The following is a 72,089-nucleotide window of genomic DNA, read 5'->3' as shown; positions in this document are numbered from 1 at the left end:
TTCCATGCCATATTTCTTCAAGATCTGCTTGAGATACTTGGTTTGAGACAAAAAGGTACCACCTTCATTTTGTTGGATTTGCAATCCAAGAAAATATGTCAGTTCTCCAAGCAAAGACATTTTGAATTCTTTTTGCATCACCAAGGCAAAGCTTTGACTCATAGCTTCTTCATTGCTGCCAAAGATAATATCATCTACATACACAACAAGTATTAACAACTTGTCATTTTCAATTTTTATATAAAGATTGCTATCTGTTGATCCTTTTGAAAAACTTTGTTGATGAAGGTATTTCTTCAAACGATAGTACCAAGCCCTTGGAGCTTGTTTAAGACCATAGAGGGCCTTCTTAAGTCTGCATACAAGATTTGGATCATTCCAAAGAATGAAACCATCTAGTTGCTCAATGTACACTTCTTCTTCTAAGTCTCCATTCAGAAAGGTTGATTTCACGTCCATTTGAAATACTTTGAATTTTTGAAAGCTTGAGAGAGCAAGGAACATTCGGATGGCCTCAAGTCTAGCAACAGGAGCAAAAGTTTCTTCAAAGTCTATTCCTTCTTGTTGAGCATACCCTTTATAGACAAGTCTGGCCTTGTTTCTAATGACTTCCCCATTTTCATTCAACTTGTTCTTAAAGATCCATTTTGTTCCTATGACATTCTTATCCTTTGGTCTAGGGACCAACTCCCAAGTGTTGTTCTTTTCGATCTGCTCAAGTTCTTCATCCATTGCCTTGACTCAGTATTCATCTTTGCATACCTCTTTTACATTTTGTGGCTCAGTGTAAGAGAGTAAATCCAAATAGCTCGAGGCTTCTGCAATTTTTCTTCTTGTTTGTATACCTGCCTCTTTCTGCCCCAAAATTTGAGATTCTGGATTCTTCTAAACATACCTAGATGGAGTCTTCTCTTCTATCCTTATCTATTCCTCTGGTGCCTCTTGAGGTTCTTATTCATCATCAGTCTGATTTGGAGAGTAGTCTTCATCCTCTTCGATATTTTCATAATTTACTTGCCTGGGAATGTATCCTTTTTCATCAACCACTACATCAATGCTATCAACAATTCTTCCAAGTCTTTTATTGTAACACTTATATGCTTTGTTGTGGGGAGAATAACCAAGGAGAATGCCTTCATCTGCTCTAGGTTCAAGTTTGCCAAGCTGTTCATCATTATTCTTAATATAGCATTTGCTTCCAAAAATTTTGAAATGCTTTACCGAAGGAGTCTCACCATACCAAAGCTCATGAGGAGTTTGAGTGTTGTTCACTCGGATATTTTTTTTGTTGAGAATAACAACCGCAGCAAATGCAGCTTCACTCCAGAAGGTTGCGGGAGTTCCAGACTCATCAAGCATAGCACGAGCCATTTGTTGGACCGTTCTGTTCATCCTTTCCACCACTCCATTTTGTTGAGGAGTCCTAGCTGTAGAGAATTCCCTTCTTATTCCATGTTCTTCACAGAAATCGAAAATTTAATTTGAGGTAAACTCCCCACCTCTATCGGACCTGAGGCACTTAATTTTTTCATCTGATTCGTTTTCAGCCAAGGCTTTGAAGGATTTGAATTTTTCGAATGCTTCATCTTTGTGCTTCATAAGTCCTAACCAAACCATCCTGGAGAAGTCATCAATGAATAATATAAAGTATTCTTCTCCTTGAGGTGACCTTGTCCTAAATGGACCACATACATCTGTATGGACGAGCTCAAGAGGCTTGCTAGCTGATCCTTCCTTCTCAAGGAAGTTATTTCTGGTTTGCTTACCAAACTGACATGATTTGCATATTGTCTTGTCTGGAATTTTGATATCTAGAAGACCACGAACTGAATGGTATTTGCATGCTTTCCTTATTTGTGAAAATCTTAGATGCCCCAACCTCCAGTGCGATAACCAGTGTTCATCATCCTTGCTCAAATAGCATTGTTTTTGTCCTTCTTCAAATATGTATAAATTATTTGGAGTTCTTCTACCTTTGATCACTGTTTTTCCTGTATCAAGATCACGAACACTACATCCATTTGATCGAAATATTACCTCGGTTCCTTGATCGCACATCTGACTGACACTCAGTAGATTATGCTTCAAGCCATCAACATACAAAACATTTCCAGCTTTGACCTTTTCTTTCAACTGAGCAGTGCCTCTTCCTTTTATGACTGCAGGGGTATCATTTCCAAAAGAAACTTTCTTTCCCTTTTCTGAAACACTATATGATTCAAGTTTTTCTTTATCACCTGTCATATGCTTCGAACATCCATTGTCGATGTACCATAGATTTTCCTGTCCTTCTGCATAAAAAGCTATCCCACATCTTTCTAGTTGTGGTTCCTTTATTCTCCATGTTCTGGTGCTTGAGGCTTGTTCCTTTGTCTGCCGAAACCTGCTCCTGCATTCAGAATCTTCATGACCGAAGTTATTACAAATAGAACATTCAATTTCATTTTCAAGGGCTGAAAAGTTGTTATAGGTCCTTTTCATAATCCCAGTCATACTTCTTTGTTTTTGAGCTTCTCTAGTCATGATTGTCTTGTAGGCAACACATTAAGCTACTTTGTGACCAAAGTTATGGCAAGAGAAACATTGGCCATTGAAGAAACTTCTGCGATTATCAAATCTACCACCAAAATGATTGTAGTTTCTATTGTCATCCATTCTTGAAGCAAATCGAGAAGTTTTTACCTATGGCTGGTTCTAGCTTTTGTTCACCCTTAAGATGGATTGCCCCTAATTTGCCTAGTAGTCTTTGTTTATTCTTGATGTAATTCATCCCTGTTTTACCTGGTGATCTCCATTGGGCTTTTGCTCATTCCTCCTTGTTGCATCAAGATAACTCTTTGAGGTGGATGCTTGAGATGCTTCTCCATTATACCCCAGACCTGTCTTGATTAGTGGAGAACATTGTACATTGATAATCTCATCCAGAGTTTCAGATCCTTTAACAAATTTAAGATTAAGAGCCTTTTTTTCTCAATTTCTTTTCTAAGGCCAACAATTTCACATTCTAACTTCTCAAGAAATTTTTCTTTTTCATCAAGTTGGAATTACAGAGTATCAATGATCATATCTTTTTCTTCTAAACATGTTTTGAGTCTAGAAATCTATTCATAAAAACCATCTACATCTATAGCATCCATGTAATCATCATCTTCAAAAGCCATTAAAAGTTTATAATCATTACCTCGTTCATCTTCGTCACTATTTGATAGGCCATCACTGTCTTCATGAGTGTAGTAACTTTTCTTAGTTGCATTCTGTTTCTTGTTCCATCTAACAGGTTCCTTCCCTTTGTCAATCTTATCCTTATGAGGACACTTGGCAGCATAATGACCGACTCTTCCACAAGCAAAGCATTTGAAAGGTAACTTACCTCGGAATCTTCCAGCACCTTGTTGAAGATTCTTGACAAAATTTGATTCTTCTTCTTCTTCTGACATGTGTCCTAACTCATAGTAGTCTCCTTTGCCTGAAGCCTTGAAAGCAGCTTCTCTTCTGTCCGATGGTCCTCCTTTCCTCATTTCATAAGCAATTAGAATCCCGTGCAGCTGTGACATGGTAAGGTTTCGTAGATTCTCTTTTTCTTCTATTGCAGAAACTTTAGATTCAAACCTAGGGGACAAAGATCTTAGAAATTTTTCAACCACAACAGCCTCTTTTATTTCTTCACCCAAGTTTTTCATACAATTAACAATCTCATCTACACGAAGGAAATAGTTAGCCACACTTTCATCATTGTGCATTCTGAGATTTTCATATTGAATTCTGAGGGTTTGAAGTTTTGCTCGTTTTACCTGTTCATCTCCTTCATAGCTCAGAACAATCTTGTCCCATATTTCCTTTGCGGATTTATACTGCATAACCTTGACGAATTCTGATTGAGATAGACATCCTAATAGGGTATTGACTGCCTTTGCATTTGTTTCATATTTCTTCTTCTCAGCCGGATTTGTAGGAGTTGCCGATGGAAAAGTGTACTCTGTATCGATGATATCCCAGACTTCTGTACCAAGAGATTGAAGATAGGCAGTAACTCTTACCTTCCAATATACGAAGTTTTTCCCATCAAAAATCGATGGCCTGATAGATGCTTCTCTCTCGTAGTTTCTCATGATGATGGATCTTCCTCCAAGTGATCAAGCTTCTTCAGAAGGACCTGCTCTGATACCAATCATTGGAAATAATACTGAGAGGGGGGGGGGCAAATCAGTATTATCAAGCCAAATATTCCCTTTTAAAAAATCAGAGGATATACGCTACTTCAGTTAGTAAAACCCGCGTATATACGCAACTATCTAGAAGGAAACCCGCGTATACAATGCAAACTTATGATTTACTTTATCTTTCAGATGTTGATTATTAATCTGTGTATCTAAGTGAAATAAACAGTAACCAGACCAGTAAAATAGAACAGAATACATTCACACATAAGAACACAAGATATAAGGTGGAAACCCAATGTGGGTGAAAACCACCTGCTGTAATTCATCTCTATCTTTCTTTAATTAGAAACTTCCTTTTACAATGTACTGGTGCAGTCCTTTACTAGTACGCAGGCTACAACCTGCAGAGAGCTACAACCCTCTCTCGTTTTCTAGCTTCTCCTGGAAGGGAGCTACAACCCCCTTAGCTCTTGTACTAGCCAAGATACTAGTACGTAGGTGCTGGCCTACTGAAGGCTACAACCTTCTCTTTCTTCCAGGGACCACGTTTCATAAATTTTCAGACTGGATCCATGAACATCAATCAATCATCAAGATTTCTGCTTCAACCAATCTCCTTTCCACCGAACAAAACTGATTCACAATAAACACTTCTCTGACAGCTGTACCCAGAACACAACAACAGTAACCATATACCAAATTCTGAACCTAGAACACTGCAGCAACAAATAGAGGTAGCTAGATCACAATAAAATATGTATACGCTACTTAAACAACCTAAAACATGCATGCATACGCTCCTGTGTGTGGAGAAATCTGCGTATACACATTTTTCCTTTACTGAACCTATGTGTATATGCACCTTCGCTTCACTAAACCTGCATACAGATCTATAAAGGGGAATTTCCTCTTTCAAACAGTCAAATGCTAAATAACCCAGATTATCATATTTATAGATCAAGTGTGCACCTCACAGAACAGATCAAAATCATACAAAGATACTATCATTCAAGCTTTAAAGATTATGACCCATCAATAGATCTTATCCTTCTTTATGCGCTTAGGTTCCTCCTTCATTCAGATCCAGATCTACACCATAACCCCAATCACAAAAGTTTCAGATCTAGCACATGTTAGATATTCAATTGATTCCAAAGATACTTTGCCAAATGATCTCCTTCCCCTTTTATAGTCTTAGGCCTTTCTCAATACCACGGTCCAAAACCATAATAACACAATACCACGGGCCCAATACTTGGGATCAACACTTCTGACGAGATACCATGGTCCAAAACCATAGGTTCAAGTACCAAGGACTAACTACCACGGACCAAAGGTAAGTTTTCCAACATATACGTGCTTTTCCTTGCATGAAAGTGCGTGTATACGCATACACGCCTTTGTAACGTCTAACCCGCGTGTATACGCATCTTCGTCTAGATGAACCTGTGTATATGTCTTTTCCTTCATTCTGAAAGCCTGAACTGATATCTGTTATCAAAGAGAGTTTCCATCAAGGACAACACCTATGCCATAGCTCCAAACCTGTGCCATAATGCCAACAAACATTGACAACATAACAAAGATGGTCTCATCAACAAATTCACTGGTTTTGAAACCCAGAATACAAGATATCATGTCAAGAATAAGCTTGCCAGTTTCAGTGAACCAGGCATGTACATAGGGAGGTGGGCCTTGAGGCTGGCAATCTGGCTTCATAAACAATTTAGCAATCTAGGTTATTTCTGAACTGGGCAATTGAGAGGCTTGCTCAATCAAAAATCCCATGGAAAGAGGAGCAAGGGGCTGAGCTGGATTGAAGTGTAACATCTCATTGATAGATTCAGCAATTATGTAGAAAAGAACAATTTGTGATGGAGTCACAACTGCTTTACTGACATGGTCATATTTTGCACAACATCGGTGAATAATATCTAGGAACACATTGACTGAGGGAAGGTAATACCTGGGGATATTAGATTCCCATATTCCAAGGATATCAGAGTTACTCAAATGATTATTTCTAATTCTACAAAATGCCTGGAGATGGTTCATATCACCAGATAACTCTTTAATTTAAAAATCTCTGTCAGCCAAGGGTAACCAATCCTGTTCTTTCTGAGGTGCATCGAGGGGTGCAACCTTGAGGGCCACAGGGGCTTCCATGTTTGTTTGCTGTGTTTTCAAACTGGAGGTCAAGTTTCTATGGAAAAAGGGCAAAGGACTAGCTCTGGGTGTATTTTTATGAGAGCTATAGATGGAATTTAGCTTGAATTTGGCTCTTTAGGTAAAATTCACAGAGGAAACACGAAATTACAGGTTTGGGAAGTGAAAAATGGGCTAAATACCTATTTTTAGAGGCGAACAGTGCAATTGGAGGTTGACCGGCGAGCTGTGGAGCAGGATGTTGGACTTTGCTTGGCCAGGTGGCGGACTGTATGCTCGAGCAGTTGTTTGGATGTAGTTTTCATGAAACAGTTTCGCAGAGAAAACGAATGAAAATGGGCGAAAATGACATTTTCACGACTTTTTAACAAAAACTGGCTTTCATAGGGCTTTTTGGCGCTTTTCGATCGGATGACATCATCGGGATGTGACGTTTTATCATGAAGCAGGGGTACGGATGCTGATGTGGTGGTGACGTGGTGATGGTGTCAGTGGGCGGGGTCAACGGGAGGGCGGTAAGCGGTATTGGCCTGCACCGCTTATGAGCTAAGGCAGTTTTGGGTGGAGGGCATGCGAGCATTGCGGGAGGACGACGCGTGTCCCTAGTACGACAGCAATACTGCTAACTCCCCGGGCGGTAAAATTTGGCGGTGGAGGGCTTCACAATATGATCATGGGTTGTTGGATGAGCGGGCCCAGATCTAACGGTTGGCAGAGGTCGGAGGTGACAGAGGGTTTAGGAGCGGGCCCCATATATCAAATCAAATGTTTCAATGGTTTCGGGGCTTGTTTTATTGGTCTGCGGGGTGGGTTTAGTTAGGTTATTAATTAACCCGGGTGGTTAATTAATCCCGAGGTCATGCCGATAGGGTTATTCACAAGGTTTCGGATAAACCTTGAATCCCCTGTAAAATATTGACATATGGCTATAATTTAGCTGGGGGTGGGGATAATAAAATTTGGGGTTTTTATTGTGTAGATATATTAATACGGGGGAAGGGGAATTTATAAGGGATTTAATACTTGTCATATTAATAGTTAATATGAGTAATAATGTGAAAATAAATGCTAAGCTGTAAAGTTTTGACAACTTAGGCTTAAGGGGACAAGTTTAAATGTGATTTTGCACAATCTCCTAAGTAAACAGGTTTTACTTAGGGTTTTTATGAAATGAGGTCGCCTGATTTAGGAGTATTGAGGGGGAGGTTAGTAAATGATCTGGGAGCAGTGTGAAGGGAAATTAGTCATGCCTCACTTGATTTGTAACCAGACAGTTGCCATGGTACTTATGATAACAATAATGAACATCTTTGAGAGACAAAATTAATCATAAGCACGCTTCTGCAACACCAGGCTACCTACCCAGCCTATTATACGTAACATTTTTTGTTCTTCTTCCATGGGTGAACTTGGACTGGAAAACCCTCATTCTCTTCTTTTCTTTTGCCTACAAAGCTATCTAGATCTACCCTTATCACATCCAAGGGCTCAGGTTTAACAGTTGAGCTCCTCTGCTTCTCTACCTAACTACTTATCTGCCAAGTTTAAACAGTTTGGATAGATTTTTATTCTCTATCTCTAAAACAAGAAATTCAAACATGAACTACCCAAGATTAAGCTGTTTGGCTATTCATCAATTGCATCATAAAGTTCAACAAACTGCACATGAAACTTTAATTTACAGGACAAGAAATATTAGTGGCTTTTGGGCTTGCACACTTTCCTGGTCTTTTTCCTTTGGGGTTCATTTCTTTCATTTTTTCTTTTGACCATTTCATTCTTTTTACCCTTTGATCTTTCTTTTAGGGCATACCCTCTTTACATTTTTTAATGTTTTTATCTTTTCAAATATGGAAACCTTTGCAGCAAGGAAAGGATGAACATATTAGGGATTTTACCAATCAATCATGAAATATGACACCTATTGGTATAGGAGAGTAACACTGGCTCCACTTGGGGATGGATTTTCCTGGTGAAAAGTCAAGAACAGCAGGTCAGATGGCCTTCTGTACAATTCTTGCTGCATTCTGAAATCTTCCTTTGCTGTAAGTAAACAAAATTTTACAGAGGACCATGTAAAATATACACATCTCTCATGAGATGATTCAAACCATTGTACCTCTGTTTTGGATAGTTTGTTTGAATATTTGTTTTTGTATTTTCAGCTCTCAAGTCTTCTACAATTTTTGACAAACTAAAAAATGAGGCAAAACATAAAGGTGGTAAAGTTGCTTGAATGCTCCTCAAAATTTTCTACACATTCCTTCCTATTCTTATTGCTGTAATAAACTGTAGAAACTAAACATCCTTATGTACAAGTTAGAGTCCTGATATATCAACAAACTGGATCAAAATAGTGTTTCAGCATCCGACCATTGACTGGTCCTTCTTCTGCTTCTGTACCATCCAGGCTTCTCAAAAAGTAGGTATTATTTCCCTGTGAGACCTGAATAATAAAAGGTCCCTTCCATAGGAAGTCAAACTTCCCATGTTTTCCTTTATCTTCTCTTCTGGAGTCCCATTTCAAAACTTTGTCTCCTATGAAAAAATCCTCTGCCTTAGTCCTCTTATCAAATATCTTCTTGAGTTTTTCTTGTAGCACTTGAGATCTTTGATATACCTCTTCTCTAGTCTACTGCAAATGTATAGTCTGATTTATCCTTCTTTGAATGTCATTGGGCTGTACTTGAACTTCTTGCAATAATTTCATTACAGTTATTCCTAAGGATGAAGGAAATACAACCTCCATACCATAGACAAGCTCATAGGGACTAGTCCCAATGGATCTCTTGGTAGTTAATCTGTCTGCCCATAATGCATTTATAAGCTTTTTATGCCAAATTTTCTTGTTTTCTTCCAATACTTTCTTGATGATATTGATCAGGCTTTTATTGGAAGATTCAGCTAAACCATTACCTTGAGGGTAATAGGCTATGGAGTGACCTAGAGTGATATGGTATTTGTGACAGAAACTAATCATTCTCTTGGATTTGAAAGCAGCAGCATTATCAGTTATAATTTTTTCAGGACAGCCAAATCTAGACAGGATGTTGGTTTCTAAGAATTGCATGATTACTGAATCATTGGCTTGTCTACAAGGGATGGCTTCTATCCACTTGGTAAAATAGTCTGTAGCAGTCAAAATCCATTTATGCTGGCTAGAAGAGGGAGGGTGAATTTCCCCAACAAAATCTAAACCCCATTGTTGGAATGGTATTTCAGTGGAAATTGGTCTAAGGGGTAGAGGTAGAAGTTTTCTTTTGCCTTCAAAATTTGACATTTATGGCAAGTAGTAACAAACTTTTTGACATCAACAAACAAGGTCGGCCAGTAAAATCCAGCCCTTAGAATTTTGTCAGCAGTTGATTTCCAGTACAAATGTCCACCAGAGTCCCCTACATGAAATTCTTTGAGTACCTTGTCAGCTTCATCTTTTATTAGGCAATTTAATGGAACACCTTCATGACTTTTCCAAAAGAGAGCACTATCTAAACTACAAAGCTTTGAAGCTTTCATTTTCAAAAACCTTTTCTTTGTTTTGGATAACCCTGAAGGAGCCTGCAGGTTTAATAATACATAACATATATCAGCATACCAAGGTGATTCTAGGAAGGCCTGGCTGATTTGTGAAGTCGCCATCTCCTGTTCATTATCCAGTTCATTAATATCCAAGGCTTGGCAATTGGTTTCAGTCATGAGTTTAGCCAATCCCTATCCTTTTATAAGCTTTGTAGGTTTTATTTCAATATCATACTCTAATATAGTAGCAATCCATTTACCTCTTTTGCCTTCAATCCCCTCTTGGGTCAGGATATCTTTGACAACAGTGCTTGGCACATAGGCTATTATATGGGAGTATAATATGTATACTCTGAAATCTTTGATGGCTTTCATAAGTGCATAAGCCTGCTTTTCCATGATTGGGTATTTTAGTGGTGCATCCCTCAGCGCTTTGCTGAAAAAGGCTATAGGTTTTTCACATCCTTGATCATCTTTCTGTAGTAAAACAATAGCAATAGTATGTTCTGATGCAAAAGAAAAGATTATGAAGTCTCTGTCAAATTTTGGGCTTGTAAGGACTGGTGTTTTGGTCAAAGCTATTTTGATTTCTTCAAATGCTTGTTTGGCTTCTAATGTCCATTTGACCTTGGAATCTTTTTTCAGCATATTATTCAATAATCTAATTAATTCAGCCAAGTTAGGTATGAATCTTCTTAAAATTTTGATTTTCCCTACGAAAGCCTGAAGTTTTTTGACACTTCTAGGGTGAGGTATTTTCAAAATGGCTTCTATTCTGTCAACGTCAATTTTAATGCCATCTTTTGAGATTATGTGACCTAACAGTTTGCCCTCCTCTAGGCCGAATAATGACTTCTTTGGATTTAGTGATATACCATATTTTCTGCATGTTAAAAATACATGTCTCAGATGATCTAAGTGTTGTTGATCTAATTTGGAAAATACAGTAAGATCATCAAGGTATATGACTAGAAAATCATGAATTTCTTTAGCAAAAGTTATGTCCATTGCATGCTGGAAAGTTGCCCCTACATTCTTGAGTCCAAATGATATTTTCACATATTTGAAAGTTCCCCATGGGGTTGTAAAAGTAGTCTTTTCCTGATCGTCAGGGTGAACTAAAATCTGGTTGAAGCCTCAGAAACTATCCAGCAGTGAAATTCTTGAAGCACCTACTACCCTTTGTAAAATGTGGTCCATCTTAGGTAAGGGATAGTGGTCTTTTAAAGGGGCTTTATTCACATTCCTTAAATCAACACATAGTCTGATTTCTCCTGTTTTCTTCCTAGTGGGCACTAAGTTAGAGACCCATTCTGAAAATCTGATAGGTGCAATTATTCCAGCTTCATACATTCTTATGACTTCTTTTTCATTTAGAGGGAGTAATATCGGGTTGACCCTTCTAAGTTTTTTCTTAAAAGGTTTCTGATTTTCTTTAAGGGGTATTGTATGTTAAATCACAGAAGTATCATAAGTTTGGAGATATTCATAGCTCCATGCAAAAACGTCCTGGAATTCCTTGAATAGTTGAACATATTTAAGCTTTTGGTCAGGAGGCAAAGTTTTGGACAATTTTATCATTTTAGGATTTTGTTCAGTTCCTATGTTACAGTCTTCAATGTCTGCGTTTAGAGGCTGGATTTTGGGCTTCCTTGGGATATCATTAGAGTCAAAAATGTCTTCAAGAGGAGTTAATCCTGTGGGTAAATAATTGTCTTTTAAATCAATAAGTTCAGATTCTAGTTCAGTGACCTCATCAAGCTTTATTTCTTTAAGATCTTGCAACTTTTTCTTGGTAAATTTTGTTGGGTGCAGCAATTTCGTTGCACTTTCTATTGTAATGGTTGTTTCAATTTTGTCCATCTGATCAACTTCACAAACAGTGTCCGTGTCTATATTGGTGCTAGAAAATTCTTCTTTTAGTGTCAAGAAATTGCTAATCTGAGTATCACTGTCAAACACTTGCCAGTTTTTTACATTGTCTGGTACAGTTGGCCTGTGTTTGATCTCAGTTATAAACTGATGGTTGGGTTCAAATGGCAGTTTACAAGTGCTGGCAAATGTCGTCAAACTGTGAACATGTAAATTGTGTTTCCTTGGAATTTTGGCAAGCTGAGTTTCAAGAAATGTATTGAGTATTTCAATTGTTGCTCCTCTGTAAGATCTCAATCTGAGATCATTTGTGAGGAAGTTTCCTTTCATCTTTTGAATAAATAAATTGGAGTCTCCTAATATTGATATCCTAACTGCCCCTAAGCTTTTGATCAATTTGAGTCCTAGTAAAAGGGCTTCATATTCAGCCATGTTATTAGTGCATTGAAAATTCAACATGTATGCATGTCCTTCAGCATGATCGTTTTCCATATTATGTACCCAAATCCCTACTCCTGCTCCTAGTTTATTGACTGAACCATCAAATTCTAAATACCAAAGGATCTCATGTTCATAGTTAGTATCAGGAGTCTTGGAAATTTGTTTACTAGGGAAATCTGGATTTTCAGTTTCATCTGGTTTCCCTTGTGTGTCTGATATATCATTGTTCACAAAAATTTCTTGAGTTTGAACACTAGATTTTCCATTTATGATTTTTTCTTATTATAAGGGTAAAGGCTTGACATCAGTTGAAGGGTAAATTTCAGCATTGTATAGGATAAAGGAGTCCATGTCAGAATGCATTGAGTAGATGGGAAAATTTTGGGGTTTCTCTTGGCTGCTCACCATATATTTCATTAAAGTTTCCCGATACAATCTCTTTGGCCGGCCAAATACTAAAATGGTGGCAAAGGACATGTCCAGTTGTAAAGATCCCTGGAGCTTTGCACCCCAAGATCTAGACAACAACATGCCATATCTTGGTGGTATGTCAGCTAACACCACATCCATTAAAATTGTCTTGGAAGGGTATTGAACTAATGATACACATAAATATTTGATCAATCCTAGACATCTGACCTGGCTAGAATCAAAAGAGAACAAGACTTTGTATGGCCTGGTGATATCTAGGTCCAACTTCTCCATTACAGACTTAGGCATTAAATTATGAGAATATCCAGAATCAAACATTGCATTGTGGAGTATCTTATCATGAATATTCAGACTCACATAGAAAGGAGGGACCCCTCTATCTATTGATTTTTCGTTTACCTCAGGGCCAAAGTTTAATTCTGGTTGATCATCAAGGACATCTACTGCATCTCTATTTTCTAAAATTTGAAGTGATCTATTGATTTGTTCTCTATAGACATCGTGTTTAGCCAATTCTGACAATGGAATCGCTATCTTTGATTTTCCTATTTCGGTCTCAAGGTTGAATTGTTTTTTAGTTTGTACTTTTGCATTTCGGGCAGTGATATTTTCTTTTTCTGTTGTTTTTTTAGCGCTTTTTCCTTTATCAGGAGTAGTGTTATGGGCTAACGTTGCTTCTATGTCAATTATTGGAGGTTCTCCCACAATTTCTTTGGAAGGAATGGAAGTTGAAGATTGTTTATTAGGTTTTTGATTATCTAAAACATCTTCAACTGTTGGATGATCTGGATTATGAATTGTTTTAGGAAAAGCTTGTACAGGAGGGTTCTTAACCTTAGCTTTGGTAGGTTACTTAGTTTCTTTCTGTTTATTGTCTTCAGGGACATCTATCCTTCAACTCCTGAGATTATATTGTTTTTGGACTTCGTAGATGGATGTGTCATATCCCTCCCTAAAATCAAATGACTCACCTGATTGAATTTGGAATTGATTAAGAGTGTGAGCTTCTTGGTCTTCTTGGGTTAGGAAAATTTGTTGTTCACTATTGAGACCCATTAAGTTGATTTGAATGTCTTCTGTTGGTTCACTAGAAGTTGAAGCTTCAGCATAGTTTTCTTGGAATGGAGGTCTAATTTTTGGTCAGGGCTGGCCTTTCCAGTATTGGGATTCTGATTTTTTCTAAAATTTGGGTTTCTTCCAGTGTTGCTTCGTTGACCATCCCAAGGGGATTTTCTCTCAATTGTTTCTACTCTATCACCAAATCTATCTATTCCTTTAATGATAGCATCTAATTTTTGTTCAAAGGTAGAAGGTTCTTCTTTGATGGGTATCCTCCTTTCAGCTCTAGCTCGAGCTCGTTTAGAAATTAGGTTGGCCTCAACACTGACAGCTATACTCTGCATATCTTCTAAGCTTCGAGGAGCTCTTTCCCTAAGCTAGTATGCCATGTCAGATTCAAATGCATTAGGGAATTTGATCAAGGCGAAGTCTGGTGGAGGTATGAGATTCTGAGGAATAGCATTGTATACATTGTTAAATCTGGTGCAGTAATCTTGAACAGTTTCTTGTGAACCTCTCTTCAAGTTTTCATATTCTGATAAAATGTGGAGAGGATCTTTCTTCTTTTCCCATCTGTTTAAGAAGGTCTGATAAAGGGCCTCTAGGCCAGCAATGGTATTTGCAGGGAGTGTTCTAAACCAGGTTCTAATGTCTCCAGTTAAGCTTTGGACAAATACTTTCATTCTTACATCATCAGCATCAATTTCATAGTTTTCAAAATAATCAGTCATCTTCTTAGTGTGTTTTTGAGCGGTGTAAGTGCCAGTACCATCAAAATAGGTGATTTTGATTTGATAATCTTGGGGCATGGCCCCTGGGTTTGCAGGTAGTTGCAGGGGAGCATATCGGTTTGCCATATTTGCAGAGATAAGTGTAACAGCTGGAAGAGCAGGGATAACAGTGGAAATATATGCTGTAGATGGAGGAGTGGAAAAGATGGCTTGAAGTGTTGATGGTGAGCTTGAAGAAGCTACAGTAATAGCAGAAAGGATTGGTGCTTTTTCAGGAGTAAGCTCAGATTGGATAGGGTTCTGCTGATATGTGTCAAGGGGTGAACTAGAAGAATGTTCTTGGCTCTGCCGACTTCTAAATATCTTAGGAATTAAATTAGGGTTTTCAAAGACCAGTGGGGAATTTGGATCAGGATTCGATCTAGTGTAACAGATCTTCTTCTTTGGAGCCAGCTTCTGAATATATTTTTTGGTTTTCCGTGAAATATTTAAAGGATACAACTTGTGACAGTATCTTTCTAGGAAGTTTTAAATATGGGCGTTTTGTATTTTCCTAAAGATCTATTGAAACAAAGGAACTGATCAAGTATTTGAGACAACTATTCAAAGTATAAACTAGGCTGGAGATATACTGAAGCAGCTTTTATTTAATCCTGCAATTGCATAGCAAAAGCTATTTCAAAGGCTACCTGGCTAACTTTAGGCTCCATCTGTAGCTTTAAAAAATAAACATTAGTAACAAACAATTATTCAGCTCCCCAGTGGAGTCGCCAATGATGTTATCACTCAGGTTGTTCCCTAAAGTTGTAAGAAAGGGAATACGGCTGAGGTAACCACAGACCAACCTTTTAGATATAGATTCTAGCCAATCTGCATCCAGAGAGGGCTCTCTCTTTATGTTTTAGCTTTGTTTGAGGTATATTAGGCTAGATATGAAGTGCAAGGGTTTTGTTTAGAGTTTGGTTGGAAGGATGGGGACTCAATAGAACAGTGAGGTAAAACTGAAACGTTTCAGTCCATTGGGCATGATGGAGTCAAAGAAGAATGGCTTCCTGGGTTAGGTTTCTTATTAGAGTATTTATCATAGAGCAAGGTACTCAAATATGGAACAATTTATAGGCTGGAAACAGATGGAATGGAGTCAATGGGTGAAGAGAAATTAAGAATCCTTCATCATGTTGACAGAGGGGAAATGGATGATTACTGCTAAGGAGAAATTAAGAGTTCATTAGCAGATATTCAAGATGAAAGAATTAGGGGAAACAGGAGCAATTAAGAATTCACTATTTATGCTAATTCTGAAGAAAACGTTAATAATAACAAAGACTGAACACAGAGTGAAAACAAGCAAATTCTGAGTTATTCTTTTTCTCTATTATTTAGATCATGAAACATAGATGATATAGTAAACACAAAAAATGTAAGACACAAGTTAGGAGGGACTTATTGATCCATAAAACAATTCAAGAATTCTGTAACATGGTCCTTAGCATCAATTCTTCATTCAGTAAGCCAGACAAAAATGGTTCCAATTTCCTTTTATTCCAGACTTCTTCAGTATTACAATCAAAACTATGAACATCCACCACTCACCAACCCCAAATACTTCGTCTGGGTGGTATTTATACACAAATGTCAAGATATCATACAAAATATCTAATAGAAATAATATCTGTTGAAAATTAATGCTTCTTTTACACAGATAGAGATAGACAGTCTCGAAAACAGGGAAACAATAAATAGATACAATAAATTCATGTTGCGCTGGTTGTTCCATCTTTATGAGATGTACTGGAGGTAGGTGTTGCAAGTCGGTTCACGGTCATCTTCTACTGATCATCTGTGCTGGTTATTCTGCTTTGTCCGGACTTTCTTTAAGTCTGATGTGATGCGCTTTGATCTGCATGAGTGTGATTCATTCCCATTCTCTGCATTATAGTAGATGGTCCCACAATTTTCAATTGACCAAAGAGAAGTTTATAGGATTTCTAACATGCTTTGCCACCACTCCGGTCCTAGTGATTTATGTCTCTGCAACTTCCTCAGAGTTTCGTCAATCTCTGTGTACCTGAAGAAATTATGTGGGATGGTGAATAGATGCTTCACCTCGTGTTCTATGTAGAATAAGTTTTCCAGGCTGTCATAGAGGGACTATCCAGATGGGAGTGATTTTTCTCCTAAAGTACTTGATGATGTAACAACTTGACTAACAACATATGTATTCAATTTATGTACATAGTCCTTGTGTTTCATTAGATGATTATTACTTCCCAAAGGACTTGGCAGACCTTTTTGATGCAGGACTGTAAAGTTTCTGTGAAAGAATCAATCTCTACCTGCATGTCTTGGCATCTTCTGTCCAAACTTTGCATTAGAGTTCTCATGGTTAGAACTCTCTTGATGTCTAAAATGGTGCCTGTTCTGTCTCTAATGTCCAGTGCTTCCAGTTCTTGACTGGTCTTGGTATTCAAAAAATGTATTAGCCTGTTAGCTTCCTCAGGCATCTATCCCAATAAGGCTCTTGTTTTTTGAATTTCCACTTGGGCCACTCTTATTAAGTCAATCTGCTCATAAATGGTTTGGATAGACCTCCACACATCACTAAGGGATTGAGTGATGTTGGTCCACAAAATTCCCCTAATTTCTTCTAGAGGTTTATGTAGAGAAAGGTCCTTTTCTAATACTCTCACCTTGTTCTCCAATGCTTTGATCTCCCTTGTTTTCTCTGCCACATTCATCTTGGATTTATCATAAATTTGCTCAACCTTTGCCAATTTTTCTTTTACCTACTTCAGCTCTGATACTTGGAGTTTCAACTCCTCCATGGCTTTTATTAATTGCTCTGTAGTCATAGTAGTACTGCTGCCTAGTGCTGTTGCTGTGATGACGTCTGTTGTTGATGCTGGGACAGTGGGAGGCACTGCTGTTATAAGTGTGGTAGGGGCAGTAGTGACTGTTGGGACTAATTCAGGTGGCTGGGAGGTCGACTCTCCCTGCTTTTCTTGTAGATATTTCTCCAATGCCTGCTCTGTCTCACTCAATCTCTCATTCAATCTCATGAGCAGGTCCATCATGTCCTCTTCAGACTTCTGCTGCACAACATCTGCAGTCTATGGGTGCATAGAAGGAGGCATTTTAAGCTATTTTCTGAGGGTAGCAATGTCCTCTTCTTTTTTCTTCATTAGTGCTTTTATGCCTTTGGCATCTTTGGGATCATGTCCCAGTTCAATGATGATGTCCTCCAAAGATTTTATCCTGTTGTCCTTTGCTAGAGAAGAAGCTTTCTCTAAATCTAATTAAGCAGAGGTATTATTCAAGGAGTTTTGTAATTTATGAGCCAACATTGATTTATCAGCCAATGTGGAGTATACTATTTCTCCAGTCTGTTTGTGCAGCTCAATCTGGTCTATTGGATGAATGTCTTTGGCCAAGACCTCCAGATTTGTCCTGATATAATCAGCTGCTGCTTGTGGTTGTTGCACCTTGGGCTTGAAATTACTCTTGATCATATTCCCTTCTTTAATGTCATAGGCAAACATCAACCTTTGCTATTTTGTGGGGGCTATCTTGAGATATTGATTGTAAATCTGCAGCCTTAGTGGATCATTTCTAGCCTTTATCTCTGTGAATGTTCTCTTGATGTCAGAGGTCTGCTTACTTGGTGGCCTAATGGATGAAACTTCCACACTATGTTGCCTTTCTAGCTCCTGCCTATGTGGCCTAGTTGATGTCTCTATCACGAGGGAGGTCTATTGGCTGGTTGCCCTCTCACCTCTTAGACTTTCTATTGTTTCTTCTATGATTTCCTCTTCAGGCAGAGGATTCAGTCTTTTCCTTTCTTCACCTGGCTGTTCTGCAGTTCCACTAATGGGTGTGGCCTCTTCTCTGTCTCTTTTCTTGCCTTTTTCTTCATTTAGAGGAGTCTGTAATGCAGGAATCTCTGCTGCTTTGGTCTGGACCGAAGGAATTTGCCCCTGCTGATCAGTCATTTCTTACTGCTCCATGCCTGCCACTTCCTTGCCCTTAGAAGACCCTGTACCTGGTGCATTGGTTTCTTGTACAGGTTGCTGTGAAGTTTCAGCAAAAAATGTACCCACTCTAGTTTGTTGAGGCAGCTTGAAAGATACCTGTCCAAAAGAGTCTAGGTCAAGGGTCTTTTCAAGATCTTTCATAGCTTGTTCCAACACTTCTTATTGTGTAAGTTCTTCTATTAATATACCCTCTACCCACTCATCCTGATTAGAAAATTGTTCTATTTTAGGGATCCTAAAATGTTCATAGGCTGATAACCTGTCTTTTACTTTTCCGTCACTTATAAATCTATTTGGATCATATGTTACCCACCAGAAACTTTTCTTCAATTTAAGGTCTTCCCCTAATATCTTATTAGCATCTTCCCATGCCTCCCTCTTGTTAATGATAAAAGGGACTAACTAGTTTCTTATTCTTAGCTGAGCCTTTCCCTTCACCTTGCAAAAGTGAGTTAAATCTGCATTGATAAGTTGCCTGAAATACTCCAGTGCAAACAGTCTCATGGGCACATATTTGGGCAGCTTATAAGGGCAAATTTCACAACCATAAATTTTGATTTCACTATGATTTTGGTAGAGGTACTAGTCACCTACTCTGTAGTTTTTGGAGAGCTGTAAAATCTTCTTTATATCCCCAGGGAGCCTAGGAGGAGGAGCTCCTATCAATAAAGTGGAAGCTGGATGTATAAACCAGTCGATGAATTCACAGTAGGTATAAGGGGATTCAGAAACATTGTGGAAGACTGAGGTCCAAAAGATCACAGACCTCCTCTCTCCTTTGGAATCCAATTTCCTGATGGGAAATGAAAAGTTGTCTGTCTAATAATATAGCAAAAGGTGATATATGAAATAGGTGTACTTGAAGACTCCTCTTTCTAGATTTATGAATTGCTCATTGATTTTATTGGCAATGAAAGAGGCATAATCATATTTGACAGCAAGGGGCTGTCCTGGAGTAAACATTGACAACACAACAAAGATGGTCTCATCAACAAATTCATTGGTTTTGAAACCCAGAATAAAGGATATCATGTTAAGAATAAGCTTGGCAGTTTCAGTGAACCAGGCATGTACATAGGGAGGTGGGCCTTGACGCTGGCAATCTGGCTTCATAAATAATTTAGCAATCTAGGTTATATCTGAACTGGGAAATTGAGAGGCTTTCTCAAGCAAAAATCCCATGGAAAGAGGAGCAAGGGGCTAAGCTAGATTTAAGTGTAACATCTCATTGATAGATTCAGTAGTTATGTAGAAAAGAACAGTTTGTGATGGAGTCACAACTGCTTTACTGACAGGGTCATAGTTTGCATAGCATTGGTGAATAATATCTGGGAACGCATTGACTGAGGGAAGGTAATACCTGGGGATATTAAATTCCCATATTCCAAGGATATCAGAGTTACTCAAATGACTATTCCTAATTCTGCAAAATGCCTAGAGATGGTTCATATCACGAGATAACTCTTTAATTTGGAAATCTCTGTTAGCCAAGTGTAACCAATCATGGTCTTTTTGAGGTGCATTGAGGGGTGCGACATTGAGGACCACAGGGGCTTCCATGTTTGTTTATTGTGTTTTCAAACTGGAGGTCGAGCTTCTGCGGAAAAAAAGGGCAAAATAGTAGCTTTGGTTGTATTTTTATGAGAGCTATAGACAGAATTTAGCTTCAATTTGGCTCTTTAGGTAAAATTCACAGAGGAAACATGAAATTACAGGTTCGAGAAGTGAAAAATGGGGTAAATACTTGTTTTTAGAGGCAAATAGTGCAATTGGAGGTTGACCGGTGAGCTGCGGAGCAGGATGCTGGACTTTGTTTGGCCAAGTGGTGGACTGTATGCTCAAGCAGTTGTTTGGACGTAGTTTGCATGAAACAGTTTCACGGAGAAAATGAATGAAAATGGGCGAAAATGACATTTTCACGACTTTTTAACAAAAATTGGCTTTCGCAGGGCTTTTTGGCACTTTTTGGTCGGATGACATCATCGGGATGTGACGTTTTGTCGTGATGTGGGGGTACGGATGCTGATGTGGTGGTGATGTGGCGATGGCATCAGCGGGTGAGGTCAGCGAGAGGGCGGTAAGTGGTATTGGCCCGCACCGCTTATGAGCTAAGGCGTTTTCGGGTGGAGGGGACGCGAGCATGGTGGGAGGAGGACGCGTGTCCCCGATACGGCGACAATACCACCGACTCCCCGGGCAGTAAACTTTGGTGGCGGAGGGCCTCGCGATATGATCGTGGGCCGTTGGATGAGCGGGCCCAGATCTAACGGTTGGCGGAGGTCGGAGGTGACAGAGGGTTTAGGAGCAGGCCCCATATATCAAATCAAATGTTTCAATGGTTTCGGGGCTTGTTTTATTAGTCTGCAGGGTGGATTTAGTTAGGTTATTAATTAACCTGGGAGGTTAATTAATCTCGAGGTCACGCCGATAGGGTTATTCACAAGGTTTTGGATAAACCTTGAATCCCCTATAAAATATTGACATATGGCTATAATTTAGTCGGGGTGGGGATAATAAAATTTGGGGTTTTTATTATATAGATATATTAATACAGGGGAAGGGGAATTTATAAGGGATTTAATACTTGTCATATTAATAGTTAATATGAGTAATAATGTGAAAATAAACGCTAAGCTATAAAGTTTTGACAATTTAGGCTTAAGGGGACAAGTTTAAAAGTGATTTTGCACAATCTCCTAAGTAAACGGGTTTTACTTAGGGTTTTTATGAAATGAGGTGGCATGATTTAGGAGTATTGAGCATATCTCAATATCCTTGGGGGGAGGTTAGTAAATGATATGGGAGAAGTGTGAAGGGAAGTTATTCATGCCTCACTTGATTTGTAACCAAACAGTTTCCATGGTACTTATGATAACAATAAGATGAACATATTTGAGAGACAAAATTAATCATAAGCATGCTTCTGCAACACCAAACTACCTACCCAACCTATTATACCTAACATTTTTTGTTCTTCTTCCATGGGTGAACTTGGACTGGCAAACCCTCATTCTCTTCTTTTCTTTTGCCTGCAAAGCTATCTAGATCTACCCTTAACACATCCAAGGGCTCAGGTTTAACAGTTGAGCTCCTTTGCTTCTCTACCTAACTACTTACCTGCCAAGTTTAAACAGTTTGGACAGATTTTTATTCTCTATCTCTAAAGCAGGAAATTCAAACATGAACTAGCCAAGATTAAGCTGTTTGGCTATTCATCAATTGCATCATAAAGTTAAACAAACTGCACATGAAACTTTAATTTGCAGGACATGAAATAGTAGTGGCTTTTGGACTTGCACACTTTCCTAGTCTTTTTCCTTTGGGGTTCATTTCTTTCATTTTTTCTTTTGACCATTTCATTATTTTTACTCTTTGATCTTTCTTTTATGGCATACCCTCTTTAAATTTTTTAATGTTTTGATCTTTTCAAAATATGGAAACCTTTGCAGCAAGGAAAGGATGAACATATTAGGGATTTTACCAGTCAATCATGAAATATGACACCTATTGGTATAGGAGCATAACACCTCCCTTCAATGAGGCATTTATTTTTGTAATATCTTTTTTGGCCACAGAGCCATTCATGACTGATACAGCTAGTCAACCTAACAGCGGAATCTAGGAGATAGATATTTTTGCTATAATGTAGCTTCTTTCTCCCCTCTCCAGATAAATAAGGGAAAGCAAGACTTAGAAAAGGTTCATAAATTTTAGAGAAAACACTACATGCTGTTTTGAGACTGTATCTCTTTGTAAAACAGATATTTTCAGAATATCAAGGAAACAATGTTGATTCCCTCTTCGAGTATTACAGTATGTGTTCCCCTTGTAAAAATCATTTTTATGTTCATGCTTCTTCCCTAAATGCATGCTAAGTATTGTTTCTAGAAATATTTCAAGCTCTCTCATGGATTCATTAGTATCTACATGTTAATGCGAATGCTTGTAACTGTTTTATAGATTCATTTGTCTCAACATTGTTTATGTATATGCCTATGAGGACTATTGAAATTATATCTTTAAATCTGCAACACTTGAATCATAGCTTTCAGTTTCTCCTTCATTCATTATTTCTGCTTGTAACTCAAATAAGAATAGAAATCCTTAGTGCCTCAATCTCTCTGTGCTAAGTGTAGTATTCTTGAATACTTATGCTCTATGTGATGAGTTTTTCCTCCTCTTGGTCCTCTCTCATACTCTCTGTAAAATCTTATTAACTTGTAAGATCTTGAAGCACTCAACCTCCTCTATTTTTATACTTATTTATGAGATCTGAGCCTGTGAATACGTACCAGAAATCCATGTTTAATTTCTTTGGATTAATGAACCAATCCATTTCCTATGTATATATGTATCTATAGAACATAAGTGTTGTCTCCAATTTCCCGTAAATCATTTCAAACACACCAATTTAGATGTGCCCAGGCACTGGTCTTGTAAGCAATCCAAGGTTGTCTCTGGGAGATACAACATTCACAACACAACAATTGTTTTGACAATAACAAATAAAAAAATAAAAGTTTTGATTTACAACATAATTAAACGCGTAAGAAACTTTATTTCTACCAATTTACATAACTAAAGCAACAATAATAAGAATAGTTGATATGGTGGCTTGATTCTTGTGTTCATATTTGGACCACCCAATTGAATATGCTACCTTGCTAATTAGGAAATATACCTGACTTCCTAGCCCAGGGAACCTCCACAAGTTCCCTATCCCTTTGAGCCCAACTCCAACCACAATCTTAGTGTTCCTAAAATAGATCCAATGCCCTGCAAGCATAAACTGATCTATCTGAGTTCTCACTCCTCCCTTCTCTCCCCACTTCAAACTCCAAAAAAAATGACCCCTCCTTCATTCTCATCCTCTTGTCTTATGCCTCCCTTCCTCACCGATACCAACCACCTATCATAAATGTCATGAATTCCCCCCATTCCTTTGAATCCAATGCCTTCAATGGCCCTTTATTCCTTCAAATCCAATGCGTATTTTCCCTTAATTAACACCCATCCTCGTCACTCCACCTACTATTTTGTCCCTTAATTAACACTCGAGTAGTGCATTCACCAACCAACCCTCATTAATTAAATTAAAAAATTCAATTCAATAAAATAATACTATCCTTGAAATGTTAGTCAAACCTAAAGAATCATAGGAATTTAATTATTAAATGAATCATGCTTAAAATATAACCATTAATTATAACTAAGGTTTTAAGGTTAATTAATCACGTCTAATCAATATTATCCATTAATCAAGCTTAAGGCACATGATGCAGATAGGATGACAAAATAATGTAAGAGAATAAGATCAAGTATAGGAATTATAGCGAAGGTTATGCACATGATGCAACAACTACAAGTCAACCCATAAACCAAACTAAGTTACAGATAGTAGGAGCTATACTATAAAGGTCATGTTGTTTTGGTTTGAGATTCCTCATTTAAACCCAAATTGCTATCTAAATTACACTCCTGTCTAATGACAAGCCATTCTCAATTTCAAAAAACACATAATAGGATTAAATATTCATTCTTTTGAGAAGGAATGTGGAAGGATATATGCACATTTATGGAAAAACATGATACTTTCCCATTGAACAAAGGGGAAATCCTTCGAGACACTTATAATCCTTCCCCATACTCATAGCTATGTGGGATAACATTTCCATGGATTTCGATATAGGGTTACCAAAACTAAGGTACAAATTAGTGATAATGGTTATTGTTAATCACATTTCAAAATGTGCTCACTTTTTGTTTTACAAAACCTATTCAATACCTCCACAATAGCAGGATTCATTATGGAAATTATTTTTGAACTACATGACATTAAATTCATTGTGATTTATCATGATCACACCTTCACCGAAAATTTCTAGGGAGAGTTTAATTTTCAAGGTACCTAATTGAATCTCACCCAAAACCATTGGTCAATCAAAAGTAGTCAACAAATGTTTAGAAGCTTATTTTGATTGTTTTTCTTCAAAACAATAAGCCTTGTGGGTCCAATGGTTACCCCTAGCTAACTATTGGCATAATACTACATTTCATCATGCTACTAACATGACCCCTTTGACGTACTCTATGGATAACTACCCACATAAGTGATATCATGCTTTCTAGGCCTCTCTAAGGCTAATGAGGTGGGAAACACCCTTATAGACCATGATGAAATTGTTCATACCCTTAAATATAATTTGGTGTTGGCTCAAAATCACATGAAAAAAACAATCAACATTGCTGTAAATGTCATTTTGACAAAGGGGATCAAGTGTTATTTCATATTTAGCCTTATAAGTAGATATCACTCAAGGAAAAGTGCCGCTACCTAATTTTTGATAGACCCTACACTATATGGAAAACATATCATATAATTCCTTGCAAATTGACTCTAGCCATCCATTTTAAGCTCTGGACACTTTTTCATGTATTCTTTTAGAAGAAATTACTTAGGTATAATTGTATAATTCCAACCATCCTTATGGAATGAGATGAGGATGGTTCCATTCATTTTTATCTTGAGGTCATTTTGGAAAAACATGAGCATCGTCCTCACTAACACATTATCTAAGAAGTTTTGATCCAGTGGATCGATACATAGCCTAAAGATGTTACGTGGGAAACAATAGAGATTATCCACCAATTTCCTCAAATCTAGGCTAGAGAACAATGTTACCTTTTAATAGGGAGGACATGTCACCATATCATATCACCATGAAAACTAGTAAAACCATTACACCTTGATAAATCTAAATTTTTTCTATTTATAATGGTCAGTGATTAATTCTAACGGATGAAGTCTATGGAAGTGTATACACTCTACCCCACTCCCAATCATATCAATATGAAAACTACCAAAAACCCTTATACCTTCATAAATATAAATTAAATTATATGAATAATAGTTAGTAATTACTTCTAACTACGAATATTAAGGAGTTGTAAATACTCTAACTCACTCTTCATTTGAATTTAGTAGGAGCAAACATGTTCTTAACTAAAGGACCACTCAATATATAACTAACATCATTAAAACAAATTATCACATAGAGAGGTAAAATTTATATTCCAATATGACAAAGATATGTAATCCTCCCATGCTTAACATGGATTTGACATGTGGCATTTAGAAAAATTATTAATATTGGTGTAGTCTAACTTATAAACCAAATAGCCTTTTTCACCAGAATTCACCAAAATCCGGCAATACAATTTCAAGAATTTTTGTTATTTGAAATACTTTTTTGAATGTATAAATGGATTCAACACCCTAAGAAACCCCAGGGCACTCGAATTATGCATATTTAACAATTTAAACTCAAGTTTTTAAAAATCTTTGTCAAATTTAGTTAAAATTAGCTAGAAAAATCATTGCGAAAAAGGTTATTTCGTCTATAAGTTAGACTACACCATTAATATCCAACTAGAGAGAGAGAGAGAGAGAGAGAGAGAGAGAGAGGAATTTCTTATGGTTAGATCACTTCAACATTTGCTATTAAATATGAGAGAGAAATGTGATTGTGTGATCAATATGTGGTTGACACATAGAATTTAAATAAATATAAATAATAAACTAACATTTCAATGCAAATTTTAAATATAATATATATTTCAATTCCCTCTTTAAGTAATCTATCTCTATCTCTCTCTCTCTATATATATATAAATAAAAAAAATAAAAATTGAAAAAATTGAAATTAAAAAAATTGTCACGTTTAAAATATTTCAATGGTGTGGCTATGGTGTGTAATTCATTACTCAACATGGAGTTAACAGTGACAAAATTTTGAACCACTAGAATCATCTTAGTTCCTGATTTATCATCAATGAATAGTGATTAAATTTTGTTAGTTGCAAACTTTTTTGGATCAACATAAGGATCCATATATTAATTCTAAATTTATTTTACCATAAGTTGAGAGTGATCAAATACTTTTATATGTAAACTTCTTTTTTTTAAATACAAAATTTAAGAAAATGATTATATTTAAGAGATTTGGTCCCTCTCCATTTATAATAAATCTAGAGTTATATTATTTTAATTTTTATTTATTTATATTTTTTTTCACATAATTAGGGTGGAAACCCTAATGCCTTTAACCACCACCCTATTTTTGAAAGATTTTCCGCTTCAATATTGTGCCACCAGTCTAAAAGACACCTTATCTTGTTTCTTTTGCTGCATATATGGTAAATAAGGGAAAATGTCTTTTGTGGCGGGGTTCTTGCTCAAGCTAAGGCCATAGCTCTAGATCTCTTGTACTTTTTACCCTTTGTGAGGCAAATCTCAAGGGGTACTTTCTATATTTAGGTGAAAGTCGTTGATATTGTTTCTACACTCGCAACCAAAGTTCAAGATCACACAAGAATTCCCTTTGTCTTTATGTGGATCCTACACGAAGGTAGGAAGATTTAGTAAATCACTTGCTCAAAGATTGCGACACAACCAAGGATGCTTCAATCATTCTAGTTTCAAGATTAAATGATGGAACCAAAGGCTGGGGTGTACCTTCTGCCTCTAATTCTAAACACTTTAAGGATACCTTAAAGCTAGGGCTCTCACATCTGACTCCCAAATATCTCTCAAGGCAAACCTTCATTGTGGATCATGCAGAAGATATTCCAATTATCAAAGTGGATCATCCTCAATCTAACAATTCTTACATATATTATTTGCAACATTCCATTATTTGTCGTTTTAATAGGTTATGGCCATTGACACCTATGCTTCGAAATAGGGTGCATTAGATCTGGTCCTAAAAAATCTATATTCTTTTTGTTTGAACAGTTTTTTTGTAGTCTATTTCAAAAATATTCACGATCATCATAGGGTTTATATCAAGGACCCTAATTTTGGAGCCATTTTGTGCTCTTCTTCATGCTACGGATTATTAGTTTTAACCCTGTTTCCACGATATTTCTCACCACTCTAGTTTGGGTAGGACTCCCTAATATGGCCATTCATTTGTTACATCAGGATTTCTTAGCTGGTGTGGAAAAATCAACCATTTTATTAAGGTAGAAAAAGACAATATTGAGAAGGGTATTATAACCTTTGCTCACATATGTGTTGAAATAGATCTTAGCAAAGGATTGCATAAAAAAATCATCCTCAATTGGAATGGCCTAGTTTATTCTCGGTCAGTGGACTACAAAAAAACAACTTTCCATTGCAAGATTTTTCCACAACTCGATCATCTCCAAAATTCCTACCTTTCTTCTCAAGGGCTATCTGTCCCCCACAAATGCTAAGATTAAGATCCAAAGATGGAAAGACCCAAGACATCCAAAAGGATCTAAGAATTCTTCATATCACAATTAAGAGATCTTGTAACAACAAAAATAGTCTATAGATAAATCAAGTCCTTTTGCCTCAACTCATTCAAATATCGCACCATCTCATCCCTCAGACAGGGGGGTACACCCCTTGAATGGAGATCCAAGAGACACAACCATGATCTTGGCTTCGTTAATGAGAAGGCACAAATGTTTCCATGAATCAGAACACTCAGATAGTGATAAGGAAACAAGCAACATCAAAGACCCCATGGTAATGGAATAGTCTCAAGGACTTGCAACGATTATCTCTTGTACATCTATTCTTGAGAACTCCTCAAAATGGAATGATGTCTAAAAGAAAAAAATGAAAAATGGACCTTCGGAAAATCCCATGATCATTCATGGGCTCAATGACTGGGACAATAGTAAATGTAGTGGCAATGTGCATTTCAGGTTAACCTGTAGATGAACCAATGCAAATTCCTTAATTTTCATGTAGTCATATTAGCGTCTCTTTGATATTGAATTTGATAGCATATCCCTAGGACAAACCAATCGAAATTTATTTACTTTCATGTTATTGAGTTTTCATAAAATAATACTATTTTTTATTCGAGTTATCTTCAATTGGACTTTTTGGAAGCTTTTCCCGTGGGTTTTTTCTGGTCAAATTTCTCTAAAATACGACAAGAAGTCTAATTTCTCTAAAATCCTACAAGAATTTATTGAAATCACAAGTTTGATGGGTAACTGTTACACAATCCAAGTGTCCTAGGGGTTTTTCAAGGTGCTAAATCCATATATACAGTCAAAAAACCAATTTAAATAACACAAATCAAGATTTCACCTCAAAATTTTCCGAAAAGACCAAAAAGTCGCACTAAAGACAACTCCTTTTTTATTCACATAAAAAAAATCTAAAGTTAAAATAAATATTTGTTGACTTGTTAAAAAAATAGATAAAATCATCCATTTTCAAAGGGATTGAGAAGATCAAATATTCAATTCTAACATAAAAGTAACTAGGGATAAAATTTTCAATTCTTACAAGAGAAATGAAAAAAATTATTGGCAAAAATAGTATTTGTTGTAGAAATTTTGAATAATATGACACTTATTCACAGAGATTATCCCGACTATACACTATTTTCAGAATGCATGCATAATACATAACCTCCTCTACGTTGATCATCAATTTGCAGAATCAAAACATTCGCATGCGCACATTGAAACACATCAATAACACATATCAACGTAGTATGTAACCGGGGAAAGCATACAGCTAAAAACCCCCAACTATATGTATATTATAATGATAGAGAACATGTAACAATACATAGTACAATACTCCTCGCAAGTACTCAGTACTATCTCCACCTGTTACACACAAACTAGCTCAGATCTGAATCAATCACATGTTCAAATCTCCTCCGCTGCTTGCCTGCCTCCACTGCACAATCCTGCATGAGAATAGATGAGAATGGATGATCCAAACTTGTTTTCCTTGGCTTGTACTATGCAATCCTCATTGACAATCTCCATCAATGCATGTGCAAATCTCATGCACAACTATAGTCACAACTAATAGCAGTCTCCGCCTCTAACACCTGTCTCCACTGAACTGTCCATGCACTGAGTTAACTGATGTATTCTTTAGTTGCTTTATGAGTTAATAATTAGTGAATTAATTAATAATTAATTCACATCACTCATCACTAGTGTATTTTTCAATTAGACTAAATACAACTAGTTCAACTAAGTCAAACTGAACACAACTCCATCAACTCCTCAATCAACTCCACCAAACTCAATCTCTTGAGTTCTAACTGAAGTCCATCATGCAATAGCTCAACTGACCCATAAGAAAAGCATATTTCCTTCTGGCAGTTGCATTTGCCACATCTGTAGCTCGAACTGAAGTGCTCCAAGAGGATAAGATAATGTTTATAGTCCAAATATTATTAAGAGCTAATAATATTCGATTGTTCTATTTTTAGCCTGGCAATCTAAAAATAGACTCTGTCCATATGTCTAAAAATAGAAGTCCATATATTTTTACCAACATGACCAATTATCCACAAATAGCATCCTACAACTCATAGACCATGATCCATATGTCTAAAAATAGACATAGTCTAAAAATAGACTTTGCGCCAAAAATAGCCTGCGGGCCCACTTAGTGAAGGCGACTTCTTTTCACTAAGCTCCATCATCTTGTTGCATTTTCAACACTCCCTCTCAACAAGATATGGATTATCTGCAACCCCTATCCTGCAACTCTGGAATGTTCTGCATGCAACACATTTGCCCCGTCCACTTGCTTCAACAACACTTGGAACAAAAACACTCCCAACTGACCACTCTGTTGGGTTAGGAACATACTCTGATGCTGAAGCTCTACCTACTGCTGACAAGTGCTCCCTCTCTAACATTTGCGCTACTGCAACATCTCCATGCATCTCGCACCATTGCACACCTCTCTGTGTCACCTAGCACTGTGCAAAACACTTGTGCCTCTCGCATTGCTGTAGCCTGCTAGTTATGTGTTGTCCTGGGATTCCCTGCACTATCGCTCTCTCTGCCGCTCTAGCCGCATCTATCTCTACCCAATCAATCAGTTCATACTACTCCACATCGGGGCTCCCGTAGCAAGGTATCATCCAAGAGGTTGGGTACCTCAAGGATCCTGCCCCTCCTCCTTGGGATGATCACTCTATATCGCCCCACCTCCTACCTGGAGGTATGGCTGCATGTGATCCCTCAGCCCACCTGGCTCGAAGTTTCCCCCTACTGGAGGTTTCTGCATGAGTAGATGTCTCTACTCTATCTCCTCTCAGCTTCCCTTTTTGTGGCTGCTCCACAACCTCCTGAAGCTGCTGCACCAATCGTGGCTCCTCCACAATCGTCTGAGACTTCTTTTGGCTCCGCATGTTGAGAGGTAATATACGCTCCCTCTCAACCACCAAGTCTCCATCAGTTGCCTCGCTGCTCAAGGCTTTGCATGCATCTTGAACCTCAAGAGCATGCAGGTTATTGACCCGTGAACCAATCTGCTTCACCTATCTAGTGATGATGTGTCCAAGGAAAACCTTTCCCTTACTAACGACTACATCATAGCCTCTGTCTTCCAACATCGCGATCGATTCCAAGTTTCTCTTCAGTCCTGGGACATACTTGACATCGGTCAAGGTAAGGCGAGCTCCATGCTCCCTCTGAAAAATAACCATGCCTACACCTGAGACACTATACTTCTCATCATTACCCATCGCTATGAGTATCTGGAGATCTTTCTCCTCCAAAGTACTGAACAAACTCTTGTCACCAATCATGTGGAAAGAAGCTCCACTATCAAGAAACAAACCACTTCCCACCATGGATGAAACCATGCATGCAAAGAGTGTGAAATCCAACTCAAACTATGAAGCAAGTGCCTCACCTTCAGATCCTTCCCCGGATCCCTTCTTCGATTTCCTCCGTGGATAATTTGCAGCATAATGGCCCACCTCATGACAATAAAAGCATCGCACTTTCGATTTGTCAACCTTCTTACCATCATTGGAAGAAATGGATTCGGAAAGAGAACCCTTATCCTTCCCCTTCTTTGCTTTGGCAGCCAAAGCGCAATTTTCTTCATCAGATGCCTTTGATGAAGATCCGTCCCTGGTATTCCGCCTAATCTCATCTTGCACAAGATCTGACCAAAGTCTCTCCCATCCTGGCAATTTCTCCCGACCATTGACAGAGTCCTGATAGGAATGCCAACTCTTTGGAAGACCAAGGAAAGCCAAGCTCACCAAGTCCTCATCATTGACAATCACCCCCACACTTCCCAGCTCATCTCGGCATTGGGTGAACTTAGTGAGATACTTGGGCATACTGTCTCCATTCTCAGACTTAATGTTTCTGAGTTTATCCTTAAGCGCCAACTTCCTTTGGTCACTCTTGCTTTGGAATAGATTTGTCAATGCTTTCCACATCAAGTATGGAGAAGCCTTTCCATGCAGGTTGGATACAATGTGATCCTTCATGCCCTCCAACATAATCCTTTGACATTTTGTTGTCTTCTTTTGCCAAAACTTAATGTGAGCAGCATCAGTAGACTTTGGGACCTCAGCCTCTATGAAATCCTTCAAACCATTGTCATCTAACACCGCCTCCATCTTGTCTTTCCATGCAATATAATTCGAGCTGCCTTCAAGAGCATACTCCAATCACAATCCGTTGCAAGACATTTCAACTTCAACACCAAGAAAACACTGCTACAAATTCGAATTCCACCAGCTCAAAACTCAACCACTTCTAATCTAAAATTCGTGAGAACAAAGTATTTCTCGTACAGAAATTGACTATATGGGCTTTTACCGGATATCTCACCTTCCAAAAGAAGGATGAATCCAAAGGCTACTTGGCCCGATTACAGACTCTGCCTGAAGAAATAAAATGTATTCACTTTCAGAATAATAGATCTGATGATCAACTTTTCTCTGATACCATGTAGAAATTTTGAATAATATGACACTTATTCGCCATACTACCTGTTCGCTTTAAAATTTACCATTGGTTTTTTTTCATTTAATCTCTCCATTTTGGATTTAATAATAAACCCTCCTTGCTATTTGCAGGTTTCTCTCTGTGGGAAGGAAACATTGCGATAACAGGTAAGAGAAATAAAACATCATCGTCTAATTGCTATTATGCCGGGAGGATTCACCCGAACTAGTTGTTACTAACAATTTATGGTCATCTCGTGCAAGTAAACCATTGTATGGAAATATAAAGCTTTTGGTCTGCAAATTTTAAGGTCGTATGGGCTTATACACTCCCAATTCTTGCACAGGTTGGCATCACGAACTTATAGACTATTTCTTCCTATTGATATAGAGTTTTCTAAAGTGTTCTACTCCTTAGGGTTTCTAATTTACATTATGCAAGCCAGTTTTATTCCAAGAATATTATAATCAAATTAAGTATATAATTACATTAACATGTTTTATTTATATATTTCATCATAAGGAAAAAGGTTTGAAATGTAATCAGCTATTCAAAATATATTTCCGAAATCTGTTAAAAAGGACATTTGTGAATCTATATATCTCCTATCCATTGTATTAGGTTAAACTCAGAAATTCAGCACAGAGGTGATCCCTTTGTTCTTTTTTTCAATTTATTTACTTATCCTGTATGCTAGATATAACTTCTGAAATTTATCATTCTCAATAGTATTCTAGGGTTTGATTTATACAACTATTGGTCATTAAAGTTATAATAGCTATAGTCTAACATTCATGATATACTTGCATACTACATATTTATTACCTGATATTTCTAGAATCATGTAAATAGACTAACTCTAAAAACTGGGACTCTTCATATTACTTACCTATTACCCTGCAAAGAATAATGATAAAATAATACTTTCCAGAAAGTCTCTCCTCCCAGCCACGAGTCTGGCCATCACGTCCAGACTCCCCCCGAGCACTTTCTCCTTTCCATGCTGGAATTTATCCAGTTACAGTCAGTACTAAGGGCCTCAGGACTACTGTCCAACCTCCAATTTGTACTCTTTGTTGATTGTGCTGAGCAAGTTTCTCCCATTGGTTTATTCCACCCAGCTCCAGGAGCCTTTTTTTCTCTGTTCCCCTCTCTATATTACCTCTCTCAGGCAGAGGGTAACTACTTCATGGCAGCTATTCTTTTAAATGAATAAACAGTTTTATTTAAAGTATTACCACCTATAATTTAGGTAATTGCCACATGCGTTTCTTGGATCCTTCCAATAACAGTTCATATTCCTTACCAAATTAAATAACATTTTAAAATATCCTTTTAGTAGAAACAAACATAATAAACTTCGTGGAACTTTATGTGACTTGGGGGTGTTACATCTCCCCCCTCGTGCGGAACACTGTCCCTGGTGTTCTCTTCCTCTTCGGAAAATAATGTGGGATAAGCCTTTCGCATGAATTCCTCTTCTTCCCAAGTAGCCTCTTCTAGGCTAAAGTGCTTCCATTGCACTTTAACCTGGGTGATGGCTCCCTTCCGCAAGTTGGTTTCCCATTGATTGAGAGTACGAAGAGGTTCAGCCAGGAACTCTCCTTCTGGTTCGACCTGCACCATAAAACAATTCTCAATTACATCTATATAAAAAAAAATAAAAAAAAAATCATATGTATATATATACCTAAATATGTCCAATCTTTACCCCCTTAACTGCTTTACCTGAATATTTCCCCAATCAATAATGTGCTGAGAGTTATACACATATTTCTTTAGTAAGGATACATGAAAAACATTGTGGACCTGAATGTGGCTTGGTAGCACTAGATTATAGGCCACTAGTCCAACTCTTTCTAAGATCTGAAATGGTCAGCAGTATCGAGGTGTTAATTTGGCACAACCCCACCACTGCAGGGAACTTTTCTAAGGCTTCACCCTTAGGTAGACATGGTCTCCTGGTTGAAATTTCCCGTAAGTCATTTTTTCATCCGCATACATCTTCTATCTATCTTGAACTGCCCTTAAATTTTGTTGGACCTTCTTAACAACCTCCTCCATTTCTGCTAGCATGTCAGGACCTAGTGCTAGCTTATTTACTGGGTTATTCCAGTCTATAGGTACTCTGCACTTTCTTCTGTACAACACCTCAAAAGATCTCATGCCTAGTGATTCATGATGTCCGTTATTATATGCAAATTCCACCAGATGTAGGCATTCCTCCCACTTATGTGGCTACTGCATCACGAACATGCGTAGCATGTCTTCTAATCCCTGATTTACTCATTCATTCTGTCCATCCGTTTGAGGATGGTAGGTAGTACTAAACTGGACTTGAGTACCTAGTCCCACAAAAAGAGTCTTCCAGAAGGTGGACATGAATTTTACATCTCTATCCGAAATCACTACCTTTGGTATCCCATGCAAGCGAAATATTTCCTTCATAAATATTTCTGCGATTTCCACTATTTTGAAAGGGGATTTTACAGGTATAAGTGGGTTGTTTTATCAACTTGTCTACCACAACCATAATACAATCACGTTTCTTCCTTGTGCAGGGTAAACCAGTAATGAAATCTAAGGATATAGTCTCTCATTTCCATTCTGGAATGGGTAATGGTTGTAACAATCCAGCGGGATGCTGATGTTCCGTTTTAACCAGTTGACACTCGAAACATTTGGACAAGTATTCTGCAATATCCTTCCTCAATCCGGGCCAAAAATACCCTCTCTTAATGGTTGAAAACATTGTTTGATAGCCTGGGTGGCCAACACAAGGTTTTTTATGAAACTCATCTAATATCAACAGTTTAATCGAGGTCTGATTTGGAATATAAATTTTGTTTCTAAAAGTCAGAAGATTATCAAAATTTATTCCAAATTCTGATTTTTCCTCTTTCCGTAGGGCTTATTTTGTTTGTTTCTAGAGGAAGGTATATTTCGGATCCTTATTAGCTACCTCCTTGATGATTTTCAAAATATTTGATGTTTCTTGGCTCATTCGAATCTCATAGATACAGTGCAACTTCTTGCTTAGTGCGTCAGCCACACGATTTTCTTTTCCCTTTAAATGTTTCATTTCAAAGTTGAATTCGCTTAAGAAAGTCATCCATCGGGTCTTTCAGGCTTTTAAGCTAGATTGCTTGAAGAAATTGGTAGGGATGCTATGATCGGTTAGCAACGAAAATTTCTTCCCCAATAGGTAATGCCTCCACATTTTAAGTGCATGCACTACTATTGTCAATTCAAGGTCATAAGCTAAATATTGTTGCTCATACTTTTTCAACTTGTAAGATTCATAAGAAATCACTTTTCCATCTTGTGTCAGCACCCCACCAACACCTTCCTTGCTTGCATCTGTGCAAACTACGAAGGACTTTTTCGGATCTGCTACTTTTAGTACTGGAGCGGTAGTAAGAAGATGCTTTAATTTTTCAAAGCTCTACTGACAAGATGTTGTCCATTGGAAAGCGCATCCCTTTTTCTACAAAGAATTCATTGGAAAAGTGATCTTTGAAAACCCTTCAATGAATCTTCGATAATATCTAGCTAATCCCTAGAATGATCTAATATCAGCGACATTCTTAGGGGTTGTCCATTCCATGATCGTTTTGTTCTTTTTTGGTTCTACTGCAATGCCTTCTGCGGATATAATGTGACCCAAACACTGAATTTGATATTTGAAGAAGTCACACTTGTTGAACTTTGCATCCAACTAGTTTTCCCTTAATGTCTGCAACACTATTCTCAAGTGTTCTTTGTGTTACCCCTAGTTCTTCGAAGATATTAAGATATCATCTATAAAAATCAACACCAACTTATCCAGGTAAGGCCAAAAAATCCCATGCATTAGACTCATGAAGGTGGCTGGAGCGTTTGTGAGACCAAACGGTAATACCACAAATTCGTAATGACCATAACGAGTACAGAAGGCCGTTTTGTAAATTTCCTCATCTTTTATTCTTATCTGGTGGTATCCCGATCTTAGATCTATTTTCGAGAATACCTTAGTTCCTTGTACCTGATCAAATAAATCATCAATATGTGGTAAAGGATACTTATTTTTTATGGTTAGCTTGTTCAATTGTCGATAATCGATGCATAATCTGAGGGTCCCATCCTTTTTCCGTACAAATAATACGGGAGCTCCCCAAGGGGACACACTGGGGCGAATATATTTTTTATCTAGAAGTTCCTGTAACTGCATTTTGAGCTCTGTTAATTCAGGTATGCTCATGCAATAAGGAGCTCTAGATATGGGGTCTGTAGCCGGAATCAGCTCAATGGTGAAGTCAATATCTCGCTTGGGTGGTAAGCCAGGAATATTTTCAAGAAAGACATCCATAAAGTCCTGAATTACAGGAATATTTTCTAGCGAGGTCATTTTATTTTTAGAGTTTGTAAACCCCACCTGCATGGCGTAAATTTGACACCCTTTCCTAATGCATTTTCCCAATTGACTGGCAGTAATAGGGCGGAGCTTGGTGCTGGTTTTTATTCCTTGTAGTTCCTTCTGTTGACCTGATTCTGAGACAAAACTTACAGTTTTCTGTTTATAGTCTACCAGAGACCAACATTTTTCCAACCAGTCCATCCCGATTAGTATGTCATAAGAGCCCAAAGGTAATATATTAAGATCAACATAAATAGGCTGCCCAGAAATGGTTATAGGACAATATTCTGTCTTGGCAATAAATTTCCTCTTTGTGTCGGTGGCTAGTTGTACCTGGTAAGGTTTTGAAAATTTCCTGCTTACTAACTGACATTTTTCAACCACTTTAGGACTTACATAGCTTAAGCTACCACCTGGATCAAATAAAACAGAGACAGGTTTCTTAGCAATTGTACCTTCACATTTGATCATTTTGGGCTGGAATTTGGCTTGATGATTGTCCAAGGCAGCATTAATTTTAGGTATGCTCCTCGCCACTTCACCAATTGTGGATGCTTCTTGCATGTGTGCTAACTGTTTTGTTCTAGCTCTTTGTGGACAATTTTTGTAGTAATGGGGTTCTCCGCAACCCCAACATTGTAATGGCGGTTTTGATTGCTGATCGTTGGCAGATTTTGTGACCCCTTCAGGTGGCATATTCTTATAATATGTAGATCTGGGTGGATTTCTAGCTGGGAACCTGTTGAATGCCTTTTGTTGTGCATTCCTATGATTAACAAATTTTGGGTGTCTGCTTCGGATTGGGCTTCTATCGTTCTTACTTGATCCTTCTTTTGGCCCTTCATTCCATTGTTTCATTTGTTGATAGCAAATGCTGGCCTTCCTGATAGCATCATCCATTGTCTTAGGGTAGTCAAATTCCAGTTTCTCCTTCATGAAATTTGGTAAGCTGCTAATAAAACGCTAAAATTTGTCCTTTTCTTATTTCATGTAATGTATGTAGCGGAGTAATGATGTGAATCTGGTCACGTATTCATCCATGGTTAAGGTTCTCAACCTTAACTCGTTAAATTATTTCGCTTTCTCGTCACAATACCATTCAGTTAGATATTTATCCTTGAAACATTTTTGAAATTCATTCCATATGACCTGTTCTTCATCAATTTTCCTTACTGTCTTGATTTCCTCCCACTAGAGCATTGCTTTTCCCCTCAGCTGATAAATTGCCAATCATTCCTTCAGTTTATTAGTATACTCATAAATCTGGAAATATTTGCCCATATCTATTAACCAGGCTTTCACAACTTCTTCAGATTCTCCCTATAAACGGGAAGGCTTAATTTTTTAAAATTATCCTTGTAGTTCTATCTGTGGTTTTGAATTTTTCTTCTTAGTTTTTCGCTAGTCAAATACATTGTTTGAATGCCCCTCATCTTCCTCTCTATTTCCTTTAGCAGATTCAATGTTTTCTTCCCTTTGCCGAGCGGTCGAGGTATTTTCCTTATCCTCCATGCTAGGATCTGGGTGATGCTGATTTTGTCAGTTGGACAAACTCCTTAAGATTCTTTCCTACTCTACACGCAAGTGTTCATTATCGGTTCTCAAACTAGTCATTTCCTCACGTAACTACTGCACCATTTCAAATAATACTGCATTGGCTTGTTAGGATTCTTCACCCAGCTGAATCCATATATCTGGGTTAGCATTCACGTAGGTTGTTCTGGGTGATTCAGGTGGTCCTGAGTTCCTCTGCATGTTGAACTTGTTGTTCTTTTTGTTGATATAATCCCTTTTCTGTTATCTGTTTCACACATAAATAGTTTTAATTAACATTTAAGCACACAATTCTTGTACATAGCTACTCCCAAAGGGCCTTAGTGTACGAACTTGGCTCTGATACCAATTGTAACATCTTAACAACGATTTCTTATATAAAAAAAATATATTGCATTACTGTTACCAACCTAGGGTTTATAACTACAACCATAAATACATATGAACCATTGAATTGAATACGATATAAATGTAAAGGTTTTCTCTCATCCAGCATATTTGTACTTCAGACTTTATTAAGCATGTGGATAGATTACCGTGGAGTACTCTGTTATTAATACCACACTTGATTCACACTCTAGTTATGCGTGATTGGTTTCCACATGTATTAACACGTGGCGGACAACCTGCCCAAGGTGTGGTTTAGATGTCCTATCCTACCAAGCGTCTTGGCTCAGGACCGTTGATCTCTTGCCACCAATCTGACTATGGGAAAAGTCTCAAAAACTGATACCCTCCTCGACTTCACACCCTCGGACCCCAGATGGCTCATTGTTGCTCCTGCTTGGACCTATTTCGTTGTTTTGTGATGGCTATTGTTATAGACATTTTTGGGCATTGCAACCCCAATCATAAATGTCCATAAACCAAGGGATCCTAAGTCCCTAAAGGTTTTGTTCCAACCCCTAAAAGAACAAGGTCAACTGATTACAGCATCTCCCAGAAGTTCTCCATGAAACACTACTCAGAACTGGTCAAAACTGGACCATCTCACCTGCTCCATGGTCAAAGCGCACTGAATCCCACCTAAATGCACATGGGAGGTGTTATGCATACTGAAAAGCCCTTCTATGGGGTGCGATGGACGAGAGTGGACAAATGGTAGGGTCAATCTGTGAGGTGGAGGATCATGGAATCTTCCAGAAACTTCTCTTGTGACACTTGCCTCTCTGCATTCGCCCAGGGATGGGTAAGAGATCATCAATCTCCAAGTGGAATCAAGAACTATCAGAGAGAGGACACTAATCAAATCTCAAAATCTGACTCACCCCCCTTGAAAATATCTATATGGATCCCTCATACCAGAGATCCAGAGGCTGGAGTTTTGTATCTTGTAAGGAATTGCTGCTGGTTTCTTGGTGTAACATCATAGTGTTGGGTGATCTAAGCTTTTCATGAGGTGAAGAAGGGCTTTCTTGCTGAGAGGATGACGCTGGGTCAGAAAAATTAGTTGTAATCCTCTTTGCTAATCTTGATTATTAATAAAGCTATTCAAGTTTTCCTCCACATTCTTGTATGATTGATGATATATGCATTTGTGTGGTCAATATATATCTGGTCCTATATTGTTTATGATTGTAGATCTCTGTTCTTGGATAGTTTTATGTTACTTTGATTCCACAGGTGCTCTTTGAAGCTGGGTAGACGAGGAAGCGAGTGGCAAAGACCTATCAGAAGGGAGAGGAATCAAGCAAGGAACCAAGCGCAAGACAGAGGTTGGTCTCCTTTTTTCCCTTCTTATCTACTTCTCATAAAGTAAAACGAAAGTGGTTTTAGTTTGTTTGTTTCTAAGGTAGCTACCAGCCTTAGTGGGACTAGAAGCTCTGCATAGACACTAGATTTCCCGATAACAAAATGGCGACTTCACTGGGGAGCGAATAGATTGTTTGTTTGTCTATATTTGTTTGCTTTATAAACTTACAGACGGAGCCTGAAGTCAAGGCATTTTCTATGCAAGTGCAAAGTAGATCAATGCTGCTTCAGTCTATCTCCGGGTTTTGTTTATAAACTGAACAATCGATTTACAAACTATCTAATTTCCCTTGTGGTGGCTCTAGTAACCTCTTTAGATGTACCCCTATTATTTATTTACTGATTACCACTTGCTCGGCCTAAATCCCTGAACTGTTCTGCAAACCGTGATCAAGAACTGGATCAAAAGTCTCGCACTGTACCATCGCACCCTCTCTTCAAGGATATCAGTATGCATCGCACTTCCCATGTGCTATAGGTGGGATGCATACTGGAATCCCTGTGTAACAGGTGCGCTGATCAGAAAGGGATAATTTTGCCTTCAGACATTGGTTTTTTCACTCTTTTCAGCTCTATTCAGGAGTTTTGCTGTCTATAGTCAGTATACCTCTGTTGGAAACCCCCTTCCTTGCCATTATTCTACCTCCATTGTGCAAAGAATTGTAAATGTTTTTATGTATTGTGAGCCATTTTCAGTTCTCCTTTACAAAGAAGTAGCATAATTGAACTGTCATTTCTTGATCTGGAAGTGTCGCAAGTGTCGTTTTCAGTCATAGAAGAGAATCCGATTGTTCTTGATAGTCGATTACACTATTACTCTTGTATTTGATTTGAATTAATAGTTTTTCAAGTGTCGAAAGCAAGTTTTCAATTCCAAATAACAAAGTTTCGTCATTGTCTTCATTTTGTCTTGGAAAGAAACTTGTTAGTAATGTCACTTTGAAAAATAATTCAGTTTTGCGCTTAGCTTTCTTTTTATTATTCACACATTAAGAAGGCTGAAAACAAATACATGCATGTGCATTTGCATTTAGATTGTTTGTTGGTTTGAATTAGGACAGTGCATATAGTGTGTGCTCTCTGCTCTATGTTGAAAGAATATCATCTCTCTTTCTTTAGTAGTTAGGATTTTCATTGCAAAAAGAAGATTAAACGATTGTTTATCATCTTAGATTGCATTTTAGGAATTGCATATGTACATCACGCGGTGAACCTGAAAGGAAAATTTCTTAAGCAAGATCAATTGTAAAATAAATTTAATGAATCTAAAAATGCTTTGGAACCTAACGCACAACATTTAGAAGTCTAGGCTAGAGAATATTCCAGCATCGTAAAGCCTGGTAACTGTTGTTTTCATTGCTAGTTGGGTGATTCCTCCATTTTGAGATGATAAGTGCCAGTATGGACTTGTGCTCCCACGTACCGTCGAGTATATATTGGGAGACCACAATAGACTTTATCCTTTATCCATAGGAAGTTGTGTCTGCCACCCTATCGATCGCAATGCACTGAACACAGCATTTGGGAAGATTGACTGCCGTACCGTAAAAAGTATTCTGCAGTTTTGCGATTGGTTTGGTAATCCCTCTGTCTAGATTTCCAGAGTAGTCTCTTTCATTCCTTTTCAGACTCCTTAAAGGAAAAGGTCCATCTGAGCACTTGTCACTTCAAGCTCATTAAAAATCGAAGGTGACTAGAGTCATCTTTTGTTTTTTCTCGACTCTTAAAAATTGAAAAAACAAGTTGTGTCAAAGCGTCTAAAATTTATTTTAATCGGAATAAACATCACCTTTCCTACGTTGGTCTTAGGTTGAGAAAAATGGAGTCCACCAACCAAGGATTTCCCCTTGGAGGAAATCCTAGTCCTTTCTCCTCTTGGGGAGATGTTGGTGCACCCCATATGGCCACATTGTCGCTTCCAGGATTGACAATCGGCTTGCCCGTATGGCTCTTCTTGACCTCTATCGTTCAGAACACCGTGATTCCTGAACAATCAAGTCAGCAACTAAACAATACCAAAGTTACCCCCCAACCTTCTACTTCGTCCAATTCTCCCTCTCCTCCTTCCTCTTCGCTTGATGAAGCTGGTAAAGCCAAAAATCAAGTAACTGAGAAGAAGAAGGAGAAGAAGAAGAAAGAGAAGAAGAAGAAGGAGCCAAAGGCGAAAAGGGGCAACCAGACATCGTCTAGCGAAAATTCACACACTGCACCGTCCACGCCTAAATCACCATGTGTCATTTGCAAAGGAGACCACTATCATCGAGATTGTCCTTGCATCACTCGGATCTTAAGGGACTGGTCTCCTCATTTGCACAATCCGGTGTCATCAACCTTTGACGATCATGCTGAGGATACACCATCAACTAGTGAAAGTGAAGTCCCTGGACAAAAAGGAAAATGTAAATTTCCTTGTAAATTGTGTGAAAGCGATCATGCCGTCCACTGTTGTCACTTCTTAGACGAGGCTAAAAAAGTTTTGGACGACCGTACGGTTTCACCATTACGGCTTCCTCCTGGATATAAGAAACTCTTGCCGAGTCCGTCACTAGTTGAAAATCCGGCTGACACGCCATTGTGGTCGTCTGAAGCATCTATCATTGAAGATGAACCCTCTAAATCCACACCAGATGAAAGTCAAAAGGTCAAAGCAGCAGTTGACCAGGTCTTGCCTTTAGAAGGTCCATCTTCAGATGATACAGTCACTGGAGAGAACAAGAACAACACCATTCAAATTCTCTTCGTAAGCACAGACTCTGATGAACATGGGGGCAGTCTACCCATTCCTTTACCGTAGGAAGGAAGTTCGTTAGAGTCATATCCGACCGTCTATTCGGTCCCACCTCCAAGCAACCTAGTTATTTCCTTCGATTGGAATCTACTAGGCAGACCCCGTTTACCAGCTAGTGTACCATTTTGAATCATTGCTCAAATATATAGAATGGTCATGGCCAGTACCATCATAGATGAAGGGGCTTCTGTGATTATCCTTTCCTCAACTGCTTGGAAAGCGCTTGGTTCACCATCGCTTTTGCTTGAAATGAGAAATCTAACAGGCTTTGACAAAGGAACCAGTCAATCGTTAGGGATCCTTCCCAATGTGCCAATAACATTGAGAAGGAAAACCATTCACATAAACGTAATGGTAGTCCAAGGACCCCTGGATTATAATCTACTCCTTGGAAACGACTATATTTATTGCATGGGAGCCATTGTCTCCTCACTCTTTAGAGTAATTTGTTTTCTGCATGAAGGAAGAATGGTCAAGCTCGTAGACCAGCTTTCATTCCTCGATTCACACATAGCAAATAGTTAAATACCATCCCTGAATGGTCTTTTCACGCAAGGAATGTCTCATCAATCCCCAATCTGTCCACCTGATGAGCGCGAGTGATTCAGAGGACATGACTAAAACCCAGGGGGCACGCACCCTGGTCTGTTTCGGCAGGAAAACCTTGGGTATAAGGTAGGTTTCCACGAAGGATATATGACTAGTTTATGAGATTAGACTGGAATAAGATTCCTTCGTCAAAGTTATGTGAGTGGAGCCAGTTGCACCACTCACCTTTGTTTATTTCGGTAGACATCGCCGAGGAAGTGTTTTGTCCGTAGTACGGATAGAACAATCTTTGGTAACTTGGAAATTTTTCGCTATACCCGGGGCATGCAAACCTTTTGGCGTGCAAGCGAAGAGCGATCATTTATTTTTTAAATTTGTAGGTCCTCTAACCCTTTAAACTCGTAGGATTGGTTGTTTCCTAACTTGCATAAAGAAAGGATGCGAGGCAAAGCTTTGAAAAAAAGCCATATTAAATGATACATCCTTACTATACGACTGGATCGAGCAGTTTTAACGCAGAATTCAAGCTCGTTAAAAAATAAACATAAGCAATGAGCAAACGTTCCCCCAAAGTTTAAGCTCATTAAAAATGAACCAATTTCCGGTAAATAACCATCGTGAATGTATTAACATCAGCTTTTTAAGCCTTGGTCGTGTTCGCATCATCACCTCCACTCTGCATTGGCCAATCATTCACCTCCATTTGATTGTTTACCCTTTTGAGGAACAACTGCGAAGGGTGATCCTGTTAGCCATCCTTGTGACACTACCGTGATTGGAAAATTCCAAACCTTACCTGGAATTAGTTGCTACCCGAATTTATCACTCATTCCTCGAAAAACAAGTCTCCTTTAAGCTCTTTTCATCTGACTCGTAAAATATGAAAATATTGCCGAGAAATTGGCCTCTCCAGCTCGTTAAAGTGACTGGAAGTGCCATCCCTCCTTTAGATTTTAATCTTTTTGGACCTGAGGGATTATTACACAAAAAGATCAAGCGCTTGTTTTGTTCGGCTCGTTAAAATTACCGAAAATCCATCCCTTTTGTATTATTTTATACTTTTTCGGACTTAAGGGATTATATGACGAAAAAGGATTATTGGAGTTTTCTTTACGTCCCTTTTCAGACTCTCTAAAATTGAAAAGGACCGAGTTATCTTTGTCGTTAAACTCATTAAAACCGAATAGCGACAAACTTGTCCATACAGACAAGAGCGAGTTTCACTATCGCTAGGTTCGTTAAAACATAGCAATGGGTTTGCCCGAAGGGAAAATTATAGAACAAGCATATGTTATCCTCCTCAAGCTTGACAAAAATAAGGAGGTACTGGTCAGCAATGACTGGGGAAAAATTGGGAAGAAAACTTGAAGAAACTTTATTGGTAGCAAGTTGCTCTTGAACATGACACTTTCACTCCGCATCCGAGTCGGGTTGGGTTGTTCCGTTCACTGGTCATATCACCATTGGTCCATCACACCATCCATATTTGGGGTTAACGCTACCAATCCATCACGTCAGTGTCGCCGACATGTTCAAGAGAAGTCTCTCAGAGAATTCACCTGTGTCTCATCCACTGCAATACATTTACGCTCCATTCTTTCATGACCGCCACCCTGAACCTTATGTCATCAGATCGTTTTCACCTCCATTAAAATCATTTTCTCCGTTCCGTGTCATTGACGTGGGATTCACTAAGGCCCTCTTATGACGGATTGCTTCTTGTCGACATCAGCTCATTATCTAGGAAGTCGCTCTAGGAACAACCTTTTCAGTACTTTGAAGCTTGCATGCCTCAATGGCAAGTTTCTCACTTCCGGTGACAGGTCTACATCAATGGCCTTCGACCGAAAGATTTTGTGTGGTGTTCGATGCCAAGTCCCTTATTCACACCACGTGAATTGTACTATAGTACCTTGAGGGTCATCATCATTATCGGTGATTCCTCTCGCGCCTGTTAACAGCTTACGTCATTGGCTGGTAATCAGGCGATGTCTTTCCATGTTAGACTCCAGAACATCTCTCACATGGATCGACTTGTAATTTGAGTGAAGATCGAACGAGATTGAAGACCCCAGATCTAGTTTCATCCATCCGGGCTGCGATATATATTCAGGAAAATAAAGACATCAAATGTACATCATTGCTACATAGGCAATCATCCAATCCAAGGGATGATGGCTCTACCAGAATCATCAGCCTGCACTCAGACGATTGTCTGTCTTATGTACATGAAAATTAATTTATAAAGTTGAGCATGGGAATACCCGCCTCAGCTAGATCATGAAAATATTATGAAGATAATGTATTGTATTGTATCTTATTACAGGTCGCCTTCTAGCTTGAGAAAACTTCGGATCCTCATGATAAAGAATTTCACCCGACATCAAAAGATTAACGACCTCATGCTTTAGGGGGAAACTGTTATAGACATTTTTGGGCATTGCAACCCCCATCATAATTGTCCATAAACCAAGGGCTCCTAAGTCCGTAAAAGTGTTGTTCCAACCCCTAAAAGAACAAGGTCAACTGATTACAGCATCTCCCAAAATTTCTCCATGAAAAACTACTTAGAATTGGTCAAAACTGGACCATCTCACCTGCTCCATGGTCAAAGTTCACTACATCCCACCTAAATGCACACGAGAGGTGCGATGCATACTGAAAAGCCCTTCTATGGGGTGCGATGGACGAGAGTGGACAAATGGCAGGGTCAATCTGTGAGGTGGAGGATCATGGAATCTTCCAGAAACTTCTCCTGTGACACTTGCCTCTCTGCATTTTCCCAGGGATGAGTAAGAGATCATCAATCTCCAAGTAGAATCAAGAACTATCAGAGAGAGGACACTAATCAAATCTCAAAAGCTGACTCACCCCCCTTGCAAACATCTATATATGGATCCCTCATCCCAGAGATCCAGAGGCTGGAATTTTGTATCTTGTAAGGAAGTGCTGCTGGTTTCTTGGTGTAACATCATAGTGTTGGGTGATCTAAGCTTTTCATGAGGTGAAGAAGGGCTTTCTTGCTGAGAGGATGACGTTGGGTCAGAACAATTGGTTGTAATCCTCTTTGCTATTCTTGATTATTAATAAAGCTATTCAAGTTTTCCTCCACATTCTTGTATGATTGATGATATATGCATTTGTGTGGTCAATATATATCTGGTCCTATATTGTTTATGATTGTAGATCTCTATTCTTTGATAGTGTTATGCTGCTTTGATTCCACAGGTGCTCTTTGAAGTTGGGTAGACGAGGAAGCGAGTGGAAAAGACCTATCAGAATGGAGAGGAATCAAGCAAGGAACCAAGCACAAGACAGAGGTTGGTCTCCTTTTTTCCCTTCTTATCTACTTCTCATAAAGGAAAACGAAAGTGGTTTTAGTTTGTTTGTTTCTAAGGTAGATACCAGCCTTAGTGGGACTAGCAGCTCTGCATAGACACTAGATTTCCCGATAACAGCTATGTTCTCCTTCAGAGCTCTTTAGGACAAAAGGTATGCCCTGGATCGCAAGAGGTTGAATGGCACACCATTGATTTACAGGTAAGGTCAACGTCTGAAGTTATGGTTGATTTAAAGGTTCAGCCTTAAGAAATGTAGAAACCTCCCGGGGTTGTCCATTATAAGCTATGCTAAGCTTTGACATTGGTTTGCAGGTATAGGCTTGGAGGAGACAGGGTTAGCCGACAATAGCCAGCTCCCTTTCATAGAAAGGAAAAGGTATAAGGCTTTCCATAACCATACTACCTGTTCGCTTTAAAATTTACCATTTTTTTTTTTCATTTAATCGCTCTATTCTTGATTTAGTAGTAAACCCTACTTGCTCTTTGCAGGTTTGTCTCTGTGGGAAGGAAACGCCATGATAATAGGTAAGAGCACTAAAACATCACTGTCTAATTGCTATTATGCCGGGAGGATTCACCTGAACTAGCTATTACTAAAAATTTACGGTCATCTTTGAAGGTAAACCATTGTATGGCAATCTAAAGCTTTTGGTCTGCAACTTTTAAGGTCGTATGAGCTTATACACTCTCGATTATTTCACGGTTTGGTGTCACGAACTTATAGACTATTTCTTCCTGTCGATATAAAGTTTTTTGGAGTCTTCTACTCCTTAGGGTTTCTAATTTACATTACGGAAGCAAGTTATTAATGTTGAGTTATCTTTGTGACAAGTTTGATTGTCGAATACTATATATGAACCTTTGTTTAATGATTATTAAGGGTCTTGAGATGTTATTGGTTTTGAGACTCGAAATTCTCTTTTTAATGGAATCCCAAGCTATACAGCATCATTACGCAATCTTTCATGCATTGTTATGTTAAATTCGAACTAATAGTTCCTCGACTTATTGCTATAAGAAAGGGTTTGTTGGATACACAGGATTTCTCTATTTTGGGTGCTTACAATGGTTTTTGTATATATGATAGCTAGCATTTGGTGCTCATTCATTTATTTGGATTTGTAATTCATATGTTTTAAGATTTGACGCAAGTTTTATGCGTCTCGTGTATTTCGGTTTATATTTTTTGATTATCAAATTTCAGGTCCTGTGACCTTATTTTCACGTGCACCATATTTTTGTGTTCGTTTTGTTGCGATTAGATATGCTAAACCAGATGTGAGGCTTCGGCGGAAATGCCTGGAATTTTTTACTGTATGCTTAACGTTTTCATTAATCTTTTTGAGAATTTTATGGGGAAAGTTTTATTCCGATAATATTACAGTCAAATTAAGTATAATTACATTGTTCGAAATATATTTCCGAAATCTATTAAAAATGACATTTGTAAATCTGTATATCTCCTATCCAATGTATTAGGTTAAACTCAGAAATTCAGCACAGAGGTGATCCCTTTGTTTTTTTTTCAATTTTTTATTTACTTATCTTGTATGCTAGATATAACTTCTGAAATTCATCATTCTCAATAGTATTCTAGGGTTTGATTTATACAAATATTATTCATTAAAGTTATAATAGCTATAGTCTGGCATTGATGATATACTTGCATAGTGCATATTTATTACCTGATATTTCTAGAATCATGTAAAGAGACTAACTCTAAAAACTGGGACTCTTCATACTACTTACTTGTTACCTTGCAAACAATAATGATAAAATAATACTTTCCATAAAGTCTCTCCTCCCAGCCACGAGTCTGGTCATCACGTCCACACTCCCCCTAAGCACTTTTTTTCTCCCCCTAAGCACTTTTTTCTTTCCATTCCTTTCCATGCTACAATTTATCCAGTTACTAAGGGCTATCCAGCCTCCAATTTGTACTCTTTGTTCACTGTGGTGAGCCCACCTAGCTCCAGGAGTCTTTGTTGTTCTGTGTCTCTCTTTATATTACCTCTCTCACCGAGAAGGTAACCACTTCTTGGCAAGTGTTCTTTTAAATGAATAAACAATTTTATTTAAAGTATTACCACCTATAATTGAAGTAATTGCCACATGCTTTTCTTGGCTCCTTCCCATAACAATTCATATTGCTTATCAAATTAAATAACATTTTAAAATATCCTTTTAGTAAAAACAAACCTAATAAACTTCGTGAGACTTTGTCATGGGGCTGTTACAAATTCAGTGTAAAACCATATGTACTTAAAGCAACCACATTAATCAAGCGTTAGAACCATAAGGTCCTATGGACCGAAGAAAGTGATTATGATCCCGTGGAAGCTTGAAAAAGAGGAGAGAGATGGGATTTGGAAGAATGCGGGGCAAAGACAGCAATGGTTTGTTAATTGTTTGGGATACAAATAGCATCCCTCAATGACATGCTGTCTTCTGTTGACGAAGCAATTTCGTGTATTTTGTCATGTTTTATAACGCTACCATTATTGGGTACTAGGGTAAAGCTAAGTTGGAAAAAGAGGAGATCTGCAAGCATGGGCACACGAGGGATAGTTTGTCGCCGTCTGCTGTCACTGCAAATTTCACAAGTATAAAATCGCGTACTTGTCGGTGATTTGCATGGACGACCGCAACGCCAAGACGTAATGCTCCAAAACACCACAGATTTCTAATCCCACATCAAATAATTACTCTGTAGTTCATGACATGCTCTTCGTACCGCGTTGTATCATTCAAACCAATCGCATTCCTACACCAACTTTTGGTCCGGGCCGACGGCCGAGGGGGTCCTTCGTTTTTAGTGGCCAATCATAAGACTGTTTTCCTCGAAAAGTAGAGAAATAAACCTGACATTATGAGGGTTTTAGGGTTTCGCCAAGGGGTTGAACTTAGATGTGATGTCAACCGCGAGTGGAGGAGAAGCTGGAAAATGAAATGTTACACTCCGGTGTATTATGCCCCAGGGCTTTTCGGGAATTAAGTTGTCGAGAGCTTAAGATTTTTAGGGTTTTAATGTTTTGATGAAGGAAAGGGACATTAGGGTTTCAGCAAGGAAATCAACTGAGATTTAATCCTGACAGCGATAGGAGGAGAAACTGGAAAAATAGAGTGTTACACTACGTTGTATTACGGCTCCAGGGGTTTTCGGGACTTACGTTGTTTTAGCAGACTATTTGTTTCTTGCATCATTGATGTAACGAGATTAATCTAAAATTTTTAGGGTTTTAAGCGTTCGGGAAGCGGTTTAACTGAGATCCTCGCTAAATGAGGAGGGGAAGCTGGAAAAGGAAAATATTACTGTGCAGTATCAGGCCCCGGGTTTTTCGGCTATTATGTTGTGTTAGCAGGCTACATTCGGCCTCTTTTATAACTGATGTACAGAGGTTAATCTAAGATACAATTGATGTAGAGAGGTTAATCTAAGATTTTACGGGTTTTAGGGTTTCGGGATGGGGTTGGTGTAGGGAGGTTAATCTAAGATTTTACGGGTTTTAGGGTTTCGAGAAAGGGTTTAACTAAGATTTGATGCTGACAGCAAGAAGAGAAGCGTGAAATAAAAATGTTACTGTGAATTATTTTACGTTCAGGATTTTCGATAATTGGATTGTATGAGCAGGTTATATTTGGTTTCTTATATAATCGATGGAGAAATTTAATATTTTCATTTTCCATGCAATTCGTGTCCCCGTTAATAGCAGTTGGTCTTAGTGGTCTGTGGATGGTGTAATTTGGAAAGTTGAAGACGTTAAATGTCAGGGACACAGTGCCAAGAGAGCCCCACAATGGTTTTCTAACCTACTGTTTCAATGGAGGCTGCTCAGCTTCGTAGGGACCAGGGAGTCCCAATGTGTTGAGACGATGAAATCGAATCTGTTGCTAATTTACTCGGCTTAGTGCGGATGAGTGGGGGCCTCTGCACTTTGATCGGGGGCCTTCGCAACCCTATGTTTTTTTCGTTAATCTTATAAAAATGGGAAATAAGTAAAACCATAATAATGTTGTTTTTTTGTAGTTGTATTTTGTTTTAAAAAGTTTTCTCCAACCCAGCAGGATAGGAATTTTCGTTAATCTTATAAAAATGGGAAATAAGTAAAACCATAATAATGTTGTTTTTTTGTAGTTGTATTTTGTTTTAAAAAGTTTTCTCCAACCCAGCAGCAGGATAGGAATGTTGTAATGTAATGTCTAATAAATAAAATATTTTGATTGGGTCAAAGATAAAACAAAAATATTTGATTTGATCAAAACAGAATAAAAATAAAAGTAAAAATAATCTTTACATGTTAAAAAAAAATAATTTCGAATTAAAATAATAAAAATTAAAATTGTGGGTTATTATTATCATTGTCTTGTGGAATTGTTGTGTGGAGTTGTGCTCTCCAACCCAATATGGTAATCAAACTAAAAGTAAAAATTAAATTAAATTAAAAAATAAAATTGATAATTATAATCATAATTAATAATAAAACCACTCTAGATATATCTTAATTCGAGATCTACCAAGTGTGGAGAGGCATCAAATATCTTGAGATGTAAACCTCTTTTAAAATGAAAAAAAAAATTGATCACTCTAGATACTTAGTAGATCCAAAATATCTCACTTCATTACTCATATATCTCAGTGATTTCTATCTCCAAAATTATCTAAAACTTGCACTCAGAGATAGAATTTGTTAACCAAATTAACTATCTTACTCATAATCAAGATTTATATCAAATGCATTTTAAGCACGGTTCAAATAGTTATATTTACAAGTGATATTGTTTTGAAATTCCAACCACGTTTTCATGTATTCTTATAAAATCTGAAGTCCTCTCACCATTCACAAACTTCTATATTTTCATTAACTTTTAGAATATGAAATTTGATTTGAGCTTCCAGTTATGAAAAGGTTATTGAAAATGGATAAAATTTGACCAAATTTAGGTTAAAAAGTTCTAATCACACCCTTAGTTGCATAAAATATTACTGAGATCATTAAGTGAATGTTTTACTAAAAGACATTTTAAATGTTATTATATTTTGATGAGAATTATAGATGGTAATTACCTAGATTATAGGTAGTAATACTTTAACAAAAAAATAAAATTGGTTTGTTTATTTAAAAGAAACTGTTTCCAAGAAACACTTACCCTCTGCCTAAGAAGGGTAATATAGAGAGGGAAGAAGAGCAGAAAATGGTCCTGGAGCTCGGTGGAATAAACCAGTGGGAAAAACTTGCTCAGTACATTCGATAAAGAGTACAATTTGAGGCTGGACCGTAGCCCTGAGGCCCTTAGTATTGACTGTAACTAGAATAGATCCAACATGGAGAAGATAGAAGGTGCTCGGGGGAGAGTCGGGAGGAGAGACCTTTCGAATACATTTAGAGTACAATTTTTTCAGATAATTGAGATAGCAAACTTTTAAGGAAAATATTGTTGTGTAGAAAGAATATAAAAATGTAATGTACAGTAGCTATGTATCTGTTACATGTTAATAGTCGCTGAACAATGGCTAACAAAAATTGAAGTACCGATAATTACACCAGATAGAAGCTAACGTACCGATAATTACACCAGATAGAAGCTAACTGTTATGAATAACGAGGGGATGATGCATGACCCAATAAAAGACAACAGTGACTCATATAGTCAAATTATATAACTATCTCATGAATGAAATAAAGATAAAGTCTAGAGTAAAGATAAGTGCACAATATTGATATATAACGCCCTCTTTGAATGCAATCAATTGCATATAACCTATCATTCAGCCTTTCAGTCTCTCAAGAATATATATGAAGGCTATTACTATTAACAAAAAATAGAAAAGAGTAGCCATTAATTCCATAGTTTGATAGCATCAAAAGACACCATCATGAATTATATATATATATATATATATATATATATATATATATATATATATATATATATCAAAATTTGATAACCTCATATAGTAACATAAAACAAAACAAAAAAGAATCGCAGTAATGCTTCCCATAATACAGTGAGCCAAAAGAACATAGAAGTAAATGGTTGTTCAAACATAATAACCAAGGAAAAGGTTGAAGCTATGAGGGTATCTGAATTAACAACATTCCCGATATCCTCACAAGCTTAATGGAACTAGTTCTATCAGTCAGTCTTCAACATAAACAGAAGTAGGCTCGAAGGTCTTTAAAACCCTTACAAATTACATTTCCAAGATTGGAGAAAAGGGTCGATAACTGTAGTTGGTCGAATAACCTAAACTAAAGAAGTAAATGGTTGTTCAAACATAATAGCCAAGGAAAAGGTTGAAGCTATGAGGGTATCTGAATTAACGACATTCCCGGTATCCTCACAAGCTTAATGGAAATAGTCCTATCAGTTAGCCTTCAGCATAAACAGAAGTAGGCTCGAAGGCCTTTAAAACCCTTACAAATTACATTTCCAAGACTGGAGAAAAGGGTCGATAACTGTAGCTGGTCGAATAACCTAAAATAAATTACAAGTCAACATCAACTGTTGCATAATCAACTACCCTACTGTGCCATCGAGGAAAACCCTCATCTCAAACCATCAAATAACTTAACTTGAACGGAAACCAAAAGCTTAGCTCCAACCTAAGAAATAGTGTAAACGCTATAAGCCTCTACGATGTCAAAGGACGCAGTCTCGAGCAACAAACCCTCTAGCAGGTGGCATACCTGCATACAAGCATATGAACTAGTCACTACAGGCTAAAGCGAGAAATCTGCCATTCAATACATATACTCAACAGAAAACGAAATGGGTTTTTACCTGAGTTAAGAACGCGGCCTCGGCGAGTCGCCAACTTGCAAAGTCAGGACGAACACTCAATATCATAACTAATTTAAATAGAAGATCATGCTTGAATGAAAAACCCTCTTGAGACGTGACAGGGTTTAGGCTTTCAACAAGAAGCATTGCTATATGATTTTAAAATACCTGTTGCAGATGTTTCTGTATTCATTTCGCCTTTCTCCATGACCCGAGCCGTATAAGTCTCCCCTGAACAGTGGTGAGAAAGCTTTAGGACAGGTATAAAGCAGTTAGCCAAATTCACCATAGAATTCCAACCCCAACAATTAAACATTCAGGTTGCAAAACTGAAATATGTACCTGCTCTGTCTAGTTTATTAGCCTCCTCTGTCATTATCTCTTGTAGAGAACAAAAACTAGAGCCCTCGCAGAGCAGCGTGACGCAGAGGAGTGACAACAACAATGAGACCTCAAGGTTTCAGCACCAAGAGTTAGTTAGGTTAAACCCTAACTCTTCCCTACCATGTGATGGCAGATGGAAAACCAACGACGGATGGATGGCCACCGCGTGGAGCTACGTATGAGGGCCCATACAACAAAGTAAGCCATGGGAACGTGTGCCTAGTTAACCAGGAGAATCCCCGGCCGGATCTCCCTACCTGTCAAATAAATTACATTTAATCGCATTTAAGTTTGTATGTAGTATCATGGTGTGATATATGTTGCGGTGGATACGATTGTACATAATTTTTAATAGATGTGAAACTATAGTTATATGTCGAACATTGTACATAAAGTATAAAATATTTTTTCAAAAGAAATCACATTGAAGATTTTGGTTCATCTTCAAGACACGATGAATAAGCATATCTAGGAAGAGGGTTAAATAAGGAGACAGGTCAAGCTAACAGCTAGAAAAATGACTATATTTGACGAGGGGCAAAAAAAAGGAAAAATTTAATATTATTTAAATAAATTTAATTATTTTATTAATTGTTAATTTAATCAATATATATTGAAGTCAATTTATTAACCCCACCATTATATGTGACTAGGGTTTTGATAATATTAGTAAATTTATAAAAAGGTTATACTATTTATATTTATCTTATTAATATATTGTTTTATTGATGAACCACACTTGTTGGTTTGAAATGTGATTTTTTCCGAAAAAATATTTTATACATTATGATATGGGTCACAAAAGCTTGAATTTGAATATTGTACCTAGCATCTATAAATGTAAATCCATAATTGTATCCCAATTTTTTATATTTTTTTTAATTTTATAGTTTATCTAAAGTTTTTATTAGAAGTGAAGTTGTAGATGTTACACTTAGAGAGAAATTTGAGATAATAAATTCATTCGGAAGTGCTAGAAATCTCTTAGCAAATTTCTATCATAACGGGAACTCCAATCATAATAAAGGAATTAGTTCAATTACTTTTAAAATATATGGACATAAGTCAAATTTGACTTCCGCTTCAAGTTGCTATAAGGGTACTCAAAATGGACCAAAATCTGACCAGACTGGGGTGGCAAAAATTTCATTGAAAGGAAAATTTGAGATTCTAACCCATTCAGAACTGCCAAAAAATCTCTTAGCAAAGCTTTATCATAATGAAAATTTGAAATATAACAGAATTATGGTGAAAGATCTGGACTGAATTTTGACCCCCAAGAAAATAGTTTTTTTCGGTGCCAATTACCCAACGTCTAAGGGTTGAAGATAAGTAACATACGTATATTCGGTATATGTTAGGTACTTCTGAGTATCAGTTATCTTACACTGAAGAGGGATGTAGAAACTCAAATACATGCTATAAAATATATTTTCTCAGATACAACTCAATATTTGAAACACTGTGCAAGCAGAAAGCTAAGTTGCTTTCTTTTCGCCGGATGCTCCATGTAACTCTCCTTTTTTCCTTTGCAAGGAGATGTTTCTGTGTGTTGTAATGAACCCCGTTTCAACAAGCTGCCAAATGTCACCGAAGACCTTCTACAATCTCTCAAAGAAATCCGGTAAAATGTCAGAATATCGAACTTTGGAGAAAGGAGATTAGGCACACTACTGTGCAGTTTCTTTTTACGGATAGGCATCGTGTTGCGTTACTTTGCATAGGATTCGATTTAAAAGGAACTACCCAGATAAGATGATGTGAGCTTCTTGTTTGTTTGAGCATGGTTTTCGGATACTTTTCAACGCACGGATAAGAATCTGTGAATGAGTCAGACAACTTTATATACTGAACTCGTAACTTAAAAAAAAACCAAACTAAGATCTTAGTAAATGGGAAACGCCAAATTTTATTTTATCTTCTTTTCAATTTATTTTTCGAACTGGTAACATTTTACAGGCCGCTATGCATTAAAACCAAAGGCAAGGTTAATTGGTTTCTTTTTTCAATCTTTTTGTTATTATAGAAATTGGTAATTGGGTTGGTTTACATATTCGTGAGATATGTGGCTAGCAGGCAGTATAGTAAATTTGGGAAAATTTTATGATATATAAGAGCATTATATTACAATATATAACATTTTTTTTTTTTAAGGGGACAACTGATATCCATACTTGATAGCAACTCAATAATATTTTTTATATAACATTTTTTTTTTAGGGGACAACTGATATCCATACTTGATAGCAACTCAATAATATTTTTTTTAAGGGGACAACTGATATCTATACTTGATAGCAACTCAATAATAGAGTTTTATATGTTGCGCACATGCAACTCAACATGTTCGGCGTGAATTGAACCCTAGTGGGGAGGGCAATAGTGCTCCGTCCCAACCACCGGGGACAACAAGGAATGACTTATAACATATGTTTGGCTGATTTACTCATAAGGTATGGGGTTAGCAGGGAGTATAGTAAATTTGAGAAATTTAAATAAAAAATTTCATAATACATAATATTTCAATAGAACAGTTATTTTTATTGAATTGCTCAAAAAAAAATTAATGTTATTAAAATTTAAACTTATTCACTGTTATAAATAATTAAAAATAATATGAAATTAAAACATTTAAATATAATTTCATAACACTTCATTATTACGAGCATAAATTTATTTTAAGCAATCTAACATGAGTCCATAGGGATCAAATTTTTTCATGTGCAAACTTACATGAGCCCATAAAATCAAATTTTTTCATGTGCAAACTTATTTTAGAGTGAAAGAAACCAATGTATAATTTTCCATTATTTAAATTGTATTCTTGAATAATATATATTTTCAAGTATATCCCAATATTAATTCATATTGAAATATTTTATTAACAACTTATATAGATATTTTATTTTAAACAATATTAAAAGTTTTTATTTTAACATATTTTTTTTATATATAGATATATATGAAATTGATATTCACATAAGTTGGTTAAGATAGATTTTCAAATAATTTATTTAAATAAAATGTTAAAATATTTTTGAAAAGTATAAGTTTAAACATCTTTTTTTTTATTTACTTCTAATTATTTTACATTAAATTATATTCCGTAATATGTACTACTAATTAAACATGTTTAGCATATTCTTTTTTATTTTTTATTATAGCTAGCTACTAACTCCAAGTTGGGCACGTACATACTTGCACATTGCTTTCACACTAGGCTATAGAGTTGAGCACAGGCATACTTACACATTGCCTTCACACTGGGCTGTAGAATGAGCATCTCTTCTCAACAATCATCTTATTAATTAAAGTGTGCTTAAAAAACAAAAAAGTTTATTGTTCATTAAAAGTTAAGTCATTCAAAACTATAGATAATTAAAAGAATATGATATTAAAAAGTTTAAATTCAGTTTCATGGATGGCATAAAAATATTCGAGTTGTATTTAGTGCGATTCTTTGGAAGCTTTTCCCGTGGGTTTTTCTGGTTTAATTTCTCTAAAATCTGGCAAAAATTTACTGAAATCACAAGTTTGATGGGTAACCCCTTCACAATCGAAATGCCCTAGTGGTTTTTCAGGGTGTTGAATCCATATATACAATCAAAAACCCAGTTTAAATAACACAAAACAAGATTTTACCTCAATTTTTTCAGCTGGATTCTGACACCAAAAAATCTAAAAAATTGCGTAAAAACAACTCCAAAAATATTTATATAAAAATCTTTGTGTAAAATAAAAAAACAGAAATATAGCCCATGGGGCTTTGGATTGACGGTGAATGGGTGTACTGTTAAGGCACTTCTTGTGATTGGTCACTAGTTCAAATCCCTCGTGGGTGCTTACCAAAAAAAAATATACTCCCGATCGGGGTGTGTAATGAGATAAGTGAGGGCGGCAAGGGTAGTTATGATTACGGAAGGACAGCTAGTCATAACCACAAGGCTGAAGCCGCCCTTCCAACCAAGATAATGAGTAGTAGGTCAGCGTAGGGCCCAAGAAATCGGAGTGGGGGAGGTGGACTACAGGTGATTAGAAGAAGTGGCGATGGTAATGGAAGAGGGAGAAGGTTGGTGAGGAGATATTATATGAAGGTGGCAGAGGGGAATGGAAAGGGTATTCTAAGCGAGACGAAGGCGAAGCAGAGTGCAGCGCAGACGGCAGGAGCCATCAGGGAGGATTGTGATTAGGGATATGTGAAACCTGAGACCCCTGTACCCCTTTACTTCGTTACAACAGTAGCATGGATAAGTTAAATTCATGCGAAGTCCCTATAGAAGGAAAGGGCTGGAGCGAGGTCGCCCTCCACTCAGCACTGCATTGTGAGGGACAATTGAGTCAGAATTGGAGGAGGATCCGTGGCGAACGGGGAAACTGTAGCCGGGAGCATAGCCCGGGAAGAAATTTGGGAAATGAGGGCAAGCAATCCACCACAATAGCAGAGGGGAAGCCGGAGAAAGGGGATTCAAAAGTTATGGCCTTAGCCCACCAAGTGATATGCCTGACAGAGGGTCTTATACATCTCCTGTATACTGATAATGGTGAACAATGTCAAACCCAAAAACAGGGTGGTGACTGCAATAGAAAGAGAGGAATACCTGAAAGGAAAATGGTAGTGGGAGAGGATGATAGGAAACTTGAAAATCTGATTCCGGTGATTGATAATTGTCAACAGGTAAGGAAAGCAACCAGGATGGCGCGTTTGGGTTGCGGAAGAGGACGTGGAGGCAGAGGACGACCAAGGCATGAGAACGAGGAAAGTTGGCCAACAGAACCCCCAAGCAACCCGAGCAAAGGAAGACGGTCCACACTGACTGCAGTTCAGGAAGCGGCAAGAGCATACCGGGAAGGTACAAGTGAGGACATCTGTCGAATCATCCAAGACATGGAGACCAATGTGTTGGAGGAGCAGTCGGAATCTAAGACGAAAGAATGGGCGGAAGTGATTCGAGACCCAGGGAACATGCGGGGTAGACTAACTCTGTATAGACAGTCTCTTTCATATCTACTGGGTTTTCAAACGTCTCCTGGCAAAAGCACTGGAACAGGGAGCAAAAGAAATGGCGGAAATCGCAAATGGTACGCTGAATCTACAGAAGGAAATGAAAAACTTCTAGGTAATAAAGATTAGACAGAACAAAAAAATGGAAGATATGTCGCAGCTGCTGTCTAAGATGGTTAGCAACAATCCAAGTCAGGAGGAACAAAGGGACACTCCCATGGAAATGGACTAGAATGCAGGCACCAGAGAGGAATAATCCTCTTGAGCATTTTTTGTGGTTTCTGATATTTTATTTTCACAGCCTTATGCATGTTAGCTGCTTAATATGTAGTTTCAGGTGTATAGTGCATATAGCTAGTATGGAAAGACTCATGAAATTTTGCTTTTGGAATGCTTATAACAAACTGAGGTGGCCTGGTTTCCCTTCGGGGCAGGTTGAGGCCACCAAAACGATGTATCTGTTTTGTTTATCATAAATAGAAAAGAAAGGCACTACCTACACTTATAAAGAAAAAAACAGAAATATAAAAATTATTGAAAGATTGAAAAGAAAAAGACAAGCTCATTGTGATGAGAAAAGAGGGATTTAGCTCAAGGTCAAGATTATTTGATATCCATGAATATGCACTACCCCGCCTCACAGACCTACTAGGTCAACTACATTCCTACTCTTCCTACCTAATCTCCTCGTATTCATACTCTACATTATATTCAATTCCTACTCTTCCTACCAAATCTCTTCTTATTCATACTCTCACTTCATATTCATACTCTGGCTACTCAAACCGCGACAAGGCTGAGAAAAGTAATGAACGTAATGCGTAGGTACAATAAAAATAGTTTGTAGGAAGGTACATGTATATTATGTCATGAACGACTTCAACTTTGCAGAATCTTGATCAGTAAGATTTAAACGACATCAGCTCTGCATGTCGGGTTGTGTCGACGGCAATATAATTTATTTTATTTTATAGCAGTTAGATTCGACTGGCCTTTCACGGGGGACCCGTTGTTCTGAGCTTTCCATAAAGTTGACAATTCGTGATAGCTGTTATCTGTAATTGTTTGTTTGGCCTGACTAAAGCAACGTGGGCTCTATATCCATTTGTATCCCCTGGCCAACCGATCACTGTTGGATACTGTAGAATAGTTGGCCCTCAAATAAAACATTTTCTGTAAGGTAAAAACTTCGTTTAGCATCATCGAAAAACATGACTCGGGTATATTTTCACTACGCCGTTACTCTAACCGTTATATCCCAACTTATTTTTCAGTCAAATTTATATAAAATTTAGTATGGATTCCATATATGTAGTCAAAAAAATATTTTAAATAATAATTAAAAATAATGATTTTTTTTAGTTTAATTTATTGGGAATTTTAATCTTGAATTTCACAATTTACATCATACTTCATAACATGGGGATGGTCAATCACGCTGGCTCCATACACTTATACGCTTATGAAAAATTAAGATTTGATAAAAAAAATGTTGCCAAATTCTAGTCAAAAAATATAAAACTTATAGATTACGGATTCATTACAATTCAAGTTTGTTTTAATTGTAGAACCTTTTTATGAGTTTGGCTTTAGTTCTTTTATCAAATTTATCTAGAATTTGGCATGGATTTGTTGAAATCAGAAATTTGAGTTGTGAATTCTTACTAAAGGGATTTTCAAAAGTATTAAATCTATATATGGAGTCAAAAAACTTTTTAAATAATAATAAAAAATAATGATTTTTTTGTTAGTTTAATTCACTGAGAATTTTAATCTTGAATTTCACAATTTACATCATACTTCATAACATGGCGATGGCCAATCAAGCTGGCTCCACAGACTTATGAAAGATCAAGATTTGATAAAAAAATGTTTGCCAAATTCTAACCAAAAAATGTAAAACTTATAGAGTACCACTTCATTACAATTCAAGTTTGTTTTAATTGTAGAATCTTTGGATGAGTTTGGTTTTACCTACTTTTATCTCAATTGTAAACTCTAGGAATATGAGTTTGGTTTTACCTACCTTTATCTCAATTGTAAACTCTAGAAATATTCTAAAATATCCAAGTTCATTTTAATTGTAGAATTTATTTATTACTTTCAGTTTGAGTATCTTTATTTTAGTTCATTTTAATTGTAGAATTTATTTATTACTTTCAGTTTGAGTATCTTTATTTTAATTGTAGAATTGTAAAGTTTTCAGATATTTTTATTTTAATAATAAACATTAGGAATATTCTAGAATTTTATAGATAAAGACATCAAGAATGAGCTCAAATAATTCACGGAATTCCTTTAAAAAATTTCTAAAATCTATAATCAAATAAAATTCGAACTTCGACATTAATATAGAATATTAACAATTCTGATTAAAGGGAAGAAACCCAAAATTTCAGGTTTATGTTTAATTCAATGACATTCAATGACTCAATGAAAACTTTATAACCAAAAATTTGAGCGAAATTTATTTGCCTATCCATTTTGAGTGCGACTTCCCTGTTTGATTTGGGGATCCATAAGAAGTGAAAGTCATTCCTGATAAAAGATAGCCACTTGTGTCAGACTGCCGATTAGCTTTAGAAAGTTGTAGATGATGAAATTCTAAATAGTCATCGGCAGTTTCTCTATTGCTGTAGAATTATCAGAGACAGCTGTCTCTGTGTCAGAAGGCACTGTTCACTGACGTAGGAGGAATTTAATAATATGGAATGTGTTTACAGTGCCCGAACGGAATGAATGAGAGGAACAAATAATAACATCGAGCATGGATGCCCAGAACCGTATGACTATATATTTCGGCATTATTCTAGGAGTGGGATTGATTCTGTGCTGCAATATTACAGCCTGAAGCACCAGTTCGTAACTGTCAGGTCCTCTTTCGGTGTCGTGACTGGGAATGTGCTCCCGAGTTGCAGATACGGTGCTCGCATGATGCAGAGAGAAGGGAATTTTTCCACATTCGTTACTACTTGATCCAATACTATGTATTGCGTTAATCTGGAATGATTTGCAGTTATTGGCCGAATCACAACCTAATAAAATTTCCCTGAAGAGAAATATGTTTGTGATAAAGTTGGGGCCGCATATGTTTGTAAAGACAACCTGCTTATGTGACATTATTTCTGGTTTTTGTATGAGGCTCTGAACTGGTCTATAGGCTTTAATTGGGTACACTAAAATGCTGGAAACGTTACAGCAGAGCTAGGAGATATTATTTTTCCTGGATATGCTCCTTTAGCAGGTATGTAATATGTATAGGTATAGGTTCCCTTCTTTGTTATTTAAAGAATCCTTATCGACTAGTGCTTACATTCACATCTTGAACTTTATAGTTTCATAAGTTTAAGTCACCACTTACTGAAGACAGTGCTTAGCAAGTGCTACCTTCAGTTCAAACAAATAAGCTGAATAAGGCATCTGGGTACTATAGATGGATATTTATTCAAGAAAGATTTGTTAAAACATTTGAAGTCTGTAGAGAAATTTCTGTTTGTTTGCCAAGGAATTTCAAATTTTGTTTTTTTTATTAGGTTTGATCTAGTCTCTTGCAATTTTAGTGATAAGCATTCTATTGTATGTAGATTAATCTTTTTTCTATTTAAAATACAGGTTAACTCGACCCAAAAATATAAAAGATATAACTTGATTCATAAGATGGAATTAAGGAATGAATTCATAGAACCAGAGAAAAGTGTCCGGATGGTTCCAGGACCAAATGGTATGTCCTTCCAAAGAAACTCTTATAGTAAAGAGCAGAAGCAAAAAGATTTGAAAATTTTGAGAGAAACTACAGAGGAGAATCATGAGAGTTCCATAAACATTGAAAATTACAAGACTTATATAAGAGATGCTGAGAATGGGGACGTTTCATTTTCTTCTTATCTGATGGTTGGTTCACAGGAAGCGCCCAGCATCACATTGAAGAAATGTCTGGTAGATCACATTCAATCTAAAGAACAGGCAAAGGATGTGGCATCTTTTCCCATTGCCAGTTGCAGGAAATCAGATGCATCATTTGAGCTTGGGCCCAGACCAAAGCCTATCGAAAGTTCCTTCATCGGTCCTGCAAAATCTGCAATAGGCAATACCATGGTAGAATCAAAGTCTCCATATCAATATAGTTATGGGGAGAACCAAATGGGTGTATCAAACGGGTCTAGTTCATTTGTAAGGGGTCTACAGAAGCAAAAATCAACCGGTAAAAGGGTACCTGTCATAGGGAGGCAAATGTCGGACTCTGAGATTAGTATTTTCAAAGCAGAGAGATATTTCAGTGGTCAAGATGAAAAGAAAGCAGAAACAGATGAATCAAAAAGCAGTGAAAACGTGCAGAAGCTAATAGACAACCCAATAGGAAAAATAGAGGCAAAAAGAAGGGGCTTTTTGGTTCATGATATGTTAAATAATTCTCATGCATCTCGTTCTAAAAATCCTTCGTTTTCTTCCATAGATGTTAGTCGCGGTTTCAGATCGATGTCCTTTCCAGGAGGAACAACCCCAACAACATCTTCAGAGGCTAGCTGGAACACCCATTCTGGATTGCTTTCCAAACTTGCCAGAGTTTCTGTAACACCTCCGCTCCATAAGTTGCCTACAAGAGACACAAAGAGAGCAACGGGAAAGTGGAGTATTTCTAGCTTTGGGTGCAAATGCCCGTGTTCGGGTAAGAAATCTGTGGAGATTGACGATACGTTAATAGAAGCCAGAAGGGCTGCTTCGGCGCCGAATTCCTTGCATTCATCTCGTCTGAATAGTCCGCTGAGCTCCACAAAATACCGCTGTCCAGATGAAATGAACCCAGGCAAGTCCAGGGAAACACATAAGTCTTCAGTGAGTTTCATCAATGGAGAACCAGAGAAGCAGGTGAATGCAACAACTGGAGGAATAAAATTAAAAGCTCCTGTAAATCCTCTCAGTTCTGTCGATAATTCGCAGTTCAAGCCGGATTTGGAGCACACTAGAACAGATGCCAGAAAGTTTGGTGAAGTTTCTAATATCATTTCTGCACCCAATGAATTTGGAGAAAGAAATTGTCAGAGAAGAATCATGGGTACTTCCTCTAGTAAAGAGGATGTGTTTTCCTTCCCCATTCTGCAAGATAACGTCCCAAATTCTGTCAATTCCAATTTGGAATCAAAAGAAAAAATGAGACCATCATTACAAGTGATTGCAGGTTCTTCTTTTCATGGGGTCCCTAGTGACTCCATGGAAGAGATGCTCAAGTCAGATTTACATAGTCGACTGATGCTATTTTCTCTGGATAAAACCCGGAAGAGTTTTGCCTTCAATTCTGCAAGGATGTCTGCATCCAAATTTGATGGGGAGCAGTCGAGGAAGAAAGAGGGAGGCCTGAAATATCATGAGAACGATGTAGTAGACGATGGAGAAAATAATAAGCACGACGCAGAAAGCGATTCCAGCTCTGATCTCTTCGAAATCGAGAGCTTATCAACCCAAGGAACAGGTTATCCACTTTACAATCGAAGAAAAGATTCAATGGAAATCAGCCATATGGACGATATTTCCAGTATTCAATCCAGTTATGCTCCAAGTGAGGTTCCCCTCAATCGTCCCGACAATTCTTTTCAGTTCACAAGCACCGAAGACGCAGTCACGCCTTCTGCACTTAGCTCGTGTTACGAACCCAGCGAGGCCTCCGTAGATTGGAGCGCCACCACAGGAGATACAATGGACAAATCCAGCTTGGGCAATTTTTCATCTTATTATGAAACCTTGAAGATGGCTAGTAAACATTCTATATCAGGGTTGAAAGAAAATACTTACAGGGCAAGCAATTTCAATTCCAGGAGAAGTGCCGGGATGTTGGGATGTGGATGTGAGAAAGCTGTACAAGTAGCAGAGACTAATTCATATCCTATCATCCATACCCAGCAACGGAGGGCAGTTTGCAAGAGAAGCTATAGTGTGCCTCCTTCAAGAATGAACATTCAGGGCGAGAGCAGGGTGGCGGATCTAAATGTTTCTGCAACATTTGAAAACAGATGCACGACATCTGATCTCATGACAGGGAAGAGATCTATCTCCCAAAACCGTGCTGGTCATTATTAAATCATATGATTATTCCCGATAATTCCAGTTTGTTATCCATCAAAACATCCATGGGCCAATAGGTTGTGGGCTTATTCGAATTTGTAGCTTAGCATTAGTGATACTTCATTAATTGTGAACAGGTTGAGTTTCCTAGACTACTATAATTATTCTAAACTCAATGCTGTTAGAGTTATGAGTATTATGGTGAACACTTGGTAGAACTCTGTAAACTTTCGTCTTTCTCACTCGTGGATGTTCAGAAATTATAACTGGCGACACTGGTCAATGTATACAAGTATGTGTGTATAATCCTACGATCTCCTGCCAAGTGGGGTTGTTCTCTCAAATCTGGGATACATTTCATATTGATATCATTATACAAAACTTGCAAGGTGGGGTTGTCCTCTAAAATCTGGGATACATTTCAGAATGACATCATTATTCTAAACCTCGATATGAAATATCTTTGTTCAAATCGATAATGCAGAATTTAAATTGAATATGTAATTTTGAAATTTTTAACTTTTATGCTGTTTAAATATATTAATTTTGGTTGAATTAAAATATTTTTAATAAAAAATAATATTATATTGAGTCATGTGAAGGTTGGGTAATTGACTGTTTTGTCTATGTTATCTAAAGAGTCTGCCACCATCTTTATTTATGTTTTCTTATTTTTATTTTCATTTTCACATTTAAGGTAGCTAAATTTGTAATAATTTTTTATTATTATATAGATTTTTCAATGAAAAATCAACTGATTTTAACTTTTAAAACTTTCATTTTTTCAGCAAAGTTTTAATACTATTATTCTTTATTTTAATAATTAGATATAACCATTGTTTGTTTGAGAAATTTATTTACCTCTTATATTTTAATAATTTATAAGAGATATAAAATAGTATTTTTCGCTAACTTTCATTACAATATGAAACATTAAGTTTTGTTGAGGCATTGTATTATATTATGAAAACATTGGCTAGCAAAATTTGTCCATAAGTATTTATTTGATTTCTATAAATAGTGAACATAATTACATAACTATGCTATTTTAGTTTGTATGAGCTGAAATACAACATCCATCATCATGTGATCAAACACAAAAAGCCAAAAAAAAACAACAATAGCACATAATTTGATCTTGCGAATTACTGAATTTGTAGTATGCCTTCATTAAAATGCCTATGAAAATAACTATGAGTAACATTAACATCCCCTGTCTATTCAGAAATCTTCCAAACTCCCAAAGGTTGTGAAGTGCCTTCTTTAGAATGATGCTTCAGTTGTGTCACGTTCCTTGTAAATATGGCTATAAGACACAAAATCAAAAACATGTTTGATATGTTGGATCTCTTCAACAATGTGCAAAGTATGTGGTTGTGACATCTTTGAACCTCATTGAACCAATTTATGACAATCATAGAGTCCCCAAAGACATGTAAAGACTTGCATCCTTTTTTTGTGAAAAAAGGTGAAGGAATTTCAAGGCCAACAACTTTGTATAGTTGTTTGATCCTCTTCCCAAACCAATCTGATGTTTAAAGGGGTGGTTGGATGTAATATTCCCCTTTTTTGAAATGGTCAAAATGGATGAAATCTACCTGTGGTATTTTCCCATGGTATTTTCCTTTTTTTTGGGGGGAAAACAATAAAATAAGGTTTCTAGAGAGTCCATCAAGCCTACAAAAGGGGATAAGAGCTAGGCATTGGGATCATCTTGAGTTGTCTATCTTATTGTGTTTATTGAGAACTTGGCATGGCCAATTCCACTTTGATCTTGGGACGAAAACCCCACGGTAAAGTTTTGGTGGATCTAGCCATGATTCACAAAGGTGCTTCAGTGTCTTAGACAAGTCTTTTAATGAGCAGTCGTGCATGTCTTTTGCAGGGGCTACAATCTTATTTGTGTGGGCATGTATCCTTGTTTTCAGCTATTAATATAAATAAGAGGTTGCATTTTTCAGATCCCCTTGTGTTCAGTGTTTTTTATTGCAAGAATTTCTTTTAATTCAAACACTAAAGTGTGTCAGATCTATTAATTTTTTTATACCTTTGGGATATTACAATCATATCAGAGTTTTGTGTCTTGCCAGCCTGAGGGTTATTGCACATTGATTCCAAGTTGAGGATTTCAGGAGAAACTAGCTTTCAATGATCCTCCATAATCACCCTAGCTAGAATCTTGTCGATTTTGCTGGTTCTCCATAGCCAACCTAGCCAACCATTGCAGAGCAATTACTTGTCCATCATTAAGTTTTATTTGCACGTTATTTTTAGATCATTCAGCAAAAGGTCAAAGGAAGTATAATTGTTTGAATTTAATTATTACATAGGGTTTATTGTTATTCACCCCTTGGCTAAGTAGTAATTATAAGCTTAAAGGGTGTGTACTTAGATCAATGACCAATTTTTTAGAATTTGGAATTCCAAGACGACCACTTAGAGATTGACCATTATTGAAGTTGAACGAATTAACTTCAGTGGCCAAATTTATTAACCAATTATGTGACATTGACCAACACATTGGTTCTCTCTTCCCTGTAGCAGCCGAGAATTTAATTGTTGGGTATGACCCAATTGAATGTGAAGGGTAATATGTTAGAAAAATTTCACAAGGGTAGAGGAGAGGAGTATGGCTTAGAATTCAGTTTCGGGAGGGCAAATCTTATGTTGCCGTAAGGAAATAAAAACTACACAGAGGCTTAATTGAAATACAAATTTAACACACAAAAAAACAGAGTAAAACCAAAAAGGTTGCGGTAAATTACTCATGAAGGTTTAAAACCATATCACAACAAACCATGATTTAGATTATATTTCAAAACATAAGAAAATACGAGAAATGGAGGCTGCAGCTCCAAGTAAAAACATAAAGTCTTACTGCAATTTACGCTTCACTGGGGTTGCAGACCAAATGTTTGTAAAACTCCATAAAACTTATTTTCACGTGCCCTCCACAAATTGCTCCACGACTTTATCCTCACTACCTCATAGACTTTCACCCTCTCTCTCGCTCAACCTTGCAAATGAATTTTACATGCATATTTATCCAAGAATACAACTTTGACTCATTAATTTATGTCAGAGCAAATATTTAAGACACAGGATGGGTGATTATACAAAATGAGGGATTTCCTGAGCTGGAAAAGGTTGCGAACTACAACTAAGAGTTGCGCAATAAATGTTTCACCCATACATATTTTCCAACCCTCTGTTGTCTAGGTAAATCCTGTCTGCGCACAAAGACAATCCCTCTAGTCCAATGAGTGGGAATAGCAACGTAAGTGACAATCTATGAGACACTTTCCTAGGTTATAATTGAAAAGAGAAACAAAGAAGATAGCCTACCTTGCTATGATGCTATCTCAATCTCTTTTGTTGAAGACCTTGAATCACTTGCATCAAAGGTTCATTCCTACTGCTCACAGTGTTTATGCACCTACATAAGAGATCAAGACACAACAAGGCATGCAAATACAAATAGCATATTCAATAGAAACCTACTTAACTGATCAAGGAATGTTAAGATAGATGATACATGAGCATACACATCAATGGGAAATAAACCAACAGTTGTATATTAATATAAAATAAGGGGAAGCATACAACCAAGTCTTGATGTTGATAGGCTCTCCTTGAATGAATATCCAAGTCCAAGCTAAGCTCTCTAAGCACTCATTCTCTAAGCCAAATGAGTAGAATATAGGCACAATCTTAGCATAAGGGTGCAAATAGACATAGACCAACCATTTGGGAATGGGAGAGGATGGATATATAGGTTGGGAAAGGGAGTTAGGATCTCTCCAAATATAGGAGTAGGCCCTTATCTCAAGAAGGTAGCTCATAGGGATAAGACCAAGAGGCTAAGTTGGGAGAATTCGACCTCATCTATGTCGAACAACCTCCAACTCGCCGCTATGGAAGCTTCTAGATCACGAAGCTTCTCATCCTCTTTGGGAAAATCTCCTTTTTGGCATCATCGCGGGAATACAAGTGAACAAAGCGATGCCATCACGGGTCGATTATGATGCAATAGGCGTTCATCATTGCTTCTAGTCTCATAAGCGCAATGATTCTCAAATTAAGGTTTTAGAGCTATTTCCTTTTAGGGAAGCTCAAGGTATTTTCCAACCAATGTCTTACGAAGGATCTGAGCTACATATATGAATGAGTACACTACATGATGGTCATGTTTCGGTCACTTCGGGGTATGTCATGGGGAAGTGGAGGAGGTGTGACAAAATACTGTGTAACACCCTCATTAAATTCTTTAACTCTGTGATGTGTTGCTGAATGGTCTGCACTGTACTTCTGCTCAGACTTCAGTCCTTCCACCTGCAAACAAAATCGCAACCTGAAAAAATACTTTTGACAAGTATGGCTGTTATCAAAGTGTTTAACGTGGTGGTTGGGATTAATTTTCCAACTCTCTCCCTTAATCACAACTATCGCCATTAACAATTCCCAAACAGTCTCTAAGATAAACAAAACTTTCACATCCCAATGGATTTGTGAAAATATGAACAAATTGTTCCTGTGACCTACAGTGCTGCAACACAATTTCATCATTGTTAATCAACTCTCTAATAAAATTATATTTAGCATAAATATTCTTGGTCCTCTTGTGAAAGGAATAATTCTTTGACAATGCAATTATTGAAGTGTTGTCACAGAAAATAGTTCTCATTCCTTCTTGGTCATGACGAAGATCCCTCAACATCCTTCTCACCCAAACTACCTGACATTTTATTGTTGTTGCAGAAACATATTCATCTTCTGTTGTTGAAAATGAAACTATCAGCTGCTTCTTGGAGGCCAATGAAATGGCTCTACAACCCAAATGAAAAACATATCCTGACATGCTCCTTCTGTCATTGACACTTCCTGCCCAATCACTATCAGTGTAACCAACTAGTCTGAATCATTTGTTGCGGCATATAAAATACCGTACTATTTTGTCCCCTTGACATACCTTAGAATCCTTTTTGATGCTTACCAATGCGTCTCCTTGGGTGTCTCCATGGACCTCGACACCAAACTCACTACATACATTATATCCGGCCTAGTGGCAATCAAGTACATCAAGCTGCCTATCATACTTTTGTATAATGTCGAATTGACATTGCTGCTACAATCCTCTTTTCTCAACTTCAACCCCATGACAATTGGAGTTCATGCGGCCTTATTGTTCTGCATATCAAATCTCTCCAAAATGTCTACTATATACTTTTCTTAAGAAATAAAAATGCCATCTTTTGTTTGCTTCACTTCTATGCCCAAAAAATACCTTAACAACCCCAAGCCAATCATTTAAAACTCACTTTTCATGACTCCTTTGAAATCAACGATGAGTAAATCATCACTTCCTATAAAAATCAAATCATCTACATATAAAACAAGAATAAGAATCTTACCATTGCTCTCTTTGATGTAGAGAGTGGGCTCACCATCACATTTGTAGAAACCATTGTCCAACAAGTAAGCATCTATCCTGCTATACCATGCACACGGTCCTTGCTTCAGCCCATAAAGAGATTTCCTCAACCAATACACTTTGTATTATTGTCCTTCTACCTCATAACCAAGTGGTTACGCAACATACACTTCCTCTTTCAGCACTCCATTCAAGAACACTAATTTTACGTCCATTTGATACACTTTCCACTTATATTGCGCAACAATCGCCACAACCGTGCATGATGTCTCCATCCTCACGACTAGCGTAAACATCTTTTCATAATCTCTTCAATGTTGCTTTTTGTATCCTTTGACAACTAGCCTCACTTTATGCCTTTCAATCTTCCCCTCAACGTTTCTCTTGGTCTTATAGACCCACTTCACTCCAATGACTTCTTTCCTTGTGGATGGTTCACTAACTCCCATGTGTCATTCTTTTCTATTGCTTATATGTCTTCCTCCATTACTGCAACCCATATTTCTTATTTGACTGCATCTTCAAAATGGATTGGATCATCTACATGACAAAATAATGCAAATAAGGAATTTAGACCAGTGCTACTATCAACTTCATCTTGCTCATAAATTTCATTTAAATTTCTGAATTTTGGTCTTCTTGTGCTTGCTGAAGATGGGCTTGACATGTCACTTGGTGTCACTCTTTTCGGTGTGCTTGGAGAAGCACATTCTTGACTTCGTGATGTTTTCCTATTATTTGTTGACGGTGTTACTTGTTTCCTGCTTTGTTGTGCTTGAATAGGAGTAGAGGGAGTCATTGTTGAGGTTAGTTGCGCAGCCAACTTCATGGGCCTTGTTGGGGTTAGTTGCGCAGCCAACTTCTCGAAGTCGAGACTTGGTAATATTATCTCCATTTGACATGCATGATATCCCTTTGGAAATATCTCTCCAAGGACTACGACTAAAAGAATGACTTACACAAATCCATTGGCAGTAAATTACCAAAAAAACGTTGTTTAGGGCCTCAAAACGGCTCCGGAAGTTTAGGACCCAAAAAAACTGCTAAAAATAGTAAATTGTGCTACAATTAAGGAAACTGAGAAAATGAAAGAAACAATGTTTGGGGTCCAAGTGGAATCGGCGGGTGGCCACCAATATCCACCTGGATCATTCCTCCCCCCTTAGGAAGAAATGGTCCCCATTGCGTTGAGTGCCTCCATGATATGGGGAAACTTCTGCTGAACATGGTCCCTGGTGAGTTGTTCTACAATCTCTGATGTGTCCAGTAATGGTGGGAAGCATGGCCGAGGGTAGTCCACATTGAACACTCGATGCAAGCCAAAGAATGGGGGAATGTTGTGCTCCAAATAATTGTTTCACACATCTTTGTTAATGGCGTAAGGACCATATCGGAGTGGTTTAAGCTTCTGATGGGCTCTGGTAAGGAATTATTTCTGCAAATGCAACCAAAATTTGTCGTCCACATGAAACTTGTGCGACACCTAATGTTGATCATGTCACTACTTGTACTTGGCATTTTCCATAGCGGAGTGACGATATATTAGCTCGTTGGGTAGAGGTTCTCTGGGAGTCAGATCGAATGAATGCTTGACCTGACAGTGTAATGATACCCCTATCGGTGAGGAGAAGATGTCACTGTATCCTTTCATGATCGTATCCACCTGCTTATGTTGCGTGTAGAAACCCTTCCTAGGGGCCATGGATGTGGCTACAATCTTCCCCTTACTTTGAGAGCGAACTAGAAAGAAAATAAATTTCCTAGTCTCGGAGATGATCTTACTACCTTTATTAGCAGAGATCAAAGAAGTGGCAGTAGGTGGGGCTACCTCTAGTATCTTATATAATGTATTACACAAAGAAATA

General features: G+C 37.4%; 1 protein-coding gene across 2 annotated transcripts; it reads left to right on the top strand.

Moving 5' to 3' along the window:
- The first annotated feature begins 47,054 nt into the window (after positions 1–47,054).
- LOC149166265 (uncharacterized) lies at positions 47,055–65,292 on the top strand. Of its 2 annotated transcripts, XM_089432516.1 has the most exons (3): positions 47,055–47,092; positions 61,460–61,980; positions 62,349–65,292. In XM_089432516.1, exon 3 carries the CDS (start codon positions 62,394–62,396, stop codon positions 64,806–64,808), a length of 2,415 nt encoding a protein of 804 aa, XP_089288642.1. In that variant the 5' UTR covers positions 47,055–47,092; positions 61,460–61,980; positions 62,349–62,393; the 3' UTR covers positions 64,809–65,292. The 2 variants fall into 2 exon arrangements, with proteins under 2 accessions (XP_089288642.1, XP_089288643.1); XM_089432517.1 differs by lacking the exon at positions 61,460–61,980.
- Positions 65,293–72,089: the final 6,797 nt, after the last annotated feature.

The sequence above is a fragment of the Pinus tabuliformis genome, chromosome 5_1 (assembly GCF_031772625.1).
Source record: "Pinus tabuliformis cultivar Carrire ecotype Pingquan chromosome 5_1, CPIR1, whole genome shotgun sequence".
Lineage (NCBI taxonomy): Eukaryota > Viridiplantae > Streptophyta > Pinopsida > Pinales > Pinaceae > Pinus > Pinus tabuliformis.
Note: the sequence above shows the minus strand (reverse complement) of the source record. Positions and strands in the feature narration are given on the sequence as shown.

Coding starts and splice junctions, on each gene's coding strand:
- LOC149166265 (XM_089432517.1), top strand. CDS start 62,394: ATGGAATTAAGGAATGAATTCATAGAACCAGAGAAAAGTGTCCGGATG.